The sequence below is a fragment of the Zingiber officinale genome, chromosome 6B (genome assembly GCF_018446385.1).
Source record: "Zingiber officinale cultivar Zhangliang chromosome 6B, Zo_v1.1, whole genome shotgun sequence".
Taxonomy (NCBI): Eukaryota; Viridiplantae; Streptophyta; class Magnoliopsida; order Zingiberales; family Zingiberaceae; genus Zingiber; species Zingiber officinale.
The window spans coordinates 7732871-7804959 of record NC_055996.1 but is presented as its reverse complement, the minus strand read 5'-3'; the positions used below and the strand labels follow the sequence as shown (position 1 = coordinate 7804959).

At 36.4% G+C, this 72089-nt stretch overlaps 2 protein-coding genes across 2 annotated transcripts; both read left to right on the top strand.

Annotated features, from left to right (window-relative positions):
* Positions 1–26120: 26120 nt before the first annotated feature.
* On the top strand, positions 26121–44664 carry LOC121991846. Its single transcript, XM_042545905.1, has 9 exons — positions 26121–26433; positions 26668–28089; positions 28179–28545; positions 30204–30288; positions 34691–34747; positions 41573–41632; positions 41724–41942; positions 42051–43571; positions 43868–44664. The coding sequence occupies exons 2-9, from the start codon at positions 26700–26702 to the stop codon at positions 44213–44215; spliced, it is 4047 nt and encodes a 1348-aa protein (XP_042401839.1). The 5' UTR covers positions 26121–26433; positions 26668–26699; the 3' UTR covers positions 44216–44664.
* Positions 44665–45157: 493 nt separating this feature from the next.
* On the top strand, positions 45158–46480 carry LOC121989907 (aquaporin NIP1-3-like). The gene is made up of 5 exons (XM_042544204.1): positions 45158–45348; positions 45437–45661; positions 45747–45947; positions 46020–46081; positions 46163–46480. The coding sequence occupies exons 1-5, from the start codon at positions 45196–45198 to the stop codon at positions 46338–46340; spliced, it is 819 nt and encodes a 272-aa protein (XP_042400138.1). The 5' UTR covers positions 45158–45195; the 3' UTR covers positions 46341–46480.
* Positions 46481–72089: the final 25609 nt, after the last annotated feature.

Sequence of the window (72089 nt, the reverse complement as noted above, 5' to 3'; positions counted from 1 at the left end):
TGACCGTTGCGCATGATGCAGGTGATGGACGACTGCGATGGAGCAGTGTTGACGTGGCAATCGATTGGGGTTGATTTCAATCGATTGGAGGCACTGTATATAGCTTGGGCGGAGCGTTTTCTTCTCCAGATCTTTGCGAACTTCTCCTACGAGCTTACAGTGATCTTCACAGCGATTTCTCCAGTACTCACGCCAATTCTTGAAGGCACTTGAGGAGCATCTTCAAGGTTTAAGATGCAACAACAAGTAGTAAGAAGAAAGGTGTATTCACTTGTATTCTTAGAGTTTCTTCTTATATTTGTGTTTGTGTTGTGTGTGAGTTTGTACGATGCTTCTCTGCCTCCGGCTGTGACCGAGAAGGAGGTTTTCATTAGTAGAGATAGCGTGTCGTGTGTGGATCCTTGGATTAGTTACCTCTTCTTGAGGTTGATACCAAGTAAATCTACTTGTTAGCGTTGTGTGAGTCTTGTATTTTATTTCCGCTGCATATTATCATCAAGATGCAACCAACGAGCACGCGATGAGATGCTATTCACCCCACTCTAGCGGGCACATCGGTCCCAACAATTGGTATCAGAACGATGTCGCTCTTCTATCGACTAACCGCCAAGAGAGCAAGAAGCTAGAGGAAGAAGAAGATGGAGATTGAAGGACAGCTCGGATGGGACATTCGTATTCCACCCTCGTATGACAAAGAGGACTTCAATTTTTGAAGAACTCGGTTAGAGACATGGTTCCAAATGGATTTGAACCAATGGGTTATTTTGGAGGACCCATTTGAAGCTCCAACGAACAAGAAGGGTAAGCACCTCCGACCTCGACATTGGACCGAGGAACAAAGGGAGCAAGCGGAGGCGGATAAGGAGGTAACAAAAATTTTGTTAAATCTATTACCCTCTAACATAATTTTGAGTGTAGGTGAATGCACGAGTGCAAGTGATCTTTGGAAAAATGTCATTGCCTATCATGAGAACTCCACTCAATGTCAAGGAGTGGATGAGCCTAAGGAGAATGACTCATTGGTTCAAGAAGAGAAGGACCAATTCGATGTTGACACAAGGGCAACATTCGAGGAGGAAAAGGAAGAGGATGAGAAGGAAGATGAGGAGAGATCATCCACATCTTCAAGAAAGGAAGAGGTGGAAGCATCCACATCCTCAAGAGGAGAAGAAGAAAAAGATGATGCAACCTCCACAATTTAAGCTACATCAAATGGAGAATCAAGCATCATCCCTATAAGCAAAGGTATAGAAATTTCAATTGTAAATAACAAAAACCATATCATTTGCTTTGAGTGTAGGGAATATGGGCACTACAAGAGCAAATGTCCCAAATTGGCCAAGAAAAAGAGTCAAGTAGTACCCAAGGGCAAGGAGAAGCCCAAGGAGATAATCCCCACAACAAAGAAGAGCAAGGAACACATTGTGTGTTTCTTGTGCAACCAAAATGGACATTATCGAAGCCAATGCCCAAAGGGGAAGAAAACAATCAAAGTCAAAGGAGGAAGCACAAGTCTAGGGGGAGCTTCCAAGGTAAAAATCAATGTATCATTTAATGAATCCATTCCTTTGACACATGATAAAAAACATGCTAGAAATAATTCTTATCATCTTAATACTATTTATCATGAGAATAGGAGGCATGATAGCCTTAAGGATAAATATATTCCTCCTCATGCTAGATTTACCACACCTAAGATTAGGAAGGTAAATAACAACTTAGGCAATAACACCAAGGACTTTAGATATATGCCTAAGAATAGAAATGCTCAAGGATTCAATGAAAAACTAAAATCTAGGGATTTATGGAGTGAAAACCAAGTCTTGAGGACAAGACTTGATAATTTAGAAAGGACCTTGGCAAGAATGGAAACATGCTTAGGGGTCAAAATGAGCATAACCTAGGAAAAGCTAGACAAGAGCCATCTAATGACTATAAGGGTTTGGGATACAAATCTAAAGGCAAGAAGGATGTGACTTCTTTTCATAGGGTTCCATATAGCTATGTGACCAACCCTAGGTATGAAGGTTAAGTTAAGGATATTAGGGAAGGAATTCCTAAAGGTTCTTTTGGCAAGACCAATGTGACTAAGACTTCTAAGAAGTCTAACAAAGTCACAAGGAAGGTTACAAGGGAAGTTATCCCTAGGAGTGACATAGTAGAAGTGACCAAGGCTTCTAAGAAGCCTAGAAAGGTCCTTAGGAAGGTATCTAGGGAAGTTATCCCTAGCGAGTACCTAGTGTTGGTGCGGTTAGCACTAATGATTTAACCCAGGTTTTGATGAATGACAAATCAGGTTAAGTTAGTTTTGTTGTTATCTGACACTTTGATCCAATGTGTAGGAGAAGTCCAGACAGGTCGACGGGCTGACCGGATGTCTGGCACGAAGTCCAGCTAGGTCGACGAGCTGACCGGATAGCTGGCAAGAAGTCCAAGCGGGTCGACGGGCTGACCGGACGCTTGGCGAGAAGTCCAGCTAGGTCGACGAGCTGACCGGATAGCTGGAGAGAAGTCCAAGCGGGTCGACGGGCTGACCGGATGCTTGGCGAGAAGTCCAGCTAGGTCGACGGGCTGACCGGATAGCTGGCAAGAAGTCCAGACGGGTCGAAGGGCTGATCGGACGTCTGGCAGGTAAGTAAGGTAAGTCACTGGAGGGGAGTGACTGCGAGGACGCGTTCCCGGGAAGGGAACATTAGGCGTCGATCCGGCTTAGATCCATTTCGGATATCTAAGTCGAGATCGTGACTAGATTCCGGTCTCGGAAAGACGAAATCTAAGTCATACTTTGCTTATCTATAAAACTGTGCTAACAATCTTTACTGCAGGGTAAATTTGCCTCCGGACTAACGTTTGTCTTGCAGGACGGATTCTGCGGGAAAACACGGTCCGGGCGCCCAGAAGGAATCCGGGCGCCCGGAGGTCCGGGCGCCCGGAAGGGATCCGGGCGCCCGGGAGGGAAATTTCATCCTGATCGCGCGTCGCCACGTGGAGCTCGCTGGTTGGACTTGCCACGTCTCACCAGGGCGCCCGGAAGGAATCCAGGGCGCCCCGAGCCTCATATAAAAGAAGGGTCAGAGGAGAGCTTCAGAACAACAACGAAAAGAAAAGTCTTCCACTGCTCTGCACTTCTGCGACGCTAACAAAGCTCCGACACTACGCTTCTTTCTTGTCTTTATTGTCAGTATTTGCTTTTCATTTTCATTAGCATTCATTGTACTGCTTTTTGTAATCATTATTTCGAACTGCTAGTGAATTGCCCAACGAAAGTGGTCAAGGACCACGAGCCTTCGAGTAGGAGTCGTCACAGGCTCCGAACGAAGTAAAAAATAACTGTGTTCATTTACTTTTCCGCTGCGTTTATACTCTTATTTTTCGAATCGATATTCACCCCCCTCTATCGAATCTAACAGTCCTACAAGTGGTATCAGAGCAGGTACCGCTCTGATTTGGTGCAATCACCAGTCAGGCAAAGAGGGGTGTTTTTTAAAGAAAAATTAGATATCGTTCGTCTTTAAAATAAAACCTTACGCCTTTCGTTTTTTCCCTCCAAAATTGTTTTTGAAAAACACATCATCATCTTTTCACCGTTGCTTAGTATTGATAAACTATTACATTTTCAAAATTTTGGAATAATATTTTTTATTAATATTTTAATAATATTTTATTATTTTTTTTGAAAATAGTGAAATATTATTTTTTCAGCACTGCTAATCCAAGACCAAGTCTTGGGATTTTTTTTCTGTTTCTCTGTGTGCAAGAATAATGACTCTTCAAGAAGGACGGAACCCCCACGAACTACCACCATACGATCAAGATTTCAACTATTGGAAGCGATTAATGGAATGCTTCTTAGGAAGCGTAAACTTTGATTATTGGCTGATATTGAGAAAACCTTCTCAGAACTCAGAACTAAATACAAATGTAAGTAAAATCATTTGTAATGTTTTACCTAACAATATTTTATGCAGAGTAAAAAAGTACAAAGATGCACATGAGCTTTGGACCCAATTGATCAAACTTCACGAGGAGCCGATGAAGCTTGAGGATCAAGTAAAAATCGAATCTGAACTTGGGTTAGATCCAATCGAAAAGCCTACTGAATTAGGGGTTGCGCTCAAGGTTAGTGATATTTACCAAAATACCCCTGCTAATAGTAGTTTAGAAAATATGAGCATTGATCTGGTTATTTCTGAAAATATATGTGAAAACAATGTAGTTGACAATAATTACAAAAATACCCCTAAGATATTATCTGATAAAACAAATCCAATTAATTTAAAAAATTCAAACTTGAACCTAAACAAATCTGAAAACTCAAATGATAGAGAGGACAAGGTGAATATTGATCTAGATAAAATTAATAAATTATTTAATAATCTAGACAATATTAATCTAGAAAATCCTATCCAAACCCAAGATAATTTAATTAATAAAAAATTAAATTTTAACGATAAGAATAATCTAATAAATTCCACTAATTATATCAACTTAAAAAATAAAGAAAATATAAGAATAAAATCAAACACTTTGATAAAATCAAAACTAAATTTAACAAAATTAAAATTAAATGTTAAGAATAACATATTAAATAAAGATAATCTGAAAAATTCAAAATTAACAATTAATAAAAGGTTAAAAGATAAACCTTTAAGGAAATATAATTCAAACAATTTAATTAATTCAAATTTAAAAATGAATAAAAACTTAAACTTTAAAAATAAGCTATTAAAGAAAAATAATTCAATTAACCTAATAAAAGTGAAAATGAAAGAAAATTTTAAATACATTCTCTTAAAGAAAGATAATTTGACTAATTTAATTAATTCAAAATTAAAAACTTGAATCTAAATTACAAATTAAACATTAAATTTTAACCAAAACTTAACTATAATAAACCCAGAACTAAAAACTAAATTTATGGCCAATAATTCAGGGGAGGCTCCAGAATAGCTGGCACCTCCAAAACTAACCTACCCGAAAAGGGTAACCCCAACCAACCTACCCGACAGGGTAATTAGGACTAGTTAAAGAGGGTTCAAGTTTAACTTGAATAATGGTACTGGTGAAGTTTTTTGATGATAGTACGTTGGGGAAGCTTGGGCATCGCATGTCTAGAAAGATATGACTTCAATATGGTACATTTGGCCAAGTGGAACCGACCGAAGCTACCTTTAAATGGATCCTAACTAGTTAGACCAAGGTTTAGTACTAAGCTCCGTGGATAGGACTATTCGGAAAACCTCGAAAGGTTGGTTACTTCTAATGACGTCAAAGTGACTCACCAAGCTTAGAAGTTTATCCGAAGAATGCCTATTTGTTGAGACCAAAGCTAAACCTGAATCTAACACAAGTTAAACCAAACTCTGTAATAAAATCTAATTCATCTCACAAAATTATAGTATTCCCTGATTGATAATCTAGATCGGGTGAGATAAATAAGAATTAAATTAATTTTCAAACTAAATTAAAATTAATTAAAATTAAAATTCGAATTTCAAATTACTTAAAATTAAATTTTGAATTTCAAATTAAAATTAAATTTCAAATTTCAAATTAAATTAAAATTAATTAAAATTAAAATTTGAATTTCAAATTAAAATTAAATTTCAAATTAAAATTAAATTTCAAATTTCAAATTAAATTTCGAACTTAATTTAAATTAAATTAAATTAAATTAAATTTTTTTTACTTAAAAATTTATTTTAAAAATTAAACTTAAATTTTTTTAATTTAAAAATTATTTGAAAAATTTTTAAAAACTATTTTGAAAGTTCTTTAAAAACAATTTTTTAAAATTCTTTAAAAACTATTTTAAAATTCTTTAAAAACTATTTTAAAAATTCTTTAAAAATTATTTTAAAAATTCTTTAAATTTTTTTTTTAAAATCTATTTTAAAAATTCTTTAAAAACAATTTTAAAAATTCTTTAAAAACCATTTTAAAAATTCTTTAAAAACTATTTTTAAAAATTCTTTAAAAAAAAAACTATTTTAAAAATTCTTTAAAAACTATTTTAAGAATTCTTTAAAATCTATTTTAAAAATTCTTTAAAAATCTATTTTAAAAATTCTTTAAAAACTATTTTAAAAATTCTTTAAAAACTATTTTAAAAATTCTTTAAAAAAAAAACTATTTTAAAAATTCATTAAAATCTATTTTAAAAATTCATTAAAATCTATTTTAAAAATTCTTAAAAAAAAAACTATTTTAAAAATTCATTAAAATCTATTTTAAAATTTTTTTAAAAACTATTTTAAAAATTCTTTTAAAACTATTTTAAAAATTCTTTAAAAAAAACTATTTTAAAAATTCATTAAAATCTATTTTAAAAATTCTTTAAAAACTATTTTAAAAATTCATTAAAATCTATTTTAAAAATTCTTTAAAAACTATTTTAAAAATTCTTTAAAAACTATTTTAAAAATTCTTTAAAAACTATTTTAAAAATTCTTTAAAAACTATTTTAAAAATTCTTTAAAATCTATTCTTTAAAAAACTATTTTAAAAATTCTTTAAAAACTATTTTTAAAAATTCTTTAAAAAACTATTTTAAAAATTATTTAAAAACTATTTTAAAAATTCTTTAAAATCTATTTTAAAAAATTCTTTTAAAAAAAAAAAACTTTAAAAAATTCTTTTAAAACATTTAAAAAATTATTTTAAAAACTCTTTTAAAAATGATTTTAAAAACTTTAAAAAATTCTTTTAAAAATTATTTTAAAACATTTTGAAAATTATTTTAAAAACTCTTTTAAAGAACATTTTAAAAACTTTAAAAAATTATTTTAAAAATTATTTTAAAACATTTTAAAAATTATTTTAAAAACTATTTTAAAAATCATTTTAAAAACTTTAAAAAATTATTTTAAAAATTATTTTAAAACATTTTAAAAATTATTTTAAAAACTCTTTTAAAAATCATTTTAAAAACTTTAAAAAATTCTTTTAAAAATTATTTTAAAAACTCTTTTAAAAATAATTTTAAAAACTTTAAAAAATTATTTTAAAAATTCTTTTAAAACATTTTAAAAATTATTTTAAAAACTCTATTAAAAATCATTTTAAAAACTTTTAAAAATTCTTTTAAAACATTTTAAAAATTATTTTAAAAACTCTTTTAAAAATGATTTTAAAAACTTTAAAAAACTCTTTTAAAAATCATTTTAAAATCTTTTAAAAATTCTTTTAAAACATTTTAAAAAATATTTTAAAAACTCTTTTAAAAATGATTTTAAAAACTTTAAAAAATTCTTTTAAAAATTATTTTAAAACATTTTAAAAATTATTTTAAAAACTCTTTTAAAAATGATTTTAAAAACTTTAAAAAATTCTTTTAAAAATTATTTTAAAATATTTTAAATTTTTTTTTAAAAACTCTTTTAAAAATCATTTTAAAAACTTTTAAAAATTATTTTAAAACATTTTAAAAATTATTTTAAAAACTCTTTTAAAAATCATTTTAAAAACTTTAAAAAATTATTTTAAAAATTATTTTAAAACATTTTAAAAATTATTTTAAAAACTCTTTTAAAAATGATTTTAAAAACTTTAAAAAATTCTTTTAAAACATTTTAAAAATTATTTTAAAAACTCTTTTAAAAATCATTTTAAAAACTTTTAAAAATTATTTTAAAAATTATTTTAAAACATTTTAAAAATTATTTTAAAAACTCTTTTAAAAATCATTTTAAAAACTTTTAAAAATATTTTAAAAATCATTTTAAAACTATCTAAAAATTTTTGTATCGTTTTGAAAAATTCTTCTTATGTTTTCACTATAATAAAATTCTTTTAACAAAAAAAATAGTAATAATAATAAATTATTTCTATAGACCATTTTCACTTTAAAAATTATTATTTTGACTTTAAACTCATTTTTAATCTTAAACATCATTTTAACCTTAAAACTATTTTTTAATTTAACTTAAACTTAAAACTTAAACCTAAATTAATCACTGATATTAATTTTAATCTAAAATCAAAACTTAATTGAACGTATATTAATTGTCATTAAATAATTATAAAAATCATTTTAATATCCTGTTAGAAATCCCTTAAAAATAATTCTTTTAAATTTATTTAAAACTTAGACACCTAATTTAAAAACTTAAATTCCGTTAACTTTAACTTTAAACTTAATTATGTAATTAATAAGTAGAACTTAACTATTTAAGTTTAACTTTATTTTGAGAACTAAGCTTGATTTGATTAGAACCTAGGTTTAACCTTAGTAAAAATATTAAAATTACTCTAAGTCATTTTTTTAATCAACCTTTAAAATATTAATTATTTTTATTAAAACATAATTAAAGTTTGACTTAAATTGAACCTTACTTAACCTTGTTTAATAACGAGTTTAACTTCAACTTTAAACTAAGTTAATCCAACTTAAAAGGAAGTAAATGAAAAGTTAAATTATAACTAACACCTTCATCAATTAATACAAAATTTCGATTATATTAAATTATTGAATCAAGCAAAATTCAATCAATAAATTGTTGATCAATTATTGAATTAATAACAACTTAACTTACTTAACGTTACACTTATTTCAACTGAATCTAACGTTGGTATAAAACGTTGACTTAAATTACGTTTTAAGTCAAATTTAAATGAACAATTTTATAAAGATAATTATACAATCGTCTAAAACAGTTAGGTACGAAAATATGTTACTGTAGTAAAATTTTATATTAAGGGGGAGTAGTAAATAAGGAGGATTAATACATTAAAGGAGTATAAAATTCAGGGGGAGGTTTATTTTTTTTATCTCCTTAAGCGTTATTTTTTTAATCTTCTCTTTAAAAATCTCTCTAGAAAATTCTACCTTATTTTTTTTTTTTAAAAAAAATTTACTTTGAATATTTTTAGCAAATATTTTCAAAATTTTATGTTAGGTTCAGGGGGAGGGATTAATTAAATTTTTTTCCTTTATTTAGAATATTTTAAAATTTATGTTTGAAAATTGTTTTCTTAAAAATTTCTTAAACCTATTTTTGAAAACTAACTCTTATAAAACTAAGTTGTTTTTAAGAATTGGGTTTTACTTTTTATTGAAAATTGATTTTGAAAATTAGATTTAACTTAGTTTTGAAAATTGAATTTAAAAATCTAGTTCTTAAAATTTGATTTTACTTAATTTTGACAATTTGACTTGAACGTTAAATTTTACAAAACTTAGTTTTAAAAATTGCTTTGTTATTGAAAGTTGTGGAAATTAGATTTTTCAAAACTTAAGTTTACAAACTAAGCTTCTCAAAATCATTTTCCTTAATTTTGAAAATAGAATCGTTTACAAACTTAGTGTTGAAAAATAAATTTCAATCAGTTTTGAAAAATAAAATTTTCAAACTCAGTCTTGGAATTTTTGAAAACTTATTTGAAAAGCATTTCAAAATTGAAACTTGTGTTGAAAATTTAAAACTTGATCTTGAAATTTAGAACTTATACACTTATGTTTGAAAGTTATTTTTCTAAAAGCTAAAAGCTAAAAGCTAATGCTTCAAACAAGTTTTCAAAAAGTTTAAACTCCCCCAGATTATCTTAACATTTTTTTCTTTGTCTGAAGTCTATGCTTACTTAATCCATGCTTATTTTTTATGAATGCCAAAGGGGGAGGTTAGGTGGTTAATTTAGCTAAACCAGAATTGAAAATACAAACTAACTTAAAAACCCTTTAAATGTTTGTTTTTTCTTGCATATGTTTTCACTAACTTAACTAGGTTGTCATTCCATCAAAAAGGGGGAGATTGTTGGTGCGGTTAGCACTAATGATTTAACCCAGGTTTTGATGAATGACAAATCAGGTTAAGTTAGTTTTGTTATTGTCTGACACTTTGATCCAGTGTGCAGGAGAAGTCCAGACAGGTCAACGGGAAGTCCAGCTAGGTCGACGGGCTGACCGGATAGCTGGCAAGAAGTCCAAGCGGGTCGACGGGCTGACCGGACGCTTGGCGAGAAGTCCAGCTAGGTCGACGGGCTGACCGGATAGCTGGCGAGAAGTCCAAGCGAGTCGACGGGCTGACCGGATGCTTGGCGAGAAGTCCAGCTAGGTCGACGGGCTGACCGGATAGCTGGCAAGAAGTCCAGACGGGTCGAAGGGCTGACCAGACGTCTGGCAGGTAAGTAAGGTAAGTCACTGGAGGGGAGTGACTGCGAGGACGCGTTCCCGGGAAGGGAACATTAGGCGTCGATCTGGCTTAGATCCATTTCGGATATCTAAGTCGAGATCGTGACTAGATTCCGGTATCGGAAAGACGAAATCTAAGTCATACTTTGCTTATCTATAAAACTGTGCTAACAATCTTTACTGCAGGGTAAATTTGCCTCCGGACTAACGTTTGTCTTGCAGGACGGATTCTGCGGGAAAACAAGGTCCGGGCGCCCAGAAGGAATCCGAGCGCCCCGAGGTCCGGGCGCCCGGAAGGGATCCGGGCGCCCGGGAGGGAAATTTCATCCTGATCGCGCGTCGCCACGTGGAGCTCGCTGGTTGGACTTGTCACGTCTCACCAGGGCGCCCGGAAGGAATCCAGGGCGCCCCGAGCCTCATATAAAAGAAGGGTCAGAGGAGAGCTTCAGAACAACAACGAAAAGAAAAGTCTTCCACTGCTCTGCACTTCTGCGACGCTAACAAAGCTCCGACACTACGCTTTGTTAGGATCTCTTCGTACGGCTAGAGAGGGGGTGTGAATAGCCGACCCCAATTTCTCGTTTTTCTTCCTACAATTCGTTAGCGCAGCGGAAAAACAAACAAGGAAACGAAAACAAGAAGATCAAACCTCAACGCGTCGATGTAACGAGGTTCGGAGATTAGGGCTCCTACTCCTCGGCGTGTCCGTAAGGTGGACGAGTCCAGTCAATCCGTCGGTGGATGAGTCTCCGGAGAACCGGCTAATACAATATACTCCTTGTGGGTGGAGAAACCTCGCCACAATATTCTTGCAACAGCAAGAAAGGAATACAACAAGAAATACAAGAAGACAAGAACAATGAATGTAAAAACACAGGTTTTCTTGCCTCCTTGCCGACTGGATTTCGTTGAAGCAGCAGCTCCTCAGAACACCTACAACAGCAGGATATCCCAGTCGAGAAGCTCACGCGAAGCTTGCGAAGAAGAGCTCAACAAAGCTCAAGCACCAGCAGCCTCTGTAGCAGAAGAGAAGAGGAAGAAGTTGTCGCACGAGCCCTCGACCCCTTTATACCTGCGAAGAAGGCAAGAAACTAGCCGTTGCGTCGCAGAGAACCCTGATCGGTCTACGGACCGATCTTGATCGGTCCCGGACCCGATCGGTTAGTCTGAACCTACATGCGTACTACGTCGATGCGTGGACGATCAGCTCTGGATCGGTCCACGCCGATCCGCTTCGACATCGTCTCTGATCGGTCCCGGACCGATCGGGACATGTCTGATCGTGCATGGACCGATCGGCTGCTTCTTTTCGCCTCTGGCTTGCGATCGGTCACGGGCCGATCGATAACCGATCGAGAGTTTATTCGATATCGATCGGTCACCGGACCGATCGAGCAAAGTATCGGATCGGTCTGATCGATCCAGAGCTTGGTTTTGCCCAAACCAAGTTCCAAGACTTCAAACCAATATCCGGTCAACCTTGACCTATTGGTACTTCATCCCAAGCATCCGGTCACTCCCTTGACTGCTAGAACTCCACCCAGTGTCCGATCAATCCCTTTGACCTACTTGGACTTTCCAACACCAGTCCGTCATCCCGATCCATCTGGATTTTCCCTTGCGGCTTCACTCACGGGACTTTCACCTGCAGCTTCCACTTCCATTCTGCCTAACATCCCAGTTAGGACTTTCTCACTGCCTGGCTTCACTCACCAGGACTTTCCCACTGCCTGGCTTCACTCACCAGGACTTTCCACACTGCCTAACATCCCAGTTAGGACTTTCTCATTCACCTAGCTTCACTCACTAGGATTTTCACCTGGCTTCACTCACCAGGATTTTCCCGAATGCCTGGCTTCACTCACCAGGACTTCCACCTTCACCTAGCTTCACTCACTAGGATTTTTCCCCCCGTGCCAAACTCCCTGTTTGGACTTTTCCAGTGCCAAGTCTCCATACTTGGACTATTCCCGTGCCAAGTCTCCATACTTGGACTTTTCGCGTGCCAAGCTCCCTGCTTGGACTTTTCCAATGCCAAGTCTCCATACTTGGACTTTTCGCGTGCCAAGCTCCCTGCTTGGACTTTTCCCGAATCAGGTCAACCAGGTCAACCTTGACCTAAGGTTGCACCTACAATCTCCCAAACACCTATTCTTGTCAAACATCAAGAATAGAACTCTCTCACGAGTGTCAAACATCAACATGCAACTCAACTAGGTCAACCTTGACCTAAGGTTGCACCGACAATCTTCCCAAGTCAAACATCAAAATACAACTCGAGTCAAGTCACCTCGAGTCGGGTCAACCAGGTCAACCTTGACCTAAGGTTGCATCAACAATCTCCCCCTTTTTGATGTTTGACAAAACCCCATAATCAAGTTAGGTTAACCCGATAACCTAACTTAGGTTTTCCAACCATCTTCCAATGTCCAATGTTCTTTCCTTGAACATTCTCTGGACATTCTCCCCTTAGGTTAACCCGATAACCTAACTTGGGTTCTCCAATAATTCTCCCCCTTTTTGACACACATCAAAAAGAATTTCAATGTTCTTTTCTTGAACATTCCTTGACATTCTTCCCCTAGCTTAGGTTAACCCGATAACCTAACTTGGGTTCTCCAATAATTCTCCAATGAACACTCTCCCCTTTTTGACACACATCAAAAAGAACAAGGAGGGTATCAAGGTCAAAAGTTTCTTCCTAATGAAAGTCCCATACCTTTCATTTGAAACTCTTAATTTCCCCCCTTGATACTAAACTCAACAATCAACTTAGTGATAATCCCATATCACTAATCCTCAAGAGTCTTAAGGAGTACAAACTCCCCCTAAAAGTCAACTCCTCTTGACAATTAGGTAAAACTCCCCCTAGAGGTCAACTCCCCCTTGACCATTGCACCAACAATGTCTTTGAGAGTTCCAAACCTTTAGAAATCCAAAAACACCACTTCCATAACTGAAATTTCAGACAACAGCTGAAAAATCAGAAATTCGGCACGCCTTGATCATCCCTATTGGCATAAGGCCTTTTCGGACTGGAACTCACTGGATCGGTCCGCAGACCGATCAGATCTTCCCTGGATCGGTCCCCGGACCGATCCAGACACTGAAATCAGAATTTCTGATTTCTCCTTCCGGAAATTCAGAAACTCCTAATAAATTCAAGAAAATTCCAAAAATTACGAAACTTTGAGGATACATTCCTCATATCATACACTATCATGGAAAAATAGTTTTCTATGAAAATAACTTCCATTTTCAAATCTTGATACAAAATTCAAAAACTTTGAAATAGTTCAAAGTTAAGTCCAACTTTGTATCACTTTGGTCAATGATGAATGCTATCACTAGGAAAGCTTCATCAAGGTTTTTCAAAACAATTTTGAAATGATTTCAAACTCTTTAATTTGGGACCACAATCTTAGGGCTATATGCACATGACTTGTACACAAGCTTTCCCTATGATCCCCATTTTCTTGAATTAGGCTCATCTAGGTACAAAAACTATGCACCTTGATCCTAACTCATGATCCTAATATCTCACACACATCTAAAGTGCATCAAACACATCCAAGTCAATTTTGATGTGAGATATGGGTTTAGATATCTTAGACTAAGGTCTCATGCATTTTCTAAACACAAATTTGATCTCAATATCAAAGTGTGTTTTTCATCCTTAAATCAATTCAATTGATTACTAATGCAAGAGATGATGACATGGCATAAAATGGTATCATAAATGAAAACATGTGCCAATGTCATGATGTCATGGCATAAAGTTTGAAACTTAAATAAACATGACATAAAACTAGCCTAAGCATTATCATGACATTTCAAATGATAATAAAATAAATATGATGTCATGGCATGGCATATGGCAACCAATCATGGTAAGTTAGCACAAATAAAATACCTAAATTCCCTATCTAAGTATCCTTAGCCTTAGCTAACTTAGAATCTAACCCTAGATTGCCCATATATCCCTAAGAGAAAACCAAAATCCCAATTATGGTATTTCTCTAGGTTTTCTTAAATTGTGTCAAATAAGATTGAAATCGATATTTTTCAAATATGGCACAATTTACTCTTTAAGGAGTAAATAATAATTCTTTTTCATTTTCAAAGGTTATCAAAACCTTGAAAATGCTCCTTGAGTCTCCTCAAAGTTGGGTTAACTACCCTTCTTATTGGAGTTGACACTCTCTAACCCATCTATGGGGTAGAGAAAATGCTCCTAGGAACCCAATACCTACTTGAGCTCATTGGGTTCACTAAATATTCACTAGGGATAACTTCCCTAGCAACCCTCCTAATGACCCTCTTAGGCTTTAAAGCCTTGGCCATTTGGGACTCATCAAGATCAACTCTAGGGGTGACTCCCCTTGTGACCTTGGTGTTGGTCTTCCTAGCCCTAGGTTTTGTTCCATAATCGAATGGAACATCATGATATGTGGGCTTGACCATTTGGGACTTAGGTTTGTGACTCAAACCTTTCTTGTCCTTGGACTTTTGACCCTTAGGCCCTAGAGTTGACTTCTCTAAATTTTTAAGGGCCTTTTCTAGGGTATCAAGCCTTGACCTCAAGACTTGATTCTCCTTTTCTAATACCTCAATTTTTGATTTATCACTCTTCCTTGAGGTATTCCTAGGCATATGTCTAGTTGATTTAGGGTTTCTACCTAGGTTTTCCTTAACCTTAGAAGTGTTAATCCTAGGGTTAGCATTTCTAGTAGTATCCCTATCTAGGCTAACATGTTTAGCTCCTAAGCACATGTATTGGTTCCTAAAGTTAACATGCTTATCATTATTAACAATTGCAACAAAACTACTAGCATGAGTTTTATTAGAATTGCAATAATGAACCTTAGAGGTTACCTTAGGGTTTGCCTTAGCTCCCCCTATCGATGTGCATCCCTTGTCCTTGTGAGGTTTCCTCCTCTTCGGACATTGGCTCCTATAGTGTCCCCGTTGCTTGCATTGAAAGCACACCATGTGCTTCTTGCCTTTGCGTGTTGGGACTCGGGCTTCCTTGACCTTTGGTGCCGGTGGAGTCTTCCTAACTCTCTTTGGACATTTGCTCTTGTAATGTCCACACTCCCTACACTCAAAGCATATTATATGTAACTTATTTGAAATTGAGATGCTTGAGTTACCTAGGTTTGGGGATGGGTGTGGGCTTTCTTCTTCAACCCTTCCGGAGGTGGAAACTTCTTCTTCTTGCTCCGAACTTGAACAAGAGGAACTCTCCTCCTCTTCTTCCTTGGATATTGAGTAGCCCTCAACTTCCAATTCGCTCCCTCCATGATGTGAGCTACTTGGCTCACTAGGCTCCTCTTCATGGCTTGAGGTGGAGCTCTCCTCATGGTACTTGGCCAAGTTGTTCCACAACTCCTTGGCATTGTTGTATCCTATCTTACACAAAATGTTAGTAGGCAATGAAAATTCAATTATTCTCGTTACCTCTTCGTTGATTTCGGATTTGTGAATTTGTTCTCTTGTCCACTCCTTCTTCTCAAGTGGTATTCCTTCTTCATCCACCGGAGGAGTAAAACCTTCTTGTACACAAAACTAATTCATTATGTTAGTCATAAGAAAATACTTCATCCTTACCTTCCAATATGCGAAGTCGCCGCATTCATAGAAAGGTGGAATGGTGACATCTTCTCCATAGAGATCCATTCTCTAGCTTTGCTCCCACGGGTGTTGATCCGTCGAAGAGCAACCTGGCTCTGATACCACTTGTTAGGATCTCTTCGTACGGCTAGAGAGGGGGTGTGAATAGCCGACCCCAATTTCTCGTTTTTCTTCCTACAATTCGTTAGCGCAGCGGAAAAACAAACAAGGAAACGAAAACAAGAAGATCAAACCTCAACGCGTCGATGTAACGAGGTTCGGAGATTAGGGCTCCTACTCCTCGGCGTGTCCGTAAGGTGGACGAGTCCAGTCAATCCGTCGGTGGATGAGTCTCCGGAGAACCGGCTAATACAATATACTCCTTGTGGGTGGAGAAACCTCGCCACAATATTCTTGCAACAGCAAGAAAGGAATACAACAAGAAATACAAGAAGACAAGAACAATGAATGTAAAAACACAGGTTTTCTTGCCTCCTTGCCGACTGGATTTCGTTGAAGCAGCAGCTCCTCAGAACACCTACAACAGCAGGATATCCCAATCGAGAAGCTCACGCGAAGCTTCGAAGAAGAGCTCAACAAAGCTCAAGCACCGCAGCACTTAGCAGAAGAGAAGAGGAAGAAGTTGTCGCGCGGCAGCCCTCGACCCTTTATACCTGCGAAGAAGGCGAAGAAACACAGTTCGCAACGGCTAGAACCCCGATCGGTCTACGGACCGATCAGGCCCGATCGGTCCCCGATCGGTTAGTGCACGAACCTTGCATACTCGATCGATGCGTGGATCGATCAACCTGGATCGGTCCATGGACCGATCCGCTTCGTCTCTGATCGATGCGTGGACCGATCACCGCTCTTTTCGCCTCTGGCCGATCGGTCACGGACCGATCGAACCGATCGAGAGTTTCTGATATCGATCGGTCACGACCGATCGAGCAAACATATCAGATCGGTCGGTGACCGATCCGAGCTGGTTTTGCCCAAACCAAGTTCCAAGACTTCAAACCAATATCCGGTCAACCTTGACTTATTGGTACTTCATCCCAAGCATCTGGTCACTCCCTTGACCTGCTAGAACTCCCCGCCAAGTGTCCAGTCAATCCCTTTGACCTACTTGGACTTTCCAACACCGGAAGTCCGATCATCCTCGATCCATCTGGATTTTCCCTTGCCTGGCTTCACTCACCGGGACTTTCACCGACTTCACTCACCAGGATTTCCAACTGCCTAACATCCCAGTTAGGACTTTCCCACTGCCTCGCTTCACTCACCAGGACTTTCCACACTGCCTAACATCCCAGTTAGGACTTTCTCATTCACCTAGCTTCACTCACTAGGATTTTCACCTGGCTTCACTCACCAGGATTTTCCCGAATGCCTGGCTTCACTCACCAGGACTTCCACCTTCACCTAGCTTCACTCACTAGGATTTTTCCCCCCGTGCCAAACTCCCTGTTTGGACTTTTCCAGTGCCAAGTCTCCATACTTGGACTATTCCCGTGCCAAGTCTCCATACTTGGACTTTTCGCGTGCCAAGCTCCCTGCTTGGACTTTTCCAATGCCAAGTCTCCATACTTGGACTTTTCGCGTGCCAAGCTCCCTGCTTGGACTTTTCCCGAATCAGGTCAACCAGGTCAACCTTGACCTAAGGTTGCACCTACAATCTCCCAAACACCTATTCTTGTCAAACATCAAGAATAGAACTCTCTCACGAGTGTCAAACATCAACATGCAACTCAACTAGGTCAACCTTGACCTAAGGTTGCACCGACAATCTTCCCAAGTCAAACATCAAAATACAACTCGAGTCAAGTCACCTCGAGTCGGGTCAACCAGGTCAACCTTGACCTAAGGTTGCACCAACACGCTTCTTTCTTGTCTTTATTGTCGGTATTTGCTTTTCATTTTCATTAGCATTCATTGTACTATTTTTTGTAATCATTATTTCGAACTGCTAGTGAATTGCCCAACGAAAGTGGTCAAGGACCACGGGCCTTCGAGTAGGAGTCGTCACAGGCTCCGAACGAAGTAAAAAATAACTGTGTTCATTTACTTTTCCGCTGCGTTTATACTCTTATTTTTCGAATCGATATTCACCCCCCCCTCTATCGAATCTAACGGTCCTACACCTAGAGCATCCAAGGAGCGCCAATAGGTATTGGGTTTCTAGGAGCATATTCTCTACACCCTAGATGAGTTTAGAGGATGTCAACCCTAATTGGAAGGGTAGGTAACCCAACCTTGGTAAAGTTGACATTTGAGAGCATTTTCAAGGTTATTGTTAACTTTTGAAAATGAAAAGGATTATTAGTGTTACTCTTTGAAAGAGTAAAATGTGTCAAAATTTGAAGAGTTGAACTTAGTCTAAATTGACACACTTAAGAAAAGTATAAGAAAAATCAAGTTAGAATTTTGATACTTTCTTAAGGAATTAAGAGAAAACACATGCTTTAATCAAATGTGATTAAGCCTTGAAGAGCAAAAAGATGTCAAGTTTTGAGGATTTGAAATTAGGTTAGATTGACACTTTTAAAGGAAAACCATAAGAGATACTAAGTTGAGATTTTGGTGTTCTCTTAATGGGTTAAGGGAAATCTAAGCTTTAATCGGATCGATTACTCCTTGAGAGAGTAACATGTGGCAAATAAAATTTTGAGGATTTAACTCTTAATTTCAATTGTCACAAATAAGAAAGGATAAAAGACATGCCAAGTTAGGTTTTGACATTTCTTTAAGAAATAGGCAATCTAGGTTAATTTTAAGGTCTAGCTAAGAATTAAGGATACTTAGATAGATTATCTAGATATATTTTACATATGCTAAAGTGCCATGATTGATTGTCTATCATATGTCATGTCATCATATGTTGCATTTATCTTTATTATGAAAAACATAAAAATACCATGTCATATCATACATACATCATGTAGCTATAGCATTTAAAAGTGCTCATTTTGATGTATGTCATGTAACATCATGTATTATGTTAATTTTCTTGTAATTAAGGACAAAAGACATTTATCATGAATGGTAAATATCTCAACAAGTGGGATGACACCAAGTGACATCCTAGGTGGATGATCATAAGTTTCATAATACCTAGATAGATATGTATGATCCCTTAGTTTAGGGCAAAACCAAATTTACATCTCACAAAGAACCATAAGTTGACTTGTATGTGATTTAGTACATATTAGATACAAGTGAGATGCTAGGATGGTGAACAAAACTCAAGATGTTGATTTAGTGCATCTTGTTGAGTTTTAGGTTCATCAAAACACATAGTTATATGTCTTCCAATCATTGGGAAAGCTAATGTACAAGTCATGTGCATTAAGCCCAAAGAACATGGTTGGATATTGGTTTTGAAAAAGTTTTTAAAATACTTTTAAAAACCTTGGTGAAAACTATCTTTTGATAGTATTCATCATTGAAAAGTTAAACACAAACTAAGAGAAAACATTGAAGTTTTCAAGAGTTTTCAAATTTGTGCCACTCTTTGAAAATAGGAAGTATTTTCATAGAAAACTATTTTTCCTTGATAGAGTACCCTAAAGAGTATCTACATGAAATTTCATGATTTTTGTAATTTTGTATAATTTTTGGGGAGTTTCTGAATTTCGCTGAAACTAAATTTCAAAAAATTAGAAACCCAATCGATCAGCCGATCGATTGGGATGGTTTTAATCGATCAGTCGATCGATTGGGAAGCCGATTCCCGTGAACAAAGGGTCAATGGATCGATCAGCCGATCGATTGGCCCAGGCTGGATCGATCAACTAATCGATTCAGAGAGAATTTCTACGAGCAGTAGTTTACGGAATCGATCAATGGATCGATTGAAGTGATTTCAATCGATTGAGTCCCAACTTCAATCGATTGGGAAGTCTGATTTTGGCCTGAAAAGCCTGATTTCAACACTTTAAGCCACTTCAAGTTCCAATAACCATTCCAAATCCCTTGGAATATATTTGTATACATTTAAGGGGAGCTTTCATGATGAAAGCAAGTATAGATTGGTTAAGGTAGACTTAGGTGAAGTTTAGGTTGGGGTTTAGTTTCATTATTGAATTTTGAACGTCAAAACTTCAAGTTTTGATTTTCCTAACTGTTTAGAAACTCCAAGTCATTGTTGGTGTAATGACAGAAGTTTGACCATGTTTTTAGGGGGCGTTACTCCTTGAATGCATGAAAATTTACTTTCAAGGACCTTGGAAGGGGGTTAAACCTTCGTGATGGATAATACTCAGGGTCGAGTATTGGGGAATAATGGAAGATTGGTTATCTTCATTGCTAGGATGATAAATGCTCTTGGATGAGCATTGTGGAGTTGGTTACTACTCAAGGGGGAGCATCGAATTAATGAAGGGGATCGGACCTTCATTGGTAAAGTGGAAAATGCTCTCAGATGAGCATTGTGAAGAAGATTACTGCTCAAGGGGGAGCATTTAATACAATGAATGGGAGTTTCATTGGGAAGTTGATGCATGCTCTAGGATGAGCATTGTGAAGTGAAGTAGAGCTCAAGGGGGAGCTTAGGTGGCAATGAAGAATATGAGATCTTCATTGTGGGGTTGTTAACAACATATGAAGTTGTCAACAACGTAGAGTTAACTCTTATGGAGAAGAGTTTGTTTTCAGTTTTTGATGTGTGACAAAGGGGGAGAATGGAAGGTTAAGTTAGACCTTCATCCCAAGTAGGAGGAGTTTGCCCTCTAGGAAAGGGAGAGAATGAAGGAAACCTTAAATTTATGCTTTGTCATAGAAGAGGTTAAGACTATGAGATTTAGCCTTGGTGTAAAGAAGAGGTTAAGGTTATGAGATTTAACCTTGGTATAAAGAAGAGGTTAAGGCTATGAGATTTAGCCTAACTTAGAGGTATTGTCAAATATCAAAAAGGGGAAGATTGTTGGGGCAATTTCCCTAGGTCAAGTTTGACCAATTTGACTAAGCTTGAGTTGAGTCAAGCTTGAGTCGGGATTTGAGTTTTGATGTTTGACAATATAAGGAGATTACTGGAGTAATCGTCCAGTTATGGAGATAGTCAAAGGGTTAACCAGGTTAATGAGAATACAAGTCAAGTAGGTTAAGGTTGACAGGAGACTTAACTGGGAAAGTCCTAACTGGAGGTTAGACATTTGGAAAGTCCTAGTGAGGAGCTAGGCAGGAGAAAGTCCTGGTGAGGAGCCAGGCAATGGGAAAGTTCTAGTAAGGAGCTAGGCGGGAGAAAGTCCTGTGAGGAGTCAGGCAATGAGAAAGTCCTAGTGAGGAGCTAGACAGGAGAAAGTCCTGGTGAGGAGCCAGGCAACGGGAAAGTCCTAGTGAGGAGCTAGGCAGGAGAAAGTTCTAGTGAGGAGCCAGGCAAGGAGAAAGTCCTGGTGAGGAGCCAGGCAAGGAGAAAGTCCTGGAGAGGAGCTAGGCAAAGAGAAAGTCCTGGTGAGGAGCCAGACAATTGGAAAGTCCAAGTGTGATCTTGGTAAAGGAAAAAGTCCTGGTGAGGAGCCAGACAATTGGAAAGTCCAAGTGTGATCTTGGTAAAAGGTGTAAGTCCAAGCATGTGGTGTTGGCAAGGTAAGTCCTAGTATAACTTGGCAAGGAAAACCCAACAACTCGGATGAGACCGAAGGAAGCTCCTGAAGGCAAGGCGTAAAGGATGGGGAGATATCTGAGGGACGCAATGCTGATGGAGGAGGCTAGAAGGCTAGTTCGAGGTTGGTCGGGTGTGGCCAAATGCTAGGCATGGAGACCCAACAGGTCACGGTTGACCGGGAGTTGGGTTTGGGACTTTGGACTTGAGTTTGAGTCAAGTTCAGAGTAATCAATCGATCGGACGATCGATTGAACAGGGTCCAATCGATCGGTCGATTGATTGGAATGTGATGCGATTGTGGGAAGACCCAATCGATCGACCGATTGATTGGGATGTGAAATCGCGAGCACAGAGACTTTCCCAATCGATCGGGCGATCGATTGGGAGCTGCCAATCAATCGGTCGATCGATTGGGCAGCAGAAGCTCTCACGTGGATGCGAGAGCACAGAAAGACGCTGAATCGATCGGGCGATCGATTCAGGCAGTCCCAATCGATCGATCGATCGATTGGGAAGTGACTGTTGCGCAGGATGCAGGTGATGGACGGCTGCGATGGAGCGGTGCTGACGTGGCAATCGATTGGGGTTGATTTCAACCGATTGGAGGCACTGTATATAGCATGGGCGGAGCGTTTTCTTCGCCAGATATTTGCGATCTTCTCCTGCGAGCTTACAGCGATCTTCACAGCGATTTCTCCAGCACTCATGCTAGTTCTTGAAGGCACTTGAGAAGGATCTTCAAGGTTCAAGAGGCAACAACAAATAGCAAGAAGAAAGGTGTATTCACTTGTATTCTTAGAGTTTCTTCTTGTATTTGTGTTTGTGTTGTGTGTGAGTTTGTACGAGGCTTCTCCGCATCCAGCTGTGACCGAGAAGGAGGTTTTCATTAGTGGAGATAGCGTGTCGTGTGTGGATCCTTGGATTAGTCACCTCTTCTTGAGGTGGATATCAAGTAAATCTACTTGTTAGCGTTGTGTGAGTCTTGTATTTTATTTCCACTGCATATCATCATCAAGACGCAACCAATGAGCGCGCGATGAGATGCTATTCACCCCTCCTCTAGCGGGCACATCGGTCCCAACACCGGGGAGATTGTTAATCCAAGGAGAATGATCGTACTAAATACTACTTCAGGCGGAGAAGCCTCTTACAATGATGAAGCGCGGAAAACAGAAGCTTAACTATAGAGAAAGCGTACAAGTGTAGAAAGAATGAATTGCTTTAGTTGTTGAAAAAGCTTCTGGACCAATGCTATATTTATAGCCTTGGTTGGGGCGCCCTGAGGGTTCCGGGCGCTCTAGGCGGGATAAACTTTATCCCTCAACGTTCAGATCGAGTCAAAACTCGATCTAGTCAAAAAGTCAACTTCGGGCGCCCGGACCTTGGCGCCCCGTAGGGCTCCGGGCACCTCGGAGAGAAAAGTGAACCCCATTGTCTTTTTACAGCCCGGGTCTTCTGCTCCGGCTTTGTTCGCTTCAGACCGGGTCTTTCGCTCGCTTGGGTGATCTCTGTCATCCGGAATAGGGCTCACCCGAACCCAACTTCCGATCTTCTCAAGTAGGCTTCCGCTCCGGCTTCTCGTCCCTCGGAATCGCCGCGTGCTTCCTTCTTGTCCGTCAGTATACTCATCAGTAGTCTTCGTCCCTCGGTCGCACCCCGTGCCCGACCTTCTTGCTAGCCGCGTCTCTTGCTCCTCGAGCAGTCTTCCGCTCTGGCTTCTCGTCCCTCGGAACCACCGCACACTTCCTTTTCGTCCGCCGGTGTACTCTTCCGCAGCGCCTCGTCCCTCGGACGCACCACGTGCCGTCCTTCTCGCTAGCCGCGTCTTCCGCTCGACTACCTGTGCTCCTAAGTTTCTGCACACTTAGACACAAGGTTAAAAACACACAGGACCTAACTTAACTTGTTGATCATACCAAAATAACTTTGGGATTCCAATAATAGTCTTGCTAGATTTTGTGAAAATTATCTTAGGGGTAACTATTATGTTGAATTTTGTGATAGTAGTGTCTGTTTTTTTTATTGTATTACTGTATTTGGTCTGGGAACAACTTAGGTAATAATATTACATATGATAAAATGAATCCTCTCTTTTTGATCTTGTTAGAAGCTTTCCAAGACATATTTGTGATAAACAAGAACAGGAACAAAGATTGTACAGACTTGGATAGCATATTCATGCCAAAAACCATCGTTTCTTATATTTCTTAAACAAAGATCGAGCTTAATTGGTTACTAGCTCTGTAATTACAGTGAATAACTCAATATCTCAATTTTTTTCTTCTATTTATGCAATTGTTTGTACACTATTTATTCCGTGCTATGCTTATGTCAATTATTATATGCTGAAATGGTACATCAAATATATATTTCCTTAAATTAAGTATAATCATATCTACACGTAAAAAACAGTAAGAATGAAATTTCAAACTACAAAGAAAAGCATTTGCTTGCTTCCATGCATCTTGTTCATATGCAGATAGCCATTGAACATTTCTATGCGAGGTGTGACGAATTGGATAATAAGAAAGCCTGCAAGAGAAGTTGTAAACATTATTTCTTTCTGTAATCAAGTACTCATTTTCATTATGTTTTATCGTGATAGTTGAGATTATGAATTTTCTTCAAAATATTGTCATACCTTGCATGATTTAGATGTAGTGATGAATACTTTGCTCAGTACAATATCAATAGTAGTAAAAAATGAAATCCGTCATCTCATGATCATCTATAATAAGTTAAATCGGAAAATTATAATTGATTAGTATAAGGAGAATTTTTTTCTCGATTTTATTGAGATTCAAATCCTTACCCTATTATAACGATTCTACTATGTCAATGAACTTTGCTCAATACAATGTCAATGAACTTTGCACCAATTGTCAATTATGTTTATTGTGTTTTCCTTTCAAATGGTAAGTCAATTATATTAAATAATGATCATGAATGCAACGATAATATGTACAATCTGTTGGCCATAAATTTTAAAGGGACTTCTAGTCCTAATTATTAGGAATAGTAAATAGAAAAATAATTAATTTATAGGAATATTATAATTTATTTTAAAGATAAATATGATATTTATTGTGTTTGTATTTTCAAACTTTTAGTAAACCAAACAACAGTTTGAGTAATCATATTCAATTAGAGCTTTTAAATCAAATAATAGAATTAGAATGAATAAATCCATTGTCATTTCAATCTACTATTAATTTTATTTTCATTCTTATTTCCCTATTTCAAATCAAATATTTCTTAAATATTTAGAGTTCGAATCTCAACTATAATACAATACATATCATTACCTAGACACCTAAATTCTAAAAACAATGAATCTGGGACATTGATTTTGATTGCTGGCAGGGACGAAGTTAAAAATTTCATATCGAGGGGGTGAAATATATGTGTTTATATTGAGGAGAAACGATCATATCATTACTTTCCATTCACCTCTTTTTCACCATCTATTCCTATACCTTATATATTTTTTATTTTTAGAAATTAAAGGGGATGGCTGTCGCCCTCGCCTCCTCTTGGTTCTGTCTCTTTACTACTCGGAAGACAATTGAATTATAAAAAAAAATCAGAAGTCTTTCCATTTGATCACTTCATTATCATTTAGCTAATCATGATATATCAAATATCTTATTTTGAGATAACTAAATTCATATTAGTCAACCCTATGCATTAATAAATTTCATTTTGAGATAGATCCCTATGATGAATTGTAATTGTAAATCAATTTCATTTTAGTATTATATATTTATGACACCTAAAAGAAAAAAGGGTATTATTTAAAGAGCAAGTCAAATTTGACCGCTTGGGAAATTTTGAATATTTGAAGAAATAAATGTTTTTTCATATGTAAAGGAAATAAATTAATTAACAAGAGCAAAAGTCATTGGAATGTCTTTGTTTATCAAAACTATCAACTCTTTTTTGAAAAAAAAAATCAAAAGACATATAATTTTCTCTTATGAGATTATTTTATTTTCCATATTATAATTTATTTCTATTCTACGTAATCTGAATTTTGTTATTCAATAATAAAAAAAATATATGAATAAGGAATAAAAATAAATCCGCGTGTTTCAAATAAAATAAATTTTAATTTTATAAAAATAAAAAATTATAATATTCAAAATTTATTAGACTTTTTTTATTAGGATTTTATGCATCAAATTTCTATAATAAGCTTTTATAAAATATTATTTATTTTCGATGCTTATTTCTATATTAATTATGTAAGGGAGGTTATTTTTCACACTACTTCTTTATTACACTATTTAAAAAATAAATTAAACTTAAAATATAGATAACTTTATATGTCTATAATCTGTTTAATTTAAGAGGATTTAAATTTTAAGAGGAAAAAAAATTAAAAGGACATTTATTGTTTGAAAAATATTAAAAACTTTTTTTCAAAAATATAAAAAACTATTATAATGAAGTAAAAAATGATAATCTAATATCGTCAACTTCTAATTAATTAGATACAGATAAATAAATTATAAAAATATTTTAACCTACATGATTACTAAGAAGTATGATTGTTTTTTCATATATCTGTAAAAATATTTCTGTAAAAAAAACCTTTATGATTTTAATCTTTTTTTTTAATATATTTAATTTTAGATTAACTAATTGGCACGAGATGTTTATGAATTGCCATTTAGTGGCCCCTGTATTAGCCTATGAATTAAATAATATAAACAAAAAGTTAGGGTTAAACTGAAAAAGATCTAGGGCTAAACTGAAAATAACTTTTCTCCTTGCGGATGTGCCTCCGCCTCCTCCTCCGGACGAGCAACGAAAAACTCGAGCCCTCCGCTGTTTTTCGCCGCCGGCTCCTTGCTGCACCTCCCAATCTCTTCCCCCGTTCTCCCCTTTTACCGCCTCTGGATCCACCACCCCTGTTCCCTTCGCACTCTCCCTCCTCTTCCGCTCGTAATCTCACCTGTCTGAGGAGGAGAAAATCGTCACACGTCGTGGTTAATCTGGTCGACTAAACTGTGCGGGCGCTCAGAAATCGGGCGAAAGCTGTTCCCACGGATTTCCCGAGAGAACCGAACAGGAAAACTGCTGGGTATGTGCATATCAAATTGAAAGTAGAGGATCAGTTTTCATCAACCCTATTCCTTTTTTGGCTCATCTAGCGATTATTGTAAAAGTGGTGGTTTCCATTTAATGGTAACCCTAATTGAACTTGTGGTGCATTGGTCAATTTCTATTATTTCTTATTAATATTGATTATTCTTTCGAGGTGGAAATGGTACAATTTGCCTAGTGATTTACTTTGCTGGTGTTATTATTTGCACAGTGGATAGTCAATCTTCTATCGCCAATTTGTTGATGGATGACAATGTGAATATGGAAGTTGAAGAAGATGAGGATGAAGATGATGTGGACTTCAATCCCACACGTAGAGGTGAAACTCTGTCAGAAGCCTCATCTGGCTTAAGTTCAAACAATGAATGCCATGGTGATGATGTTAGTGAAGACTGCGCAAGTTCTTTAAAGCATCACGATGATGGTGCATCAGCTAGCACTCTCTGCTACAATCTACAGTCTGGTGCTGAAGATGAAAAGAGGGTCATGTGCAACCAACTGGTGGATCGATACTTAACTGAGAAGAATGATACTGTTTTAGAAAAGCCTAAGCCTAATCAATCAGATATGCCAACGAGTAAGGCAAATGAATCAGGTTGTCTTGAAGGAAGTAATTACAACGTCGCACCTGAGAAAGAAAAGGCTGTTGCTGAAGAACTGAGCAGAGAAGAGTTGCAACAAACCGGTATGAGTTCTTCACATCCATTAATATCCAAGAGACCAGCTATTGAGATAGATGATGAAGATGCAATTTGCAAGCGCACTAGAGCCCGCCATTCTCTAGCAAATTATACACTAGAAGAATTGGAGGATTTTCTTCAGGAATCTGATGATAATGATGACTTTCAAAATGTCAACGAGGAAGAGGAGTACCGTAAGTTTCTTGCGGCTGTTTTGCTAGAAGGAGATGATAACGGACAGATGGGACATGATGATGAAATTTTGGATGATGATGATGAAGATGATGTTGACTTTGCAATAGAAATTGAGGAGGCACTAGAAAGTGATGTTGAGGAAAGCTTTGACGATGACAAGAGGGCAGCTGACCAAATTGAGGAAAACACTCATCGACCAGAAACTCGGCAGAAGAAACGGTTGAGGGAGACTGCTGAAAAGAAGAAATACTTTATGGGGCTGGAGAAGATACCACTTCGCCCTATTTTACCATATATCTCAAATGGACAAATAGCTCCAGTGCCTACCCTTGCATTGCATTTCCCTTCTCCTGAAACCTTCTCATGTTCATTTTCCCCTTCTGGGGTTGAATCATCCCATGGTTTTACATTTCAACAATTAGGACAGCTATACTGTCAGATACATGAGCATATTCAACTCCTTATACAGATATTCTCTGTTAGTGTGCTTGAACCTTCCCGCCAAAAGGTAGTGATGGACATTCAAGAGTTGATCATGGAGATGATTGCCAGACATGAAGAAGCATTGGCTTGGAGAAAAATACCACATGATGTATCCTGTTTTCAGCCCACTTATCTCCGCGCATCAGTGCAGATTGATTCTTGTGGGAGTTCTGAATTTTCTCACTGGATTCCTTCCATAGATAATCCCATATTTTCCATTTTTGATGTTGCTCCCCTTAGGATGGTTAAGAGTTATATGGCTGATGTTTCATCTAGTAAGTGATCAGGATATCATTTATCTTGTGGTGCGTTCATCTTTTTTTGCTTTTCTATATGCTTTAACACGGGCTCTTGCTAATTGCAGCTGTTTCAAGGTATAGACAAAGTCATTTGGAGGACCCACTTGATAAGAATCACTTAAAAAGGGAACCTCTTTTCCCAATTCCTGTGCATACCTCTCAGATGGGAACAGAGGACTCTTTTATTGGTGAGTCAAGTGCTATGTCCTCAAGGAGCACTTCTACACTTTCAGCTGGTCAATTACCACCCAGAAAGTCTTTAGCAGCTACACTTGTGGAAAATACCAAGAAGCAAACAGTTGCTCTTGTTCCTGCGGACATTGCCAAATTAGCACAGAGGTTTTATCCTCTATTTAATTTATCTTTATTTCCTCACAAGCCTCCCATTGCAGCTGTTGCTAATCGCGTGCTCTTCACTGATGCAGAAGATGGGTTAGTGTTTTTTTTTTTGGTTTTTTCTAATCACTTTTTCTTGTTTGCCACAAGATCCCTCGTTCAGTGGAAACAATTTAAAAATGTGCTAGTGCTGCAACCCTTCTGTGAAACTTTAGTGACTATTTGATCATAACTTTTCATTGCTATCCATTTCAAGTTGTTGATTGGTATTATTGTGCTCAACCTAATACTTATTTTGCATGTTGCAAACAATAAAGCATTGCAATTGAAGGGACTGGGAATGGCTGTATTTCTCTATACTTCCATCTATTGGTTCATAAAATATGGGTTGATGTTGGTGTATTAGAGTATTCTCAGTGGTGAGGAAAAAGAAAATCTTAGGCTCATTAACTAGTTATGCTATCAGGATAAAGCTATATGGGGATTGCTTTTTCGAGTAATGGATTGTAGAGATGAAGGCAAGGCTGATATTTACACCAATTTACATCTCTTATGTGTTTTCTGTTTACAGCATGCTAATAACTTTTTGTTAGCTGTTGAAAGCATAGGGAGCTTATCTAGGTGTTACATCTATTATAACACAAAGATGTTGTACTATTAGACCATTTAGTCGGGCCAGATTCTAAAATAAGTCCAGAATGGTTCCCATGAACTCAATCCAGGATGGTTATTTACTGCATTTATCATAGTTTACTTTGTCTTTGTAGGAATCTTGATAAACCTGTATATTTTGTTGTATGGTTCTCTTTTTGACATTTTACTTGAGCAGATAGTTAATGTCTAGGACCATACTGTTGTTCTATGTGTTTGTTAAAGATAATCATATTATGTTTAGCATCTGTCTGTCTCGCAGTATTTTGATGAGGCATGCCCAATAGCTTTCATTTACTACTGCATTTATTTCTGAAAATCCTCATAAACTTGTGTTTTTTTTAATGGTTTTCTGTTTGATATTTTGTTAAGCAAAGTGGTTGGCGTCTAGGGCCATATTTTTATTTCTGTATCATTGTAAAAAGATCATATTATGTTTAGCATCTTATTGGTAGTGCTTTCAATAGTTTAATGAGCCACTCAAGTATTTTCCCTGTATTACTTTCCTGACATTTGAGTTTTTTATCAAATGGAAGCACTCATCCCCGAGCATAGATTTTATGAAAAAAATAACTGCATTGCACAGTTTGATTCAAGAAATATTCTACTTCAAAATTGAAGACAGCTTAGAGATGTCATTTCTTTTTGATGCGCATTGTCACACTTGTTGATTAACCAATTTCAAGATTCCAATACATTTTTGTGGAGAATGTGCTCTAATTAGATACACGATTCATACATACCCATATAAAACACACCAACATGCATATTCATATACTAACAGGTGAACTTAGAACCTGATCATGCTGCTGAATGCTTTAGGAACTTTAGAAATGTCAGTTTGTTATATTGGCATGTTTTTGGAAATGAATAATGAACTGCAAGGAATACTTAACCAAGAATAATTATCGAAGAAACACTTAATCTAGATAATTTGAAATGTTGGGACTCGTTGCCTTTTTGTTTGAGGAATATCACTTGCTGATACCCATGCTTTGAACATTATGATTCATCATGTTCTTTTATGCATAGTACTTCTATAATACTTCTATATAGTTCATTTGTTTTAGTATTGTATGTTCTAATATGGAGATTTCACACAGATTATTAGCAATGGGGCTGATGAAATACAACAGTGACTGGGAATCCATACAAAAGCATTTTCTACCTTGTAAATCGAAGCATCAGGTTAGTCCTATTTGCTGTCTCAATGATGTTTACAGAACTGGTTTTCAACATAATTAGTGACAGGCAATTTTTCTGGCGATATTTTCCTTGAAAAATGGATTTTCCTGCTGTCCAAAATTTGTTGGGTTCATTGTCAGTTTTCTCATTTTATGGCTGTTCTAACTTATTAAATTAGACAAAAATGACTGTCTGGTAGGATTGTAACTCATGAGCAAAATTTGATGATAATTGTTTGTAGAGAAATTGATGAATAAATCAGTGTTTGCCGTCGGAATTCATTTAATTGGTAGGTTGTCATACTTCCTTTTTCTTTGTCGGTGCTCATAGGTCTTATGATCAGTGTTTTTCTTGTATAATGATATGTGATATTTTGTGCACATGTATGAGATGTCACAACTTGTATATTCATATGCTAACTCCTTGATATGAAATGGTAATAAGAGGAGAATCAAAATCTTGAAGTAAATGAGTGCAGGATTGCATGGTTTCTACTTTCTCGAGTTTATAGTGTCTAATAACTTATCTTTTAGTCCTTGCTTCTGTTCTTTGATGGATCCAATAGAGATTAGATCTAAGTTAATTGCCTTTTTTATTTTATGTCGAGGATGCTTGGACTCATTACTGAGTGTTGATAAAGTTGACCTGTGATGGCTACAGTTTTTCGAATGAAGGAAATAATTATCCCATATTCCTGCATTGGCCAAGAGATCAAACCTTGTTTGTTTTTTTTTTCTTTATGATAAGTTTGTGAATTATAACAAAATGTGCTTTTGCCATTTTTTATATATTTTTTAAGGTTGTTCTTTTGTGGTTACCTTTTTTCTTTTCTCTCTACCTTTCCCTGTTGGGAAAGAGGATGTGCAACTCACACTTATTGCTTTAAATCCCACTTACAACTATCTATTATATTCCATACTTACACTGTTTGCAGTCTCCTCACCTGCTAATAGGCCTGGAATCCACAACAATCCACCCACATCTGGTTCTCTTCACTTCCTTGGCCAACCACTCCTCAACCCTATGTAACTCTCAAGGCCTGGGGTTTATGGTCGTCTTCCAGTCTTCTCTCTTTTTGCCAATTTCATTCATCCTATGATTGCATACTAGTGTATATGGTTGTCTTCCCCAAGCTTCTAAGCTATCAGTGAGGATAAGAAACTTTATTGCTCCTCTGTCTCATGCTACATCCATACTCCCTCTTGACTTCATATAGTTTGAGGTACAGACGCAAAGGTGGTTTTGATGGCTGTCATGAAGGATGCTCCCCCTCCCCCCCCTCCCCCCCCTCCTCCTCCTCCTCCTCCTCCTCCTGATTTGTTAGTGATCTACCTATTCCCACTGGGCCAAGTCCTAGATCTATTGCAACATCCACCTCTATCTTCCCCCAGTCATCTCCATCCATCTGCTGAAACACTTGAGTATTAATAGGCTGTTGTTTAGTGTCTCCCACAGGAAGAGCCTGATTCTCTGTGGTACTTGTCAGTTATATATTTTCTTCCTGACAATCCTCCATTCTAACTGCGCTCTAGCCTCCATCCCCTCTAAGAAACTTATAGCAACACTTCAGATTGTAGCACCATTTGTTGTTTTCTGCCAAATAAATTTGTTTTGTTTCTGGACTATCCAGGTTGTCTATGCCATTTCCATTTCAAATTGCCACCTGCTATGTCTGTTAGTACAAAACTTTTATGCTCTTCTGTTAGAGTTTCCCTTGCAGCAGGCTTATTGAGTTATTCCACATATCATCCCAGAATTTAAAATTTGATAGTTCTGCGATTACCCACTTTCCATGCATAACCATCTTTGCTATAGCTCCATAGGCCACAAATACTCCTCCATAAGGCTGAATCCAATCCTTTCACTACAAAGTCCCACCTGCTGCATCTTCTCCCTCCACCATATATTCCTTCCAGAGCATTTACCGAAAACAGTTTCTCCCTGCCATCTGACATTACAAAACTTGCCCAATATTTGCTATGTTTTGCTCATTTGTGCTTCTTATGCCAAGGTCCCCTTCTCCCTTGAGTTTCTTGATCTGATGCCTATTGACTGTGTGACAACTTGTCTTTTCTAGCGTGTCTCTTTAGATGATTCTCATGCACATCTCCTTCATTTATTCGCACACCAAGCTAGGGAGTTTTCAGGCTTTCATTTTGTACTTAGGGATGACTATTAAGACTGATTGAGTCAGTGTTACCCACCATTCCACTGAAAGCTTTTAGGCTGACCACCCTGATAATCTCCTTCTCATTGTCTCTACCACCTCCAACTGTTTGGCTTTGGTGGGCCTGCCTCTCTGCAAGTATGTGCCCAGATATTTCACTATGCTTCTAGTTGAAACCTGATAGTCCTTGGAGAAGATTGTTTTATTCTTAACAATTGACATTTTAGTGAATATCACTAATTTGTCTGCGGAGAATAGGTGAGTAATGGTTGGGCCCCTTTTGCCAAAACATAGGCCCTTCCAATTACTCTGATCAGCTTCAGCCTGGGTTAACTGCTATGATCTCTCTATTTATAGTATAATCTCATAAGGAGATAGCAGGCATCTTTAACCGAGTCCTGTAGAGCTCTTAAAGCTTCCAGTCACTTCTCATTCAACGGAACTTGAAACCAGTGTGTTGTTACATAGTCCACCATATACTGTGGAGTGTAGGTGGTAGTTTTACCTTCCTCAGAGTGTCATCAATGAACTCCCAGTTTATTCGCTTTTTAGATCAACCTTTTCCATCATGTATCCTTTGTTCTCTCTAGAATTCCTAAAGTTGTGCATGGCTTCTTGGGCCAGTATTATATTATCTTGAATGTTTTGGCTAGGTACACATCTTGTTTGGAAAGGAGGGATTAATTACTTTAGGATCAGACTGATTCTGTCGTCCACTGTCTTTGTTGCTAACTTGTAAGAAACATTACATAGACTTATCAGTCTGAATTGACTGACCTAGTTTGGATGCTTCACCTAGGGAATCAGAAATAGAAAGGTATAGCTCACATTTCTTAGTTCTCCTTTGTGCTCAAATGCCTTTCTAATGAATCTGGATTCTTTCCCCTACAATATTCCAGTTTTGTTCTAAGAAAGCTGCATCACCCCTTCCTACTGGGTTGGATCTTCAAGCCCTAGGTAATTTCTTCTGTTCCATGAGGGAAAGGCCCCCACCAGTCGCTTACCAGGACGTCTAATCTCCAACTTGTAAAGGTTACTGTGAAACTGTACTGTCATATCTTTTAGTCCCTTGATCACTTTCCCACACTCCTTCTTGGTGTTCTTCAGTCCAAGTATTCTGTGTCTATTCCTTCTCATCAGTGCCCTTGAATGGAAATAGCTTGTATTTCTGTCATCACATTGAATCCAATCTGATCTTGCCTTCTGAAACCCTAATAATTCCTCTTCAGTTAGTACTCTATCCAACTCCTCCTTCTAGTCCGATCTCCAGGTCTTCCAAATATGGGCTCAGCTTGGTATTGAAGTGATCTTGTATGGATGTTTCCAAAATCTTGTATGTTCCATCTAGAAAGGACTGACTAAAGCTTCTTCAGATTCTCTGTCAGTCAGACCTCAGACCAAGTTCTTGCTACTGTCGCTTTGAAGTCCTTATGCAACATTTATGCTGCTAGAAATCTGAATGCTTCAACTAAAACCATTCACTGGAAAATTCAAATAATTAATGCCAATGCTTATTTAATGGAAGCAGTCCAAATATCTAACAATTATGATTGACACTGCTATGCAAGAGTAATATCTCAACATCTTCTCAGAAAGAGAACATTGAGTTGACAATCTTGGACCAGCTTTATTTTAATTACTTTGTTGTGTAAATGAATGAATATATAGGGATAACAATACTATACATTTGTGATTGGAGTGTCAACGTTTGATTATTTTATGAAAATGAAATTGAGATATCATTAGTGCTTTTTTGGGGATTAGATTGATGCACCTCATTGGAACTTATACTCCAATTTATTTATTTTAAATATGGAAATGAGAGAAAGAAGAGGTAAAAAATAACTTCTTTGAAGGAGAGGAAGAGATGGAGGCGTAGTGAAGGTGGTGTGGGGGTTTCTGCGATTATAAAGAGGATGATGTAATGACTACAAAGGGATGGGAGACAAATGAATGACACATTAAGTTCATACGCGAGGGGAGATTTGCTCTCTGCCTTGATAAGGTGGAAGCATTAGGGAAGAAAGTAACAAATTTCTCGACTTTTTTTCTCTTCATTTCTTTCTTCCAAAAGAAACAGTCAAATTTTATTTACCTATGCCCCTTCCTCTCTTCTGTTTCTTTCCCTTTAAAGAAAATGTAGGCTAAGGTGAGTTCTTATTGGACCATTGAATTTTTCTTATTAGTTCTTTGCAACCTCCATTAAATAAAATTTTTAATTTCTCTTTGATCTTGTAGATATTTGTGAGGCAAAAAAATCGCAGTTCTTCTAAGGCACCTGATAATCCAATCAAGGTATGCATTTAGAATACTTCTCATAGCTCATTACAAGTTACTTATTGTGTTGCGTTTCTTACTCATTTTTCTTAATTCTACCAGAGAAAAAAATCCATCTCCTATCTCTTTTACGGAGAGTTAAAAAGTTTGCAATTTTTCAAATATAACTCCCTTGAAATCTGGAATATAGCGTTAGATTAAAGTGGTCCAACCATGGGATGCTGTTGCCCGCCGTGAGCGTTTCCCGATTTACCCACGCGATCAGTGGAAAACTTCCGTGGGACCGGGCCAGTTACCTGGTTCATCATTTTTTTAGATTACAGTGTTAAACATGGTGCCAAACATGTCAAATATTTTTATTCATGAAAATTGATTTTATTTACGGTATCTTTTAAATAGCAATATACTTATAACACATGAAAATAATAATAAGCTTATAATATATAAAAAAAAGGCAGCCCGGTGCACGAAGCTCCCGCTATGCGGGGTCTTGGGGAAGGATCCATTGTACGTAGCCTTACCTTGCTTTTTGCAAGAGGCTGTTTCTAGAAGCTTATAATATATGAAGAATAATAATAAACTTGCAATACATGAAGAATAATAATAAGCTTATAATACATAATGAATTGGAATGAATAATAATGAACTTTCAACTTTTGTAGTTTTACCTACCGTTGGACTGCAAGTAAAAAAACTATTTTTTCAAAAATTATTAAAATATAAGTTAGATGCATAGACGACCTAATGCGTATAATTGTTAAAAGAGGCACCAAACAATTAGATTATTTACTTAGGGTTTAAAATTTTAAATTCAAGGGATTGATTTTATGTAAATGAACAATCAAAAGGGACCCTAAGATAATGATATTTTGGTAATGTTGATCTTGTCTAAGTAGATTTGGTTTTGGAAATTTGGTCAAGTAAAACTTGAATTTGAAAGTTTCAAAGTGACTTGGAACTAAATTTTGAGGGAGTTTGAACATGATTTTGAAAGAATTCTGAAGTAGGGATGATTTGGTAATTTTAACCTCTTAGGATTAGACTTGGACCACTTGGTCAGATTTGAGAATTTTGTCAGGTGAGGATTTGACGTGGAACTAAATTCACGTTGTGATTTGGATTTTTGATTAAATGAATTTCACTTTAATATCTAGAGAATCTTAAATAGGGTATTTTAGGAATTTTAACTTTGTTTGGGGGGACTTGAAATCTCTTGTGAGAAATCTCTAAGGAATTTCGGTATCATTTGATTTGAATTGGTTGAATTTGAAAATTTTCATCTTGTATAGTATAACTTGAGATAGTGAAATGAAATTTATTTAAACTAAAACTAATTTATTCGAGTGATTTTGACAGCATCCTAATTTGTGGACCATCCAGTTATTTTGACTATGCAAAATTGGTCAATGCAGAACTCAATAGATTTGATATTCATTTGAAATGAATAACAAACCAATAGCATTTGTTTCAACCAAAGCACAGGTTGTTTAGCTAGTTCAGAGCTTGTTGTAATTTAGAGGGCATTTTAATAAGTTGATGTGTTCTAAAGTTGTCCTTGTCAGAAATTAGAGAATTTTATGCTATTTCGAAGAGTGACATTTCAAATCTGATGACTTTGAAATAAGATGAATTGATATCATATGTATATCAATGATAATAGTTTAATAACTAGGTGCTCAAAACTCAAAAGGGTCAACTATTGGATACAGAATTTGTATTTGAGAATTTGTGTAACACCTTAATTTAGTCCCATATGGTGAGTTGTGGGTTAATAAAGGAGGTCTAGAATCATAGATGAATGAGCTACTATTAATTTGGACAAGCATTTTTGGGTTAGTGGTTGAGCCTTATAAGTTTATGGTTCAATTCTCTCATCTAAGCAGGTCGTAAACAATTGGTATTAGAGTAGACCTAATCTTAGACATGATGAGGTATTGGAAAGAGTTGCTCATGTGATAGTGGAGCCACCATTGAGCCTCACATACTGTTGATTAGTGATAATTCTAGCTATATGACTTGAAGCTCAAATTTATCAAATTTGAAATTTTGAGTCACGTAGGGACTTAGAATTTGATCTTGTGGAATTTCTATTTTATATTGAGAAAACTTTAAGAAGGGGAGCCTTGGCGCAATGGTAAAGTTGTTGCCATGTGACCAAAAGGTCATGAGTTCGAATCCTGGAAACAGCCTCTTGCAAAAAGCAAGGTAAGACTGCGTACAATGGATTCTTCCCCGGGACCCCGCATGACGGGAGCTTCGTGCATCGGGCTGTCTTTTTTTTTATTGAGAAAACTTTAAAGTATTTTGGGAAATCCGTCCTTTTCCATGCTGATTTAGGTAATTTTAAGGATTTAGATTTAATGGATATCTTTAGAAATTATATAGTGACTTGAAGTTAGATTTTGAGGGAATTTGATTTATCAAAACCCTCAGGTAGGAGTATTTTGAAAAATTTAATGGCTTAGGAGGGGTAAAGATTGAGTTGTCCTTGCTATGACGTTTTGGTTTAGTGGCAGCAGAGAAAGTGTTATTTCTCTGCAAGAAGAGATGGGTGACTACATAGCTTGTGGGTTTGGCCAAAGAAGAGGGGAAGATGAGATTAGTGATGGTCGCAAGTGAAGACGACATTTTAGGTGTTGATTGAAGGAGCTTGGCACAAGGGAGACCTTGAGGATCGATGATCCAACAAGGTGGATAGATGTGTGGTTGGAGGACTAGCAGTTAGGCTCCCTTTGTTTAGACATATATGGAAAGTTAAGGAGTGGGAGGGTAGGTGTAGTGGATAAAGAATTTATTTATATATTTCTTTTGTATGTCTTATGTGTAAGAAAAAATGGTGGAGGAAATATGTGGATACTCTTTCAATTAGGTCTAACTTGAGCACCCATTTAGTGATCTAGAATGCTTTGAGTTTGAATGAGCTATTTTTAACTTGTGCTCGATTAGTACGGTGATTGAGCCAACTTTGAATCCATTTCAAATATTAACCACACCTATTATTTCAGAAAATTATTTAAATATTTTTAAATTAATCTATAATTTTTAAGATTATTTGAAATTTGACAAACAATTCCTCAAATTTATTTTAAATTTTAAAATAATTTTCAAAATAAATAAACTATTTTCAAGGAATAATTTTAAAATTTCAAAAATATATTGGGGAATTTTTAAATAAATTTTAAAATTTTAAATAATTTCAGATATGCATGAATAATTTCTAATATTATTTTTGAATTTTCCAAATGGTCTTAAGAATTATTTTTAGGATTGTCAAAATAATCTTGAAAATTTAATTTAGGACTTATAATCAATTTTAGAAATCAACCACAACAACCAAGCCTTATCCCACTAGGTGGGGTTGGCTATATGGATCCTATTACGCTATTGAGCTCTATCTCCTATTATATCTTCATCTATACTTAAATAAATTTTATTTTATTTTATTGTTGCTAACCAAGTCTTTTCTTGTCTTTCTCTTCCTCGTTTGATGCATGTGTTTATCATTGTCTAACTAGAACATTTATTGGTCATCTAAATACATGCCCGTATCATCTTAAACGTGCCTCTCGAATTTTCTTTCAATAGATGCAATTCTGACTTTCTTTTTAATGCTCTTGTTTCTTATTCTATCCATCCTCGTATGTCCACACATCCACCTTAACATCCTCATCTCTACAACTCTCATATTCTGTTCATGTGCTCGAGTCATAGTCTAACATTTAGCTCCATATAATATAGTAGGTCTAATTGCGATTTTGTAGAACTTTCTTTTAAGTTTTAGAGGTACTTTACGCATAAAACACTTGATGCTCTCCTCCATTTCAATCATCCTGCTTGTATTCTATATAAGACATTTCTCTCAATCACTCTTAAATATTTAAAGCTCTCGCAACTCATCATCTCCTATCTTATAATCGTCTTATTATGTCTAATATTGCTAAACTTAAATTCCATATATTCTGTCTTTATTCTAAAACCTTTCTCTTCTAATGTTTTCCGCTAAAATTCTAGTTTAGTATTTACTCCTTCATGTGTTTCATCTACTAAAACAATATCATCTGTAAACAACATGCATCACGGTACTGTGTTTTGAACGTGTGCAGTAAGTTCGTCCATAATTAGTGTAAAAAGATAGGAACTTAGAACTGATATTTGATGTAACATATCTTTATTGAAAACGTTTCAATTACTCCAACTGAAGATTTTACTCTGGTCGTTACATCCTCGTACATATCCTTAATTAGTTCAATATATGTTACGCTAACATCTCTCTTTTATAGAAACTCTATCATAAGTTTTTTCTAAGTCAATGAATACCATATGTAGATCTTGTTTTTGCTCCCAATATTTTTTAATTAGTTGTCTAAGAAGATGTATAATTTCTATAGTCGACATTCCAGACATAAACCCAAATTGATTTTCGATCTCCGTGGTCTCCTTAATCTTTTTTCTATTATTCTTTCTCAAAGTTTCATGATATGACTCATTAGGTTAATACTCCTATAGTTTGCATAATTTTGTACGTTTCTCTTGTTCTTATATAAGGGAACTAGAGTACTTACCCTTCGTTGATTAGACATTTTTTTCATTTTCAATATTACGTTAAATAATTTTATAAGTCATTCAATACTTTGTTTCACTAGGCACTTTTATACCTCTATCATCTGTACTTATTTAAAGCTTGTTTTACTTTTGAAGTTTGAATTATACGTTAAAATTTAAATTTCTATGCTCATTTGACGTATTTAAATTACCTAACTTAAATTGGTCACCTAAACCTTTATTGAAAAGCTTAAATTGGTATCCTATTGCATTCATCTATAATACATTTTATTTAGATACGACCTCTTGTCTTCTTTTATCTCACGTTAGATATTCTATAAATGTCGTTTTCCCCTTCTTTTGCATCTAATTTTTAATATAATCGTTCAAAAGTTCCATTTTTTTACTTCATTCACTACTTTATTAGTCTTTTTCTTTGCTATTCTATATTTTTTTTAAGTTTTTCTCATTTTTACAAATATATAATTCTTATAAGCTGTTCGTTTTCCTTCACTTTTTCTTGTAATTTCTCATTCCAACACCAAGATTCCTTATTTGGTGCATGTCAATTTGACTCACCGAGTACACTCTTAGCTACTATTTCAACTTTGATACCATCTTATCTCATGAAGGGGAGCGCGCAATAGCAAAGTTGTTGCTTTGTGACCAAAAGGTCACGGGTTCGAATCCTGGAAATAGTCTCTTGCAAAAAAAAGCAGGGTAAGACTGCGTACAATGGATCCTTCCCCGTGACCCCACATAGCGGGAGCTTCGTGCACCGGGCTACCCTTATACCATCTTATCCCATATCGTATTAGAGTCATCGTATATTTCACATAATGCTTACTCCTACCTTCTCCTTGAATATATTTTGCTTCTCACTCTTTAACTTCCACCACTTAATTTTAGAAGTCGTATATATTGTATATATATATTTTTTCTATTGATACTATGTTTGAGGCTTATATCCAACACTACTAACTTATATTGGGTAATTAAGCTTTCTCCAGGGATGATCTTTACAAATATTCCTATTTCTCTTTCTAACCATAAGAAAGTCAATTTGCGATTTATTATTCCCACTTTTGAATGTGACCCAGTGTTCTTCTCTTTTCTTAAAAAACGTATTAGTTAATATAAGATCATATGCTATCACAAAATCCAATATAGTTTTCTCTTCTTCATTTCTCATTTCAAACCCATAACCCCTATGTACCCTCTCATATTCCTCATTTTTTTTCTCTGACATGCCTATTTAGATCATCTCCTATTAAAATCATTTCATTTGACAGAATATTTTATAATACTTCATCTAGGTCATCCCAAAACCTTGATTTGGTATGGTAGCTTCATCTAATCCTACTTACGGTACATATATGCTAATTATGTTCCTAGTTTCTTGCACCACTATTATCTTAAGGGCTATAATTCTATTCCAGTTTCTTTTGACTACTATAATTACATCCTTTAACGAACTATCTACAATAATATCCACTCCATTTGTTATTTTACTCAAAGCATAATTTAAAACCTGAGTTCTCTATCATCTTTGCCTTCTTGCCTACTCATTTTGTCTCTTGTACACACAATACTAATTCTTCTCTTAATCATCGCATCTACTACATCCATTAATTTACCAGTGAGGGTTCTTCCATGTTCCAAATAATTATTAGTTTTCCTATAATATTTATTTTTATCCAACTTATGGTGCGAGAACTCTTGCCTATTTAACACTACATCCAAGTTTTCATGGAAATATATCGGTCCTTGCCAATACGTTACAATTAGCTTCTACAACGCAAACTCTTGCATATTTAACACTACATCCGAGTTCTGGAGATGCAGCGGTAATTGTCGAGACGTTACAGTCGAACTCTACAACATGTTCCTTCTAGGGAACAACTTAGTATTAGCATAATAGTTTAATTGATCCATTAATTGAACATTTGCCAGAGTTTCACGCTGGCTGACAACTTAATGCAACCTTCCTCTTTTATCCGAGCTTGAGACCGGATATGACTGATTCATCAATTTTAAATAATTTTGAAAATTAATCACACTTTTTGAAAAATTTTAAAGTGTAATTATAATTAATTTTTTTGTGAAGTTTATTTATTTATTTATTTTGTATATTTGCTATTGAATAATTTTATTTATACCTCTTGATATTGGATTTAGGTTAGGGATGGCTTGTGCAGATATGTGGTTTAGACTTGTTGGATGCATAATGGCATATCATTTGGGTTTGTTAGTTGTCTTGAGGTTTTTCTATTGGTTGCCTTACGTCTTAATTTTACTTAGGCTGTGCGGCGGATGAAGACCTCTGAGTTGACTGCAGATGAGAAAGCCCGCATCCATGAGGTGATGATTCAATTAACAATTATAACTTTTTGGTCACTATAAAAAACAACTGCAGCGCTTTCTTATATTGTTGATTGTTTGTTTAAACCAGGGACTCAAACTTTTTAAACAGGACTGGTTGTCTGTTTGGAAATTTTTTGTTCCACATAGGGATCCTTCTTTGCTACCACGGCAATGGAGAATTGCTACTGGAACTCAGAAGTCTTACAGAAAAAGTGAAGCTATCAAAGAAAAAAGGAGATTGTATGAAGCAAAACGAAGAAAATTGAAGGCTTCAATGAACGATAAGCATGCAGCAGCTGAAAAGGAGGTTAGTTTTGCACAATGAGCAGAATTAAGATGGTTTCAAGTTCTTGAATACTGTTTTATCTTTCTAAACACCTTTTTTTTAAAAATTTTTTTTTCCTCTTCATTTCAGTCTGATGATAATGAAGATGATAATAGTGGAGAAGACATGGACAATGAAAATGAAGCTTATGTACATGAAGCATTTCTGGCGGACTCGGAAACTGGGTGCTCTAACAGCATGCCGTATGAGATTTCTCCTTCAGGCTTTTGCAGGAGTAGCATACAGTTTACTAACATGGTGCTCTATGATGGTGCCTATGCTAGTGGGAAATCTGCTTCCAATTCAGAAAAGCCCACAGGAATCATGAATCCATTATCTAATTGTGGTGATCTCAGATACACTTCATCAAACAATCTACAGTTCAATAACCATTCTCTTATTTCAAACCTTGGGGCACCGCAAAGTCACTTGGGATCCTTACATGGTCCAGGGCGGAAATTCAAAGGTGCACGGGTGGTCAAGTTGGCACCTGGCTTGCCTCCTATAAATCTTCCTCCTTCGGTTCGTGTCATATCTCAGTCAACGCTCCAAAATCATCCTAATGGTTCTTCGCATTCTCATATAAGTAAGAATGGCAGTATGAAGGCATCAAAGTCTCCTGGAGCTGTGAAAGGAGAAAGTAATGTAACATTGCTAGGAGAAAAATCAAATATGATACTGGGAGATTGTTTAGAAGCTAGACATCGGCGAGATGGATCTGCTTCAGATCAATCTGTCACTGAAGAAAATGTCTCCCAAGCAGATCTTCATATGCATCCATTGCTATTTCATGCATCTGAAGATCGGTTTCCATCATATTACTCGATGAACAGATACCCTATTGCTTCTAGTACTTATCTCCTTGGCTGTCAAATTCAGAAAGACTCCATGTTCTCAAAGTCTGAACATTTAGTTGCAACGACAGACAATAACAGTCAAATTCAAATTTCTAGAGAAGCACCAGTAGATTTATTTTCAGTGGACTTCCATCCACTTCTGCAGAAAGCTGGTGATGCAAGTGCTGGTCTTGATATTGAATCTTCAGCTGGCCATTCATCTAGCAGGCTCCTCAATGAATCTCATTGTGAACTGAGAGAACATTTGGTTGGTAACGGACAACTTCCAGCTGGTGGAGCATCTCCAGGCCATCAGGAAAAGGAAAACAACCTTGATTTGAACATACACCTGTATTCAGTGTCAGAAACAGAAAAGACAAGAAAGGCTAGAGATGCTAGTTTGCTTCAATATGATGAGCTAGGAAGTGCAAGGACACAGTCTGCGGCAATGCAGAAAGGCTCAGATGTGGACATGTCAATCCACCTCTATAACAAAAAAAGTTCTGAAGTTGCAGCTTCACCTGATACTTTAGTCCGTTCAAGAGGATGCTGTGGAAAAGACGTCAAGTCACTACGAGTCACACGGGTATCTGATGTTTCTCGAGTCCAGTGCACAAATGATTTAGATGAATCTAATTTAGATATCATAATGGAGCATGAAGAATTAAGTGACTCAGATGATGAAAGTGCAAATGTTGAGTTTGAATGCGAAGAAATCGATGACTCAGAAGAGGATGAATCTGAATATGTTCGACCTAGAGAAACCCCTAGTAAGGTATCATCTTCTGTGTATTTCTGAGAAATTTTAAGATTCAAATTCTGTGTTGAATATGATTGATAATTTCCCTGTTTTGAATTCATTTCTCTCTCTATTATTTGATAGCTTTATGCTTGTGTTTTATGTTTACCTTGCTTTATCATGGATCATACTGAAGAATAAAATGAGTTGGACTTTTATCCACTGCTCATGTTATGAGTAATGACTTGAAGCAATTACCATTATGAACTCGTACAACTTATTTGCATCCTCTGCAATTTAATTACCATCATGACGCGTGTTTCTTCTTGCAGGAACTTTTAGCTTCTGCTCCAGTGTGGGACAATGACCAAGGCAACTGTAACTTGGATCATTCATATCAACCAATGTCGGTAAGACAAGAAACAGTTGATCAGGCTATAAAACAGCCTGGCTTAGGATGGTCATGCCAAAATCTACTCAATACGGAAGCATCACAGGTATCATCCAAACAAGAAAGTCCGAAAAGAGACACGTCCAGAAGCTTACAAACTGTACTTCATTCTCCTCGACAATTAAAGAAAGCTCGAAATCCAAAGAGCTCTAAAGTTCAACTAGTAGGAGCAATGCAAGACAATGATTGCAAGACTATTTCGTCAAAAAAACGTTCAGCTTGTAAATAATTCTTTATAAATCTCTAGTTGCTGGTGTCACGTGTTTTGCTGCCAAGTCTGTGAAATGGTACTCCATGGTGCAATAGCTGCCTGTCTGTCTACCTTTCGATAACTGCCTTGCAGCCTGAAACTGCACTGTAGTAGTAACCAGAGAAATATTGGTTAGTTGTTTTGTAGGATCTTCTCATGAGTAGTAATAAAGTCACTTGCATAGCATATCAGGGGAATCAAGACTGTTGAAATACATAATAATTACTCTGATTTCGCCTTTGTTTTCCTGGCAGCCAGTGCATCTTTGAACTCATTGTATATGATCAACTGGCCTTGTAATTCAGCAACTCGAAAAGATGGCCTAGACTTATCAGAAATCATAGACTTTATTTAAGTAATAGTTATACTCAATGACTTGTAGAGATGAAAATACTTGGTCATATATGTCAATTCTATTTCATTAATCACTCTAGTCCTAACTATCTTACCTATGTTTTGAATGTTCGAGTAGATATATTTAGATGACTTCCAGGATGTACGAGTTAGGATTGAACATGATACACATTCTTCTGTTACAATTAACTTCGTGATTAAATTAAGATCAAAATATCTTGTGCATGATAGAAAAGAATAGGCAGAAAGGGTTTGCAGTTATTGTTGGCCGGGCGGGTGGTTCTCTTCCCTAAACCACAAGGCGGCGCAGTTATAACTGTTCGTCACTCTTTTTATTTTTTTTTAGCATCGATCGAAGTCTTAAGACCATCGAGCAAGATTCACCTATTAGTCATTATTCCAAAGATTAATAATTATCTATGATTTATCTTTTCTATGTTGACTCTAGGACGAATTGACAGAAACATTAAGGAGGAACATATTTATCTTTTTACCACAAGATTCACCTAATCCTTAAAACAAGTAAGCGAGAATAATCTACTTGTTTTTTAATACATTTTTGTTGGTCGGTTGTTGGATCAGATCACCTCCCATTCCTCTCGTGTATGACCTCGCAGATGATTGATTTCGTGGACGAAGCAACAAGCTCCATGGAAGAAGGAGCCGCTCGAGAGGAGAACAACGCCGAAGAACAGTGTGAAACTCCTTCGAGTTCTTCGGACAAAGATCGCTCCTGCTCTGTTCTTTTCTACCAAAAGGTGCAAATCTTTGGCATTTTTGGAAATCGTTCCTGACTTCCTTCCCATTTTTGGAGAAAAAAAGTGTGGAGTATTCCTTTTAATTTAGGTCCTCGCCGAGATCTTTGGCACCTACTTCTTAATCTTCGCCGGCTGCGCCTCCGTCGTCGTGAACCTGACAACCAAAGGCGTCGTCACCTTCCCGGGCATCTGCGTCGTTTGGGGCCTCGCCGTCACCGCCTTGGTCTACTCCCTCGGCCACGTATCCGGCGCCCACTTCAACCCCGCCGTCACCGTCGCCTTCGCCGCCTCCGGCCGCTTCCCCTGGAAACATGTCTGCCGGCGTCCTACTCTGCTATAAATATTCATCCACGGAAAAATCGGAAGATTTTACTGACGCATCCGAATCTCGATCGTAGGTGCCTGCTTACCTCTCGGCTCAGGTGTTGGCGTCGACTTTGGCAAGCGGCACGCTGAAGCTCCTGTTCGGCGGGAACAAGCACGAGCTCTTCTACGGCACCGTCCCGGCCGGCTCCGACCTGCAGTCTCTGGTTCTCGAGTTCATCATCTCATTCGCCCTCATGTTCGTCATCTCCGGCGTCGCCACGGATCACAGAGCAGTGAGCGCACGTCGCCACCACTTCCGCCCCAGAATTAATGTCTAGTTCTCAAAATTGATCTTTGCTCTGCAGATCGGAGGCTTTTCCGGGATCGTGGTCGGAGCAACCGTCTTGTTGAACGTGCTGATCGCAGGGTGAGTATAATCCGATCTCTAACCATCATAAATTCAAAATCAAAGAGAGTTCTTGAATGAAATGGCGTACATGGATCGCAGGCCGACGTCGGGGGCGTCGATGAATCCAGCGAGGACCCTCGGGCCGGCGATCGTGTTGGACCAATGGAGGGGGATTTGGGTGTACATTCTGGGGCCGACCGCCGGCACGGTCGCAGGAGCGGCGGCTTACAATCTCCTTCGCGTCGGCGACAAGCCCGTCCGGGAGATCAACACGTAAAACATATAGACGTCGATGCAAAGTTCCATGATTTCAACTGTGAAATTATAGATAGAAGGAAAAACTTTTCTTGAACTTTCTCGTTCCTTAAAAGAAAATATTGCAGATTTTAATGATAATAATAAACCTTTCAAGTTCACATTTCCATTGTGTTAGGATTTTACTCGATTCTGATGCTAGAGTTTCAGATATTGCTTAAACTTTGTTTTTTCCCTTTCATTTGACAAAATTAACACCGGGCATTAAATACAATTTTGTATTATCAAAGTTTGACAAGTTACTATTATTTTTGTTTTTTAACAAATGAACGTGTAGATCTGAGTATCTTCCATGATAAATATAAAAAAGAACTAAAACATTTCGTGGCTGGCACCTTACAAATTGATTAAATAATCTTTTGATGGCACATTAAAAACTATTTAATTGATTCCTAAAAATCTCGATTGGTAAAATCTTACAAGTATTAACTCAAAGATAGTACATGAAAGATCTTATTTACTTTGAAAGGTAGGATATATATATATATATATATATATATATATATATATATATATATATATATATATATATATAATTAGAAAAATTGCACAACGGTAAAATTAGAAACAATTTTAGGAGACTAAATTGCACAAATATTTTTTTATATGACTAAATAAATATATTTAATAATTAAAATTTTACAACGGTAAAATAATAAAAATACATGAAAAGTAAAAATTGAAGTCTTTTTACTCCGCTTTTTATGTGTGTGCACGTGTGTGTATGCGAATTAGAGTTTACCAAGAGACCAATAAGAACTCGAGAGCCTCTTCCTTATCTCACTTAACATTGATCTAACTTGGTGAACTTTAGTTCAGGGTAGTCCATGATCACTAGTTTCATCAAGTCAACAGGTAAACTCCATTTCTGCTAGTAAGAAAAGCCAGCAAATTTATAATTTCGGCAAGGAACAGAACTCCACAAATTCTGGTAGAATACAAGGTGAATCGAGATCTCGAGGAGGGGGAGGAGGTCACCTCATCTATCATGGGAAGAAAGTAGAAACACCTTGACTGATTGGCACATAAGTCTGCGACGGCAGATGAGTCGGTACAAGAAGAGACAATTGAATTAATTCTACGAGACTGCATTTGATGAAAATATTGTAATATTTCCTCATTTTTAATTTAGAAAAAATATCCTTCTCAATGTATACAACTAGATTGTCATCCATCCATTCCCCATTCTATTACGTAAATCAGTATTCACAGTTTTCATTACAGAAAAACTCATTCAACGGAAGCAGTTGTAAACTGGTAAAACTAATGCCAACTCTACCATACCATACGATAAACCAATGGGAAAAACAAATATTTTTCAATTTCAACTAATTTCTAAGCAAGAATTCCCAAGTCATCAATTGATGAAAATTGAGGATCATCTTGCAAATTATAAAAGTAACTCATAAGTTGTTGTTTCAAAAATAAATAATCAGTACCAAAGAAGCCCTCGGGATAAAAATCAGCAAGATGGATGAGTTTGTGAATATCAAATTGAGAGAGAATTTCTTGGATGAAGACATGCTATGCAACCAAGCAATTCCGTACTAACTTCTAAAAAATGATTATTCATTTCTTGTATAATTAAATCAACAACTTAGCATTCAAATTTGTAACCATGATAACATTAATAATCAATGAAATCACTTTAACAAAAAAATAGATTTTTAGAAATAATACTTGACAAAAAATCTCTACATGATAATGATGAAAATTGGTGATGAGTTGCCCTCTATGCCTGCCATAACTACGAGTTAGCATATTGTCCTCCACATCAAGTATTGGGATCATATTCAATTAACAAAATGTGTTAACTTGCTCCAAAATTATTTGCCATCCATCTCCCTTGAAGTCTTGTAGTCGGCATTTACACTTCTAATCAAGGACATGACTTGAACAATATTTTGATCCCCTTGTTGTAGGGAAAGTGATAACTCATTTATAATTCCTGATATATACTTCATCAAATGCAGCACAAAAATAAATTGATAATTCTCCATCTTCTCAATTAAACCCACGACAACACCTTTATTCGCAGAATAAGAGGTGCCATCATGTACATTTCCTAACACTTCTATCACTAAAGACCACATAGAGCATATATGAAATAATGTTAAGTAGTGTGATCCCCAACAAGTATCCCCAACTAGTTTTTTTATTTTTTTTTCCTTTTCCACTAGTGCTTTCTCCACTTTCCAATTCAAGAATTATCTTATCATGATGAATCTTTCTAAGATGATCTCTCCTCTTACAAGATACTCTAGATATATTCATAATCATGGTGACATTCCTAAAATATTTACTCACAGTAAAATTATCATGGGCAAAAGCAACAAGAACTAATTGGAGTTGGTGAGAGAAATAATGAATATACATTGCAAATGGATGTTCTTGTGGTATCAGAGATTTCAACCCATGGACCTCACCATGAATATTTGAAGCCCCATCATATCCTTGGCCTCTCAATCTAGATAATGATAAACCATGTTGCACAAATAAAGCATCAATAGCCCTTTTCAAAGAATAAGAACTAGTGTTAGTCACATGCACAACTACAAGAAATCGTTCAATCACACATTTTTCTTTATTCACATACATCAAAACTGTTAGGATCTTCGGATGGCTAGAGAGGGGGGGGTGTGAATAGCCTCCTCTAAACGCTTAAGGAATTTCTTCCTACAAATCGTTAGCGCAGTGGAAATATGCAAAAAAATGTAATACACGAAAAAGAAAGACAAGCACCACTAACACCAGTATGTACGAGGTTCGGGGATAACTTGCCCCTACTCCTCGGCGTGTCCGTAAGGTGGACGATTCCTTGATCTTTAGGTAGATCACACCCCGGATAGATTCCGGCTAAAGATTTCCTCCTTCTCGGTGGAGTAACCTCTCCACAAAGTCTTCAGAGATATGTAAATGAAGCACAAGACTTATAGCAATTAGTGGCTAGAAAGAATGAAGAATACGCTCACAGCCACACGAAGACGACAGCAGAGCGCAAGAAGAAAAACAACAGCTTCTTAGCCAAGAGCTCGAAAAAACCTTTTCACTTGCTTGATCGATTCTTGTTCTTCTATCATCTTCCTTCTTCTTATGCCTCTGTTTTTCCACTGCATTCAACCTGTACAGAATCACTATCAACCTGCACCGAATCGCTGCTGCAAGCTAAGGCGTCGCCAATCACTCTTCCTCCTCATCTGATTCTCTGAACTCACACCAATAGAACCCATGTTCTTCACAGGTGTCTCTGAGCTCGAACCAATAAGCAAGAGTCAAGCTGACTGTCAACTGATCGCAGCCAGATCACAGCCAGTGAACGTTGATGCTCCAATTGTACCATTTACAGCGAAACACAGTAGAAAGAAACCTTTGTTTTATTCTCCTGATGGAGTTTAATTTGAATTTAAGCATTGACATGATACCTGCAACCTGCAAATTAAAAAGCTCACAACAGATGGTTAAATCAGACGAATCAGAAGTTGCAAAGAAACAGCAGAAACTACAAACATTATCGTGGATCGGTCAACAGATCGATCCACAACCTTTCTGACCGATCAGGACATAGCCTGATCGGTCCAGGAAGGCTCTGATCGGTCTGTGGACCGATCAGGCTATAGGTGGATCGGTCCACAGACCGATCCCCTATCCTTTCTCTCGAAATCCGTTGCCTCCTGATCGGTCACCAGACCGATCAGTAATTCTCACAGAGAGTTACTGATCGGTCACCAGACCGATCAATAATTCTCACAGAGAGTTACTGATTGGTTACTGATCGGTCTGGTGACCGATCAGATAACCATAGTATCACTGGATCGGTCAACAGACCGATCCAATGCCTATGTAGGTTTAGAGCTTCCCAGCCCTAAACCCTAAAGCCTTCCTGGTCTAGAGAACGAGCTACCGAGCCCTCTCTGACCTAGTCCGGAGAACGAGCTACCGAGCCCTCTCCGACTTCCACGTCCAGTCCAGAGAACGAGCTACCGAGCCCTCTCTGACCTAGTCCGGAGAACGAGCTGCCGAGCCCTCTCCGACTCCGTCCGGTCCAGAGAACGAGCTACCGAGCCCTCTCTGACCTAGTCCAGAGAACGAGCTACCGAGCCCTCTCCGACTCCGTCCGGTCCAGAGAACGAGCTACCAAGCCCTCTCTGACCTAGTCCAGAGAACGAGCTACCGAGCCCTCTCCGACTCCGTCCGGTCCAGAGAACGAGCTACCAAGACCTCTCTGACCTAGTCCAGAGAACGAGCTACCGAGCCCTCTCCGACTCCGCGTGCCAAGTTTCCATACTTGGACTTTTCCCTTCTATCTGATCAACCTTGATCAGTAATCAATCTGAGTTTAATTAATATCTGATACAAACTTAAATCAATGTCAACATCAAAACAACAGCCAGGTCAGACTGTATCAACAATCTCCCCCTTTTTGTTGTTTGACAACACGATTTAAGTTTAGATCAGAAATGCTCATCTTCCATAATTTTAGGGGAATCAAGATCCTCCCCCTAAGACGGATACAACACTATGTAAGGAAGTCAATAATCCTCAAGGTTATCCTCTCCCCTAAAATCAAAACTTCATTCATCTCTAAACTTAGTTATCTTCTCCCCCTTTGTCAAACACCGAAAAGGTGCAAATTAGGTAATAGGACTTAAAGGACTCCCCCTTAACCCATACTGTCTCTTTCTTAATCCACATAGAATTCTTTCTAAGTGTACAATCAAGATATGACATATGAAAAGTATATAAATAGCCAATAAAAACTGAAACATAAAGAGAAGCAAGTAATAGAAAAACGAGTAGCATAAATATATGAAAATAGCTAATATCCAGGTCAGACACATGTATCTATCAAACAGTATCCGAAACATAGACAATCAAAATGACCAACATAAAACAAAGTGTATCAATCAACATCCTCAATATGAGGAGCATCATCATCATCAGCTGGAGGAATGAGTCCCTGAGGCGGCAAGCTGCTGCTCGAGGGTGGATAACACGAGAAATACTACGGAGGTGGGTAGCTGGCCATCCATCCCAGAAGCACCTGCTGCGTCGCCAACTGCTGACTGCATAGATCATCGTAACGCTGGTCAATCTGAATGCGCAGCCCATGGAGCTCAGCGGCCAGCAGCTCATCGTGCTGATCGATGCGGCTCTCCAGCTCAGCGATCTGCCAGCGCAGATCAGGATCTGCCTCTCCATACTCAGCAGCAGCAGGAGGAGGAGCAGCAACAGGAGCAGCATCAACCTGTCGTGGAGGTGCCCGTGGTAACTCACCCAGTGCTCTCCCGTCCTTCCAACGAACCTCCCCATATTGTCCTATGATGCCAGACTTGGAAAAAGCACGTTTTCCAAGTCTGCAGTCCTGCCTCACCATCTTGACTATCCTTCCCTTGGAGAGATCAATATGTAGGGTCTCGAGCCAATCCGTAATTATATGCCCATAAGACATATAAACGGTGAAGCTGTTAGGCTCACTATAGGAGATGATAGATGAATAAATGCTCGACATGATGTCAAAATCAAGACGCCGACGCAATCCATAAAGCATCAAGCAGTGATATGGTCGGATCTCTGACAAGGGTTTAGATGTGATTGGTAGAAGGCAATTTGTGACAACCTTAAAGAGAATGTAATCTGGGACAGATAATCTCAGGGCTGCAAAGGTAGGAAAATCAACATCTAACTCATCTTGTCCACCCGGTCTTGGATGGCCGAAAAAATACTCATAAATGGAGTCAGATGAGACATCAAAAGGAGAAGGTAAGGGGTCTGGTAAATCAGGGTATATGGAAAATACATTTCCTGAACACCTCTGGCAAGCTAGATAATCAAAGAAGGTCGAGAAATTGAAATCAATAGTCTGCTTAGCAACTCTAGTTTTATAATTAACATCATTAGTTTGATGAAAATTATTATAAAACTCAGATACTAAGTCGTAATTGATGTCCCGTTCTAAATAGACTAGAGAATAAAGTTTGTAATAGGCAAGTATTTCCGACACAGATGGACAAAATTCATCCATGAATTTTTGATCCACAGACCTACACGGAAGCAGTTTGAAGGTTCTTTGTTGAAAGGCTTGTTCAAAGTGATGGTTTGGAAATCTTCCAGAAACAGATGGTTGAGGTCGGGAGGGAGCCTTAGGTTTAGATTTCTCAGTTGATGACTTAGAAGGTCCCTCACCAACTTGTTTCTTCCTAAAAGTTAAAATTGGGACACAGACGGGGGTAAGTAGGTGAGCACGGAAGCCACCAACAACCGAGAACCAAGCCAAATTACACAGATCTGGTGAGAAATGAAAATGAAGTGCCAAAATGAGTAGAGCTTAGGGAGAATGAAGTTACCTTGGTGCCATCTATGTATCTTTCGAAGAACGGAGATAAGAGTTGAGTCGTAGGAGGGTGTCGGCTAGGGCTTCGGCGTGTAATGGGAAGAGAAGGGATCGGGAAGAGTTAAGAGGGATGGGTGATCATGATTGGACAGCCGTCCGATCATAAGAGATCCTGACCGATCAGGGAACCTCCTGATCGGTCAGGGAATACCCTGATCGGTCGGCGGATCGATCAGGGAACCTCCTGATCGGTCCCTGGACTAATCAGGAAGCCTCCTTGTGTGCCAGAATAACCTGATCGGTCTCTGGACCGATCAGTAAACAAACAGAGAGTTCTGGATCGGTCGATAGACCGATCCAGCCTCTCCTGATCGGGCTATAGACCGATCAGTGTCTGACAAATTGAAATTTCAGTAACTGAATTTCGTAGAAATTTTCTATCGAAAATTCTGAAGATTCAGAACTGAAAAAGTTCAGAGACTTCCAAATTCAGAACCTAGAACTTGAAGAATCTACAAACATAAATATTTCCGAAAGATGAGCTCTTACGGTCTGAAATTGTTCAGAACCGGAAAGTTCCAAACATTTAAAAACTCAGACCAACTCCAAACGCATAGAGTTCAGACGTTTTAAACCTTGAGGTTTCAAAACCAGAGAAACTTCTGAAACTATGATCTATAGTGAACCAAGGTATTAATCAAAACTCATGCTTTTTATTACCTGGTTCAAAACACATCCTTGCTATGATCAGTTTCAAGTTTGTCAAAATATATCCAAATTTCTATCATTACCTCAATAGCTTGTCTTATTTTCAATCAAAATCATGAAAGGTATCGATCAAAAATATCAATCAACACATTAACCGAAGTTAGATAAATTCTAGGTAAAGGTCCAACCAAGTTTCCTTGGTTGGAATATATGAGTAAGATTTAGGAACCAACTACACATGAATTATGTAATGATCTTCCCCATACTCAATTTATGTCTCTTCAACCTAATTATTCAAGGGATGCATGATACATTTTGAATAATTTGGCCGATCCTAGCATCTCACCCCATTTCTAGCAAACAAAAATGATTTGTTAAACCTTATAGTTTGTGTGAGATGTCCCCAAGTTGCCCAAATTAATTTCCCAATTTCTCTTGTCGTGCTAATTGTCCTTATCGATCATGATGAAGTCCAAATGACCTATTGAGCCAAACACATCCCCAATTCTCTTCTTAAATGACTAAATTCATTTTCCGGAAGAGGTTTGGTGAAAATATCGGCTAGGTTTGACTTTGACTCAACATATGTGAGCGCAATGTCTCCCCTAGCTACGTGATCTCTAATGAAGTGATGACGCACTTCAATGTGTTTGGTCCTTGAATGATGGACTGGATTTTTCGTTAGGTTTATTGTGCTAATGTTGTCACACAACACTTGCACTCCTTTATACGAAAGCCCATAATCTTCTAGGGTGTGGATCATCCACAACAATTGTGATACACTCTCTCCCATGGCAATGTATTCAGCCTCGGTCGTGGAGAGAGCAACATAATGTTGCTTCCGACTTGACCAACTAACCAATGATGAACCTAAAAATTGGCAACCCCCACTAGTGCTTTTCCGATCCAATTTGCACCCAGCATAATCGGAGTCGGTATAACCTATCAAATCAAAAGACTCAGTACGAGGGTACCAAAGACCTACTCTAATTGTGCCCTTAAGGTATTTCAGGATTCTCTTAACTACAATTAAATGAGATTCCTTGGCACAGACTTGATATCTAGCGCACATGCCCACAGCAAAAAGTATGTCCGGTCGACTAGCTGTGAGATATAGAAGACTACCGATCATGCTTCTATATTGCGTTAGATCAACTGGTTTTCTATTCTCATCATTGTCAAGGCGAGTGTTTGTCGCCATTGGAGTGGATACTTCCTTAGAGTCACTCATTTTGAATTTCTTGAGCATCTCTTGGGTGTATTTTATCTGATGGACATAAATGCCATCTCGAGTTTGTTTGATTTCAAGTCCAAGGAAGAATGACAATTCTCCCACCAAACTCATCTCAAACTCACTTTCCATGTGAGTGATAAATTCATTCAAATAGCCCTTGTTATTTGAGCCACAAATTATGTCATCGACATACACCTGGGCTACAAATATGTTTTCACCATCTCTACGCAGAAATAGTGTTGGATCTATTTGACCTCTTACAAAGCCCTTCTCTAGTAGGTAAGTTGACAACCTTTCGTACCAAGCTCGAGGTGCTTGTTTAAGCCCATAAAGAGCTTTCTTGAGCTTGTACACGTGGTTTGGAGCTTCGATATTCACAAACTCCGGTGGTTGTTCAACAAAGACCTCTTCTTTAATGAAACCGTTTAAGAAGGCCGATTTAACGTCCATTTGATAGAACTTGAAGCCTCTATGTGCAGCAAAAGCTAGCATTAAACGAATGGACTCTAATCGGGCCACGGGAGCATAAGTCTCATCATAATCGAGGCCTTCGACTTGACTATAGCCCTTGGCTACAAGTCTTGCCTTGTTTCTTACGACTTCTCCCTTTTGGTTTAACTTATTTTTGAAGACCCATTTGGTTCCAATAATGGTGGTCTTCTTAGGTCTAGGAACTAAGTCCCACACTTGGCTCCTTTCAAATTGACGTAACTCATCTTGCATAGCTATGATCCAGTCAGGATCGTGCAATGCCTCATCAACTAATTTTGGTTCGATTTCTGAGATCAAGGTGACCTCATTAGACTCATTTCTAAAGAATGATCTGGTCCTAACCCCTTGTTGGATGTCTCCAACAATCTGGTCTTGGGGATGACTAGATGCTATCCTAAATTTCCTTGGTGTTGGCGGTGTCTCATGAGTGGTCTCACTGGACACAGGTAAGGACTCAGTATCAGGCAAAGGATCAGCCTGAGCCCCTTGTTGCCTTTGTTCATCATCATCGGAGTTAACTTCGACTCTTTCTATGTTTTGATCATTCAAACTTAGACTTCTAAGTTCAAATTGAATTTCTCCTACATCTCTCGATTGATCATTTGATTTAGGGATTTCTTCAAATGCTACATCCGAGGACTCTTCAATCAATTTAGTCCTATTGTTGTAGACTCGATAGGCTTTGCTGGTGAGAGAGTACCCGACCAGTATCCCTTCATCAGCCTTAGCCGTGAACTTTCCAAGATGATCCTTGGTGTTCAAGATAAACACCTTACAACCAAACACCTTAAGATGTTTAATTGTAGGGGGTTTCCCAAACCAAAGTTCATGGGGAGTCTTTCCTAAAAACCTATGTATCAAGACTCGTTTTTGCACATAGCAAGCTATATTTACAGCTTCAGCCCATAAGTAGCTCGGTAGTGAGTACTCATTGAGCATGCTTCGTGCAGCCTCTTGCAAGACTCGGTTCTTTCTCTCCACAACCCCATTTTGTTGCGGGGTCCTTGGAGTAGAGAACTCATGCCTATATCCTTTTTCTTGACAAAATTCTAAAAATCTATGATTTTGAAATTCTCCACCATGATCACTCCTAATTGTTTTAATTGTTGTTGATTTTTCATTTTCAGTTCTTCTACAAAAAGAAACAAAAATATCTATGGTTTGATCCTTATTTTTCAAAAAGAAAGTCCATGTATATCTAGTAAAATCATCAATGATCACTAAGCAGTATCTACTTCCATTCAATGAAATGACATTACTGCAATCAAATAAATCCATATGCAATAAATCTAAAGCAGTAGATGTACTTACAGCGCTTTTACCTTTATGAGACGCTTTTGTTTGCTTACCCTTTTGGCATGCATCACATAATTTTATCTTTTGGTACTTGATGCTTGGTAGGCCTCGCACTAATCCTTTGTTGGCCAGCTTTCGAATATTCTTCATGTTCACATGAGCCAACCTCCTACGCCAAAGCCATGATTCTTCTTCTTTTGACATGAAACACTTAGCAGAGGCATTAGTAGCACTTTTAAAAGATACTTGATAAATGTTATCTACCCTTGTGCCTACTAGTACCGTGTCAAGTGTGTCAATGTGTTTGACCAGACATTGACTTGAATGAAACTCAATTGTGTAACCCGTATCACACAATTGGCTGACACTTAGGAGATTAAAGGTCATCCCCTTGACTAGAAGGACATTCTTGATTTGGAGACATTCGGATATATGAATGTCTCCAACTCCTATAACCTTAAGACTACCATTATTACCAAACGACACATTACCTCTATTTTTATTTTGAAGGGTAGTAAAGAGTGACTTGTCCCCGGTCATGTGCTTGGAGCATCCACTATCAACAAACCAAGATGATAGATGCTCCCCCTTGACCAATGCCTACAAGACACGAAAGATAGACGTTTTAGGTACCAAAATCTTGGGACCTAATGCATCTACAATGAAAGACCTAGGAACCCATGCCTTGGTCACAACCTTCCTAGTCTCATGAACCCTAGAAGTATGTGATCTATGAAATTGGGTTCTAGACACAAGCGAAATGAAACTAGACTCCTTAGGTTGATATCCTAACCCAACCTTGTTGTAGACCGCCCTTTGGGCATTTAGAATCATATCTAAAGTCTTAGAGCTAGTTGAGAATTTTTCAAGCATTTTCTTGAGTTTCTTAACTTCACCCTTTAAGGCTTTGTTTTCATCCTCAAGGACCTCTTGATGTAGGTCATCAACCTCATCTTCCCTAAGGGCCCTCAAGAGCTCTACTTCATCTTTTAATGATTTAATTTGAGTTTTTGATTTCTTAAGCAAAGTAGATAAATGTGCAATGGTTTTATAACATTTTTCTATATGAGGAGAAGTTACCTCTTCATCATCTAAAGATGATGAACCCGCGGCTGAGGTATCACTCGTGTCACCATCACTCCCGGAATACGGTTCCTCCCTTGCCATGAACGCTAATTGACGTGTGCTTTTCTCCTTCTTTTCTTCCTCCGATGAGTTTGAGGAGGATTCATCCCAAGTAGCTTTGAGAGCTTTCTTCTTCTTGGCCCTTTCCTCCTTCTTCTTGAGTTTTGGACACTCGCTCCGATAGTGTCCTTTCTTGCTACACTCAAAACAAGTGACATTAGTTTTATCAACATTTTGATCGATAGATTTACCTTTCCCTTTGTATCTCCGGCTCCTTCTCATGATTCTCCTTACAAAGTTGGCCATCTCGCTTGATGATGATCCACCTTCATCATCGGACTCGGAGGAGGATGAGGATGAAGGAATCTCTTTTTCCTTCTTCTTTTCTTTCTTCCTTCTTCCATCTTTGCTCTTTTCTCCTGCAACTAAGGCAATACCTTTCTCTTTTTTACCCTTGTTAGCAAATTCATGGAGTTCCATTTCACAAAAAAATTCATCTAATTTAACAATTGAAAGGTCCTTGGAGACCTTGTAGGCATCTACCATAGATGACCACAAGGCATTCCTCAGAAAGGCTTTGAGAATATACCTTATAAGATCACGATTCTCTACGCGTTCATCTACGGAATGAAGACCATTGATAATTTCTTTGAACCTTCCGTGTAGTTCACTTACCGTCTCGTTCTCCTTCATGGTGAGGTTTTGTAATTGATTTAAGAACAAATCTCTCTTGGCGATCCGAGAGTCTCGAGTTCCTTCTTGGAGTTCGATGAGCTTGTTCCACAAGTCTTTTGCGCTCATGAATGGACCTACCTTGACGAGTTGGTCCTTGGCTATCCCACATTGTAGAGTGACCACTGCCTTGGCATCGGCTTGTCCTTTGCGAGTTTGCTCGGCGGACCACCTTGATGAGTCTAGTTCCTTACCTTCTTCGTCCTTCGGAGGTGTAAACCCTTCCTTGACGGAGAACCACATTGAGATGTCGGTCTTGAGATAATATTCCATGCGGCTCTTCCAATATTGAAAGTCCGCTCCGTCGAAGTAGGGTGGACGATTGGTGCTAAACCCTTCCTTCATAGCCATCTTCTTGCTCTTTAGGGTGTTAATCCGGATGAAGAGAACCTTGCTCTGATACCACTTGTTAGGATCTTCGGATGGCTAGAGAGGGGGTGTGTGAATAGCCTCCTCTAAACGCTTAAGGAATTTCTTCCTACAAATCGTTAGCGCAGCGGAAATATGCAAACAAAAATGTAATACATGAAAAAGAAAGACAAGCACCACTAACACCAGTATGTACGAGGTTCGGGAATAACTTGCCCCTACTCCTCGGCGTGTCCGTAAGGTGGACGATTCCTTGATCTTTCGGTAGATCACACCCCGGATAGATTCCGGCTAAAGATTTCCTCCTTCTCGGTGGAGTAACCTCTCCACAAAGTCTTCAGAGATATGTAAATGAAGCACAAGACTTACAACAATCAGTGGCTAGAAAGAATGAAGAATACGCTCACAGCCACACGAAGACGACAGCAGAGCGCAAGAAGAAAAACAACAGCTTCTCAGCCAAGAGCTCGAAAAAACCTTTTCACTTGCTTGATCGATTCTTGTTCTTCTATCATCTTCCTTCTTCTTATGTCTCTGTTTTTCCACTGCGTTCAACCTGTACAGAATCACTGTCAACCTGCACCGAATCGCTGCTGCAAGCTAAGGCATCGCCAATCACTCTTCCTCCTCATCTGATTCTCTGAACTCACACCAATAGAACCCATGCTCTTCACAGGTGTCTCTGAGCTCGAACCAATAAGCAAGAGTCAAGCTGACTGCCAACTGATCGCAGCCAGATCGCAGCCAGTGAACGTTGATGCTCCAATTGCACCATTTGCAGCGAAACACAGTAGAACGAAACCTTTGTTTTATTCTCCTGATGGAGTTTAATTTGAATTTAAGCATTGGCATGATACCTGCAACCTGCAAATTAAAAAGCTTACAGCAGATGGTTAAATCAGACGAATCAGAAGTTGCACAGAAATAGCAGAAACTACAGACATTATCGTGGATCGGTCAACAGACCGATCCATAACCTTTCTGACCGATCAGGCTCTGATCGGTCTGTGGACCGATCAGGCTATAGGTGGATCGGTCCATAAACCGATCCCCTATCCTTTCTCCCGAAATCCGTTGCCTCCTGATCGGTCACCAGACCGATTAGTAATTCTCACAGAGAGTTACTGATTGGTTACTGATCGGTCACCAGACCGATCAATAATTCTCACAGAGAGTTACTGATTGATTACTGATCGGTCTGGTGACCGATCAGATAACCATAGTATCACTGGATCGGTCAACAGACCGATCCAATGCCTATGTAGGTTTAGAGCTTCCCAGCCCTAAACCCTAAAGCCTTCCTGGTCTAGAGAACGAGCTACCGAGCCCTCTCTGACCTAGTCCGGAGAACGAGCTACCGAGCCCTCTCCGACTTCCACGTCCAGTCCAGAGAGTAACCTACCGAGCCCTCTCTGACCTAGTCCAGAGAACGAGCTGCCGAGCCCTCTCCGACTTCGTCCGATCCAGAGAATGAGCTACCGAGCCCTCTCTGACCTAGTCCAGAGAACGAGATACCAAGCCCTCTCCGACTCCGTCCGGTCCAGAGAACGAGCTACCAAGCCCTCTCTGACCTAGTCCAGAGAACGAGCTACCGAGCCCTCTCCGACTCCGTCCGGTCCAGAGAACGAGCTACCAAGCCCTCTCTGACCTAGTCCAGAGAACGAGCTACCGAGCCCTCTCCGACTCCGCGTGCCAAGTTTCCATACTTGGACTTTTCCCTTCCATCTGATCAACCTTGATCAGTAATCAATCTAAGTTTAATTAATATCTGATACGAACTTAAATCAGTGTCAACATCAAAACAACAGCCAGGTCAGACTGTATCAACAAAAACAACTCCCATGTGCTCCTTCACTGAACTGTCATGAGCCTCATCAACCATCAAAGAAAAGAATTTATCTCTAATATCATTGATTATAGCAAGTGTTATCTCTGAGGCACAAGCACGTGTTAAATCCTTTTGAATTTTTGGAGAAGTCAATTGATTGTTTGCAGGAGCATTTTATTTTATAACTTTGGAAACATCTTCATTTCGTTGACTATACCATTCAAGCAACTCAAGAAAATTACCTCTATTTGAAGAACTAGTTGACTCATCGGGTCCTCGAAAGGTCAACCCTTGCTTCAATAGAAAGCGTGTCACATCCAATATTACCGTTAAACGGGTATGACAATCAATTTCTATATCACGACCATATACTCGTAAAATATTTTCCACACTATGCCTTTGATCTTGAAAAGACTTAAATTGTATTTTAGCTTCATTATGACAACTATTCACAGTCCCCATATGATGTTTGAATCTTTCTAATGCCCTTTTCCAATTATTGTATTAATCTTTTATAAAGACATTATCTACATTTTCTTTATTTAGCGGTTTGAAAAGATAACACTAAAAATAAAATACTGCATCTTTTGATATATTATACTCTAGCCATGTATATGTTTTATACCAAGTTTCTTAAAAACTCCTTTCTTGATTACCAAGAGTTGTTTTCAGATACACATGGCCATTAGGCTAACAAGGCCCTCGAAGTGCATACTCTCTTCAAGCTTGATCTCGAATAGCACTATCAAATTCTTCAATTGATTTTCGTAATCCCGGATCACTAATAATATCATCAAAATTTAATTCTATACGGGATTGATTTCCACTTGTTCAATAACATTAGACTCATTAGAGGAGCAGGAGCTGGAACTATGAATTAGTTTAAAAAATCTCTCAATATCCTACACAAATAAATAACTAAAAATAAATTCATGTATATTGTGTAATTTAATCACAATTCATAAATCACAATTAAATTTAAATTTTGAACTAAAACTTTAATAAACTACAAATTTAATGGAAAACTAAAACTATAAATGTAATTATGTAAATTTACAAAAAATTCAAATAATAAAAAAAATTTTAAACACAACAAATCTAACCTTATGGTCCTTATCTAAATGGTGTTGTCGTGTTGGAGAACGGAGACATTAAACTTGGAGTGTTGTTGTCGCCTGGCTGTTCATCGTCGCACACAGTGGCAGATGCATAAGGGCGGCTGTATAGAAGACCTTAGAAGGGAGTTTGAAGTCGTGAGCGAGCCTGCCACGTCAAAGAGAACAAATGAAGAGGAAAATGTCACTAGATAAGCCAGGGAGGGGTCCCCAACACAGTCACTTCGATGCTCAAGTCAAATGGGAGGCTCCACAATGGTGATATAAGAACAATGATCAAAGACGATGATAAGTGATGGGAGAGCTTACCTGCGTAGGAAGAAGGAACCTCAAATATATATAGTGTTTTCTTTCTTAGTACGAATAATGAGGCATGTTACTAAAATAAGATCAACCATACTGACAATCTTCCATCTCAACTAAACCAAAGACAAATCATAGAAAGAACTACAGAACCAATTCAAACCCAAACTATCATCAAGTCTATTATAATTACAAAACTAACTGACATAAACCCAAAACCAAAACTTAAGAAATCCAGATCAATAATTTAGGGGGAGGCTCCAAACTAGTTGATACATCCAAAAATAACCTACTCGGCAGGATAATTAGGATTAGAGTAAAAAGGGACAAAAGTTTAACTTGACCTATGGTACTGATGAAGGTTTAGATAATAGTAGGTTAGGGAAGTTCTATCTATGCATGACTAGGAAGATATGACTTTGACCTGGTGCATTTGGCTTAGTGGAACTAACTGAAGCTACCTCTTACGAATCCTAACTAGTTAGACTAAGGTTTTGTACTAAGTTCAGTGGATGTGACTATTTGGAAAACCTCGAGGGCATGATTACTCTAATGATGTCCAGGTAACTCACCATATCCCAGAAGTTTATCCAAAGAATTCCCGTTTGTTGAACCCAAAGCAAAACCTGAATCTAACACAAGGTTAAACCGAACCCTGAAATTAAACTTAACTCATCTCACAAAATTATAGGATTTCTTGATTAAAAACATAGATCGAGTGAGATGATTAAGAACTTAAAATTAAATTAAACTTAAACATAAAGTTAAAAATTAAATTAAACTTAAAATAAAAAATTAAAAACTTAAACTTGAAAACTAAAAACTTAAACTTAAAAATTAAATTAAAAACTTAAACTTAAAAATTAAAAACTTAAAAATTAAATTAAAAACTTAAACTTAAAAAATTAAATTAAACTTAACTTAAACTTAAAAATTAAATTAAAAATTTAAACTTAAAAAATTAAATTAAATTTAACTTAAACTGAAAAATTAAATTAAAAACTTAAACTTAAAAATTAAATTAAAATTAAAATTTAAAAATTAAATTAAATTAAACTTAACTTAAATTTAAAAAATAAATTAAACTCAAACTTAAAAATTAAATTAAACTTAAAATTAAAATTAAATTAAACTTAAAATTTAAAAAAATTGATTAAACTTGAAATTTAAAAAATTAAATTATACTTAAAATTAAAAATTAAATTAAACTTAAAATTAAAAATTAAATTAAACTTAAAATTAAAAAATAAAAATTAAGTGTAAAAGTAAAAATAAAATTATACTTAAAATTAAAAATTAAATTAAACTCAAAATAAAAAAATTAAATTAAACTTAACTTAATCTTAAAAATTAAATTAAACTTAAAAATTAAATTAAACTTAAACTTTAACTTAAAAACTAAATTAAACTTAAATTTAAAATTAAATTAAACTTAAAGTTAAAGATTAAATTAAATTTAAAACTTAAAATTAAATTAAACTCAAACTTAACTTAAAATAAACTTAAAATCAACTTAATTAAAAATTAACTTAGCTAAAACTTAACTTAATCTAGAACTTAAATTAAAATTAAATGTTAACTTAACTAAATTAACTTAAAATTCAACTTAAATTAAACTTAACTTAAAATTTAAATTAACTTAAATTGACTTAAATTAACATAAAAATTATAATTAACTTAAATTTAACTTAAAATTAGTTTAAAATTCAAATTATATCAAACCTAAATTAAATTAAGCTAAATTGACTTAAACTTAAAATTAACTTAAATTTTAAAAATTAAAATTTACTTAAAATAAAACTAATCTTAACTACTACCTGTTGTAGTAAACCAAATGGATATTAGACAGTGGTTACTCCAAACACATGACTGAGGATCACACCAAATCACTCAATTTACCTACAAAAGTTTAGGAACAGTTGCCTTTGAAAACAATGACAAACTCAAGGTAATTGGGATAGATAATATTGAACTCAAAACTGATTTCATTGTTAAGAAAGTATTACTTGTTGAAAAACTCAAATACAACCTTCTTAGTATAAGTCAATTGTGTAATTCTGGATATAAAGTTAGGTTTCTTTCCTCTGAATGTTTAATTAAGCACTTAGATAACTCTACTATAAGCCTAAAAGGGTTATAGTAGAAAAGAAGAAACCTGGTTATGGTATAGAAGAATGTCACACATAAATTTTAGAAATCTAAGTAAATTAAATGGATTTGTTAGAGGCCTATCAAAATTATCTAATTTAGACTCAATAATCTGTAATGTTTGTCAACAAGAAAAATAAACAAAATATACTCAGAAATTAATTAATCAACTTCAAACAAATTCAATACTAGAACTATTGCACTTAGACCTATTTGATTCCTATGAGGTCAAATCAATAAATGGAAGCCTATATTGCCTAGTAATAATAGATGACTACTCTAGATTTACCTGGGTAAAATTCTTAAAAAAATAAAGATAAAACATTTGAAATCTTTACTGATTTTTACAAATAAGTTGAAAATGGAAAAGACCTAAAAATTAAAAGAATTAGAAGTGACAACGGAGGTGAATTTGAAAATCATAAATTTAACCAATTTTACCTTGAAAACGGTTACTATCATGAATATTTATGTCCTAAAACACCTCAACAAAATGGAATCTTGAAGCCTCTAGGACAATGCTAAATGAGTGTAACCTACCAAAATACTTTCGGGCAGAAGCTGTTAGCACAACCTGCTATGTACAAAATCGAACTACAATAAATAAAACTCATAATAAAACTTTATTTGAAATATACTATAACAAACAACCTAATATTAAATACTTTAAAGTATTTGGATGCAGCCTACATATTAAATATAAGAGAACAATTAGGAAAATTTGCATCAAAAATAGAAAATGGGATTATTGTAGGATACTCATTAAATAGTAGAGGTTATAGAATATGTAATAAAATTACACTAAGAATTGAAGAAACCTCAAATGTAAAATTTGAAGAGTCCAATGAAAACTTAGAACAAATCCAGATTCAACCAATTGATTTTGTTCAAAGTAACACTAGTTAAGGGGGAGCCAGTGAAAATCTAAATCAAGAAGAAGAAGATCAACCTCAAATGAATAAACCTACTAGAACCATAAGAGTCAACCCAAACCATCCAATTGACCAAATAATTGGTGACCCAGATCTAAGAGTTCAGACTAGGTCATCATTCAAAAACTTAAGTCAGACATCCCTAATCTCAAAAATTGAATCCAAAATAATAGCTGAATCTTTACTTGACCCAGACTGGATCATAGCTATGCAAGAAGAGTTAGCCCAATTTTAGAGAAACAAAGTCTGGAACTTAGTACCACCACCTAAAAATAAAAAGATAATAGAAATAAAATGGGTATTCAGAAATAAATTAAGTAAAAATGGAGAGATTATTAGAAACAAGGCTAGACTAGTTGCTAAAGGGTTTAGTCAAGTAGAGGGACTTGACTATGATGAAACATATGCCCCAGTAACCAAACTAGAGTCCATTAGAATGCTCCTTAGCTATGCAGCCCATAAAGGATTTAAACTTTATCAAATGGATATAAAATATGCCTTTTTTAAATAGGCTAATAAAAGAGGAAGTGTACGTAGGTCAGGCACATGAGTTTGAGAGTTTAGATCATCCTGACCATGTATTTAAACTTAAGAAAGCCTTATATGGTCTTAAACAAGCACCTAGGGCATGGTATGAAAGGTTAACCTCTTACCTAATTTCTAAAGGGCTCAACCAAGGACAAGTTGACCCAACTCTATTTGTCAAATCAATCAACCAAGATATTTTTATAGCTCAAGTATATGTAGATGATATAATCTTTGGGTCAACCAATTCAGAATTTTTACAAGAATTTATAACCCTAATGGAACAAGAATTTGAAATGAGCTTAGTAGGTAAACTAACTTACTTTTTAGGGTTACAAATTAAACAAACAAATGAAGGCAATTACATTTATCAACAAAAATATATTAAGGAATTACTTAAAAAATTTGGAATGGAAAATACTAAAGAAATAAAGACACCTATGACAATTAACACAACCTTAGATGATGACGCAAATGGAAAACCAGTTGACCTAAAATACTATAGGAGTGCCATAGGTAGTCTTCTATACTTAACTGCAAGTCGACCTGATATTTTATTTGAAGTTAGTATGTGTGCTAGATACCAAACTTGTGCTAAAGAATCACATTTGACTAGCATCAAAAGAATTTTTAGATATATCAAAGGAACATCAAATGTCGGAATCTGGTATCCTAGAACATCTAATTTTGAACTCATAGACTACTCTGACTCAGAATATGCTGGCTGTAAACTGGATCGTAAAAGTACAAGTGGTGGATGTCAGTTACTTGACCCATCACTTGTTAGTTGGTTTAGTAGGAAGCAACACTGTGTTGCCTTATCTACTACTGAGGCAGAATATATAGCTATAGGAGAATGTGTTGCCTAATTATTATGGATGATGGACACTTTAAAAGACTTTAATTTAAATTTTACAAATATAAAAATATTAATTGATATGCCAGTTTAATTAATTTAACCAAAAATCCTGTGCATCATTCAAGAACTAAACATATCGAAATTAGACATCACTTTATCAGGGATCATGTCACTAAAAGTGACATTAAACTCAAATACATTGAGTCCAAGTCAAACCTAGCTGACATATTCACTAAACCCCTCCCCGAAAGTGAATTTACTAACTTGCGTCGATAATTAGCATTGTGCTTAATAGGCTAGGACTCTTAATTTCAAAATTGCTTTAAAAAATTATTCTTTAAGATTCTAGGGTAAAAATCATTATTTAAAACTTCTCTTATTTTTAGAATTTTCAAAATTACTTTTAGCCTTAGCCTAGATCAAACCCTTAGAAAGCATGCTCCTATAGATCTAGGACTTGAGCATCTCACCAACACATTAGGACTACCTTGTTTGTATATTGCTAAACTTAGAAAGGGGTGAGATGTATAAGCAGATTGCCTGGACTTAAGATGCTTATATCAGTGCATTAATACAAGTCTGGGCATTAAATACCAAACTAACAGTAATCAGGTTAAGTTTTTCAGCTTAGTTAAATGCTAACTAGATAAATTAACTGAACTTGACTAATCAAGTGAAGACTGTTATCTTCTGATAGTCAGTAAGTAACTAATGGTTAGATAGTTAAGGATATTTTTTAGTTGTCTATTTTGAAATAATGTCAGGTTCAGGGGGAGGATTAATAACTTAAAAATTTTGAAAACTGCTTCATTTTTTTTACTACTACCATTTTCAAAACTGTAAAGTTTGTAAACACTTCAACTTTATCACCCTTAGTTGTAAATCAGTTTGACCACTATTTAAGTTTTTGAAATATTATTTTAAAGACATTTTTGAAAAAAGTTTTTCAAATATTTTCAAAAGTTATCTTAAAAAAATCTAGCTATTTTCAAAATATTTCTTGTTTTTATTTTGAAAAATAATTTTGAATTTTTTAACCTTAAAGTTATTTTTTGCAAAAACTTTTATTTTGAAAACCTTATGAAAAATTAGTAGATTTTGAAAACAATTTCAAATGTTCTAATCTTTAAAGTTGTTTTTACAAAAACTTAGAATTATCATTTTTTTTTTATCTTTTGGAAATCTTATCTTTTGAAAACTTTGTAGATTTGGAAAATAATTTCAAAATCACCTTATTTTTAGAAATCCTGACATAAATTTTTTACTTTTAAAAATCACTTAACAAAGATGTCTTTAAAGATTCTCTTCAAGTTAATTAACTTATTTTCTAAGCTGTGTTTAACTCCCCCATGTAATCCTGAAAATTTTCTATTGTCAAAGTTTTTTTTGGTTACTTTACTTAACAATTTTTTTTCCATATATTGTCTATTCCTATTTTTTGATGAATGTCAAAGGAGGAGGGTTAGGTGGATTAAGTTAGCAAAATACCAAGCAACATCAAAATAAGACTAACTTAAAAACCATGTCATTTATTTTTACATATTATTTTTTCCTAACTTAACCTAGGTTGTCATTACATCAAAAATGGTGAGATTATTGGTGCAGGTTACACTAACGGTTAAACTCAAGTTTTGATGAATGACAAAGTAAGTTAAGTTAGGTTTAATGTGATCTAACGATTTAACTAAGTGTGCAGGAGAAGTCCAGATAGGTCGACGAGCTGATAGGATATCTGGCAAGAAATCTAGCTACGTCGACAGGGCTGACTGGATAGCTGGTATGAAGTCTAGATAGGTCGACAGGCTGCCCGGATATCTGGCACGAAGTCTAGCTTAGTCAACGTGTAGACTGAATAGCTGGCATAAAGTCCAGATAGGTCGACAGCTTATCAAATATCTGGCAAAGTGGTAAGTTAAGGTAAGTCACTGGAGGAGAGTGACTTGGTGAGGATACGTTCCCCATTTGAGGGAATAGTAGGCATCAATCCAACTTATATCCATTTGAGAAATCTAAGTTGGAATCTTTACTAGATTCTGGTCTCAAGGAGATAGAATCTAATTACTACTCTTGACTATAATTGTGTTAACACTTGTTTTGCAGGGTAATATAAGTTTTATTATCTCGGACTAACTTCATTTTGTAGGAAATAAAGGTTGCTGGAAAAGTTGGTCCAGACGTTCGGAAGGGATTCGGGTGCCCGGAGTGGTCCGGGCGCTTGGAAGTGATCCAGGCACATGATGTTGAGTGTTCATATGATTGGTATATGCTATAGGAGTTTACCATGTTGACTGTTCATTTGCATGTGGTGTGTGCACACATGTTCGTTGTCTATTATTAGAGGAATCATGTTGATTGTACCTATGCCATGTGTGCACACGTGTTTGATGTGTACTATTTGAGGAATCATGTTGATTATGCCGATGTTGGGTGAGCACACGTGTCTAGTGTGCACTATCGAAGGAATCATGTCTATTATACCGATGTTGGGTGATCACACATATCTGGTGTGCACTATTGAAGGAATCATATCGATTATACCGATGTTTGGTAAGCATATGTGTCAGGTGTGTACTATTGGACGTATTATGATGATTATACCTATGTTGTAAGATGTATAAATGTCTGGTTTGCACTATAGGTGTGGCGATTTACTGTATTTATTATTTAGTAAACACCTATTGGATCTATCCATACATATAGATATAGGTGTTGCATTGACTGTAGGTACCTATGTCGATTGAGTTGTTGCATTGATGATGACTATATTTGTATCATGATTATTCATATCATGTTCATCATTGCATTGCATGCTGACGACCATTGTCTCCCTTGTGATGTGAGAGAGTTTTCAGTCATTTTATGCTAGCCCTTGGCCATGCAGCGGTAGTGGTAGCTGGAGTTAGGTGCAGCTTGTCTTGTCATTCTCACTTGGTCGCTTGGTTATATACACTGTCTGCCTCGACCACTTGATATTAGTGGTATCTAGAGGGTAATACAGTTGTCAGAGGGCTAGAGTTATGAGCAGTTAGGGACCTCGATGTGATGTAGTGAGGTAGCTACTTAGCGAACTGTTCGCCTCGACCACTCTATAGTGGTATTTGGAGGGTAAGTAGTATAGTTGTTATTGTCCCGACCTCTCGGCCACATAGGGGTCATGGTGTCTTGAGGGGTGGGTGGGAGTAATCATGTTGCATGCACGTGCATATCTATATGCTACACAATACATCTTTTGGAGATATATCTGCATTTGCTTGTGATTGTTGTATTTGCTTGAGATATGATTGTTGTATATGGTTTACATGCTTCATACATGTTTATTTATCATACATATATATGCTGTCAGTTATATTGCTTAAGTGTTACGAGAAAATCTGTTGTTGATCCCAAGTGAGTTTACTGGTCACTATACCATATGTGTTAGTTCCAGATTAAGTATGTGTATTCATTATGTCAGTTATGATTATGTGCATTTATTGTATCACATATGATCATGTTCTTATTTCCCTACAGAGATTATATACTTTGATCTCCATATTTTATATAGATTATTCACCATCTTGTCTATTACCCGTTGAGTCACCCGCACTCACCACCTCATTTGTGTATTGTCTTTTCCTCAGGTAGTAAGTAGATGATTGTAGAGTTGCTTGTAGTATCCTATATGTCGGTCCCACATCATATCAGAGGGCGGTTTTCTTTTGTTATTATGCTTTACTTGCATTACTTGGTTTTCCTTATATTTTTGGTGTTGTAATTATTTTGGCTTGGACTTATATTTAGCCTTGTGACGACTTCTTTTGTTTATGGTGTTTGTTGTATTTAAGACGAGTTGGCTCATAGTTTGTTGTTTTGGTTTGGTGACCTACTCGTTTGTCTTCCGTTGTGTTTTTAGTACAGTCGTGTGAGCTACTTATTATACAACTACGTGGTTATGTTATTTTTATTCAAGCCGTGTGGGCCGTGTATATAACTACGTGGTTGTGTATGTTTCAGCCATGTGGGATGTGTATATATTTACATGGTTGTGTATGTTCCAGCTGTGTGGGCTATAGATATTATTATTGTACAACCATGTGACTATGCATCCAGATTTCATTTGTCACTGTTACAAGGGAGATGATGTCCGTTTGAAGGGTAAGAACTCCTCTGGGACGTGATAAACAGTCTCCCCTTTTTTGATGTTTGACAATTCCTTAAGTTAGGTTTGGGTCTAAAGGTTTTATACCAAAGTTTGGGAGAATCAAAAAATTTATCGAAAAATTTCAAGATTTGAAATAATATTTCTAACTTAAGGTCACTCTCCCCCTTTGACACACATCAAAAAATTATAAACTTAAAGTCACTCTTTATTAGGTTTTGTGGCAACAATAACACATGTTAATTTTTGAAAACATTTAGAGTATTTGAGATAAAGTATTATTTTTGAAAATCTTTAAAGTACTTTAAGGATTTAACAAAGATGTTGAGTACTTGAGAAAAATTTGCAAAAATTTGTTAAGTATAAATAGTTTTAATAAAAAAAATTCTAAAATATTTTTTCAAAAGTTTTCAAGGAATTTTCAAAGATTTTTCTAAACATATGTTTTTTTAGCAATTTTCTACCAACATTTATAAAGGGATTTTGAAAAAAGTATTTCAAAATTTTGGCAAGGTGATTTTTCAAATGTTTTGCAAGATTTTTTAAAGAGTTTTCAAATACAGTTTTAAAGATTTACAAAACTAATTTTAAAAGAATTTTAAAACTTATGTTTAATCTTTCAATCCGGACTCCCCCTCAACTTGACACGCCCTCAGGAATTCTTGTTAATCACAAGGAAAGGTTCCTATGTATCTTAGGGGTTGGTCCCAATCAAAAGAATACCTAAACTATTTTTCAAAATATTTTAAAATAATTCCAAAAGTTTTTCAAAAGTATTTTTCAAACATTGTTGTTAAAGAATTTCAAAATATTTGTGTTAAATAATACATGTATTTTGATAGTAATTTTTAAAAATAATTTTTCACAAGGATTTTGAAAAATTATGTTGAAACTATTTCATCAAAAGTTTGAAGATGAATTTTCAGAATATTTTATGATTAAATTTATCCTTCAAATAGTCTTCTGCTTAACCTAACACTTTCTTTAGGAAATCCTCATTAACCACAAGGATTACAAACCTATGTGTCTAGAGTTCTAACAGTTTATGGTTTACCTAAAGGCTCTAGACAATAAGTACGGTCAACGATCATTTTCAAAAGTGTATACTTTTGAAAACTATACAAGTAATTACAGTCATGATTTAATTCTCTTTTTCTAGCATCTCAACTATTCTAGATTTTGAAACATGGTAATCTTATGTGTTTAGAGATATGCTTAACATATATTATCTAAGGTAGTCATAATTTTTTTAGTTGAAATTCTAATTTAAATAATCCAAAATTAACCATAAGTTTTTAATTAAGTTTGATACGTAAATTGTTTAAATAAACATTAATTAATTATTCCTGAAATTTGAAGTAAAATTTCAAATTAATCTTGAGTTTAGTTTAAGATTATTTTCATATTAATTGATTTAGTTAAATTGATTTTAGATTAAAAGAATTGATTAGTTATTAATGTATTAGGTTAAGATTGAGTTAATTATTGAATTTATAATTAATTTATTAATTAGGATTAACTGTAATTTAATTTAATTTAATTTTAATTTGAATCAATTTTAAGTTTAATTGAAAAG

What these genes read in the sequence shown, in the direction of transcription:
- LOC121991846 (XM_042545905.1), top strand. Translation starts at nt 26,700, where the DNA reads ATGGATGACAATGTGAATATGGAAGTTGAAGAAGATGAGGATGAAGAT. An exon ending in CTTGTAAATCGAAGCATCAG is followed by an intron (nt 30,289 to 34,690) that starts GTTAGTCCTATT and finishes TTGATCTTGTAG; the next exon opens with ATATTTGTGAGGCAAAAAAA. An exon ending in AGAAAGCCCGCATCCATGAG is followed by an intron (nt 41,633 to 41,723) that starts GTGATGATTCAA and finishes TGTTTAAACCAG; the next exon opens with GGACTCAAACTTTTTAAACA.
- LOC121989907 (XM_042544204.1), top strand. Translation starts at nt 45,196, where the DNA reads ATGACCTCGCAGATGATTGATTTCGTGGACGAAGCAACAAGCTCCATG. An exon ending in GCCGCTTCCCCTGGAAACAT is followed by an intron (nt 45,662 to 45,746) that starts GTCTGCCGGCGT and finishes TCTCGATCGTAG; the next exon opens with GTGCCTGCTTACCTCTCGGC. An exon ending in TCGCCACGGATCACAGAGCA is followed by an intron (nt 45,948 to 46,019) that starts GTGAGCGCACGT and finishes TTTGCTCTGCAG; the next exon opens with ATCGGAGGCTTTTCCGGGAT.